The sequence below is a fragment of the Aristolochia californica genome, unplaced genomic scaffold (assembly GCF_029961685.1).
Source record: "Aristolochia californica isolate CCGP_79_NKW_82.1479 unplaced genomic scaffold, dmAriCali1.0.hap1 SCAF_12, whole genome shotgun sequence".
Classification (NCBI taxonomy): domain Eukaryota; kingdom Viridiplantae; phylum Streptophyta; class Magnoliopsida; order Piperales; family Aristolochiaceae; genus Aristolochia; species Aristolochia californica.
This window is the reverse complement of record NW_027181793.1, coordinates 30,021,322-30,090,839: the sequence shown is the minus strand read 5'-3', so window position 1 is coordinate 30,090,839 and position 69,518 is coordinate 30,021,322. Positions and strand designations below refer to the sequence as shown.

The following is a 69,518-nucleotide window of genomic DNA, read 5'->3' as shown; positions in this document are numbered from 1 at the left end:
TGAGGACATTGTAAAGAATGGGGCGGAAGCTGTGAAGGTGTATATGGCAAAGATATGGCTTAATATTTTGGTGGAGGAAGAGAGGAGGAGCATGCTTGAAGCAAACCAGGAATCCAGTGAGACAGGTTGGTTGACCCGGAGCACCTCGTGGCTCAATAGTTTTGTGACTGGAGTCTCTGGTACTGTCTCAGAGTATTTGGGTGCTGGCGGAAAATCATTCAAGGATCCTTATCTTGATCAGCAGTTGTGAGACCTTAATCTCTTCCTATGCAGGTATTTCCTCACGTCTTATTGACATGTACATTTGAATGCACTTCAGTGAAATGACTGCAAGATGATATATATGTAACTGAATCAACACAGGTGCTTTTAGTGTTTGTTTACTTGTTCATATTTTGTTGGGGAATGGCAGCAATAATGGATATTTTTCATCTTCTCCTTCATGAACATGTCGTTCTATGGAAGCTATGACCATGCTGTTTTGCGTGTATCTTCGGATGTCCTAAGTCCCTTCACGTATTTGCTTGTACTTGGTCTGTGGACTGCAAAACTGATGTAACGGCTGAGAGGTAAAATTGAACCTTTTATGTTTTGACTTGTCCTCCTACGAGAATTTACACTCATTTAGAGTTTGGATGTACTACTCCATGGAAGCATGGAAGGGTCCCTCCAATCTGCAGAGGTGAAAGAGGACTGATCTTTTTCAATCACATGGTATAACAATAAGACCTGTCACAGACTCATTCACTTTTTTATGTGATTGCAAGGAACCTGACTCAATGCTGTCCATGTCTAAGCAAATTAGAACCTATTAAACCAGACCAACTCATATAGGGGATTTACCTTCCGCAAGAACCACATGTAGAAGATTACTGGTAAGGTGCAGTAATCTCTTGGATGATGCGTTAATATTGTTAACGGTGACAATTTGACCCACTACCCGAATTTTAGTTATATTATTGTTTATAATTGGATATAGAATAATTAACCCTCACTCATTACAATTATTTGGGTAAATCCAGCTGTTTACCAATGTTTTGTGTAGTACATGGAGTAGATATGCTTGCCATGATAAAGAAATTGAGCCTCTCTTATTATTAATTTAATATGACAAAAATTATTATTGTTATTTTAATGTAAGGTATTAATAATTTGATTTGATAAACAGGCAATTTGATCATTTTACTTAACATACAAATAATTATTTTCTCACTAATTTAGGGTTGTCTACTAATTTCGATTATAAGGTCTCACTTGAAAATATAGATGATTTATTAGAAATACAGCTTCTTCTGTCACAGTTGAAAATACTTTTTAAAATTTAAATACTAATTATTAAAGTAATGAAATTATACATAATTATATTTTACATGCTACATGGTGTTTTATACTTTTATATTTTAAATAATTTTAAATCTTGATTTTCTAATTTATTTTAAGATCAAAAGGGAAACCAAAAAGAAAGCTCTACTATCCACTAGACCTTTTCCTTCACAAAGGGAAAAGGTAGAGAGAAACTTAAGCACTTCCCAGGTCGGTTCGGTGCTAAGTGTTAAGGAATAGTTTGATATGGATTAATGATAACAAAGATTTTGAGTTTATTAGTTGGAAAAGAGATTTGCATAATTATTTTGGGATGTGACTTTGACTAGAAAGAGTTGTGGATAAATGATAATCCAACTCAAATTTTGTGTGCTTCGTAAATCACAAGAGTTTTTATTCAAAAGCCAAAAATACTGGTCAACCTCCCCATTCCAAGAGCTTCAGTAAAAATAAAGCATGTAATCGAATTCCAAGCTTCTCGGCATGGAGTATCCCTATTCCTCACATCTTCTTCGTCGGATACGAAGCCATCTTGTTAATCCCACACAGCCCTTCAGGCTTTCCGGTGTTCCTCTTCATCCTTATGTATCCTTTCTCACCCCATTTGGGGCCCCAGGAATTCTTCACGATGATGTACTCCGCCCCCTTGGATGTCCCGTAGCCTACTGCTGCCACTCCGTGATCCAGTTCTGTTCCGCATCGTCCGTCAAATACTCCCTGCATATCAGCTTCTTGTGTTAAGAGAATCCATGGAAGAGTTCTGGAAGGACCCATGTCGAAGCGATGAATACGAGAAGAGAATAACGCATTGCGCAAATATACTTACCCCACTGTAGAACTGGAAGTCTCTCCCGGAAGCTTCAATGCCAACGCTCAGAGGCTGGTGGGCAAGTGCTTTCAAGAGGCTCGCTTCGTTGTTCTCTGGCACATCCTCGTACCCACTGATCGTCACAACTTCCAATTCCTGAAACGACAGTTGATTTCTTTTAGTGAAGGAGACTACTAAATCTTAGATTGTATTAGGTGTCTATGTGACACTGTTTGCTTAAAGAGAGAACAGCTACTACCTTCTTTTCCTCACAGAGGCCTTCCTCCATAAGGTAGGGATAGTCCTGCTCCGTGTGGAGGCCACCGTTGGAGACGATGAAGGAGAAGGCGTAGTCCATGAGTCCACCGTTGCATCCACTGTTGAAGGGTTTGTCACAGTCGATCAGCTCCTGCTCTGAGAGGGCCGTCAGATTACCGGACACGATCTGATTAATCCCTTCCACAGCGGCAACGGTCGAAAAGGCCCAACAGCTACCTGCATTGTTTTAGGAATAACAGCCAAGACTTCCATCAACCATAAAAAATGCCAGTATTAAGCTTTTTCTACTAGTAGCGTGAGTTTTAGTTGCAGAGATGGGTTTTGATCTTACCACACTGTCCCTGATTCTTAACTCGGGTAACGGCGCCCTTCTTCCTCCAATCCACAGACTTGGGCAAATCCACGGCATCTCTGTACCTGAAGTTTTCATGGCATTTGGAATCATCCTCGGAACACCTGCTCCTCGACAAGTCAGGTTTCAGGCCGAGATACTTGGCCTTGAACTCCTCATGGCTCAGGTCTGCAAACTTGTTCAACCCGAGCCAATAGCTGCTCACCTTCCTGTTCGTCTCGTCGATATGCTTCAAATTATCCTTGAACACTTGGAAACGATGCAACTTCTCTTCGATGCTTTCATAAGACCTTTTGTGTTTAGCCAACCACATCTCGAACAGATCGATGACTCTATCATCGGACTTGAGATCATCCGGAGAGTAGCCCACGATGGAGAAATCCCGAAGAAGAGCAGAACAGAAGATGGGGAACGAGAGGGAAAGAAGAGACAGGATGAGGAAAGTAGAGGAGGATGCCATCTCTGAAGAGAACGATGAGAAGATGCAATGAATACTGTCGGAAGAAGAGGCAAGTATATAAAGAGTATTTTGGTAGGTTACTTGGAGGGAAAGCATGTAAAAATTTATACCAGCCGAGGCATACTGAGGCTTTAAGGTTAGTCTTCTTGACAGACTTCCCTTTCTGTGGAAGCATGTTTAGACATTGTCAGTGGGGTGGGAGAAGAGTCGCATACGCTTCCCAGCAAGCTGGTTCAATTATCATTTGTCAGAGAAAATGATTCTGAGAGGCATTTAAGCCCTGATTTATTCGAGAGGATGTAAGAAACGAAAGAATAATGATCAGCGCCAAGCCTTATTTTCCATTAAACAATTTTTTTTGGAAATTTTAATTAAAAATCGCCTTTATCTAATTTTCTTGTGTTTATATTATTATAAAAATTAAATTTTATTATATTACCTAATTTTTTAAAAAATTATAACACAAAAAATTAGTGGTAACACGAAAACTTTAAACGTTTACATGGTAACACACTATCAGGTCACATCAACACCAGAATAACCTAACGACATGTCACTCGCTTCATCATCAAAATGTCATGTCATTACCCATATAAGATGCCTCATCGTCAGACAACTTTATCATTATCCATGTTGTATGCCACATCATCACATGCCATGTAAGTTTTTAAAAAAAAAAATTAAAACTAAAGGAAATGTATTAAATCGATAAAAAATGTGTTAAACATATTAGAAGAGGATTTTTAATTAATTAGTATACTTATTTTATATTTAATTATTTTAAATATAAGGTAATAAAACGTGTACCAATAAATTAGATTTTAAACACTAAAATCATTTTTTTAAATTAAAAATATTCGATAATGAAAGGTGTTAAATATGTAAAAATAATAATTAATTAATACACGAATTTTATTTTTTATTATAAAAAATAAAACAGTTAAATATGTACCAACAAATAAGAATTTTAAAAAATAAATTCTATTTTACAAAATATTTTATTAAATTAAATAATATCTTTATTGATAATGTAAGGTATTAATTACATTTAAAAAATATTTTTAAATAATTAATAATCAAATTTTAATTTTTTATTGTCTTAAAGTGAAGGTAACGAAATGAAACGTATAAGATTTTTTAAAACCAGAAATTAATGTTTTTAAAATATTTTTTATTTACACAAAAACTTAAATCAATCATGAAAAAATGGAAGAAAAAAGGTCAATTAACGTGGAGGGCTTACATGGCGTTTGATGATGTGGCATCTTACATGGATGATGGTGTGGCATTTCGATGACGTGGGAGGTGACATATCGTTAGGCTCTTTGGGTGTTGATGTGGCATGATGTCGTGTCACCATGTAAACGGTTAAAACTTATTTGTCACCTTTGACTATACACATGTGCAGTGATTGGTCAAAGTGGGTTATGTGGGATATTAAGTTGAAAAGTTGGTTATTTGTGTTATTATTTTAAAAAATTGGGTAATATAGTAAAATTCCCTAAAAAAATTATAAATAACAAAAGACTAGGTAGAGATGGATAAATGGTCAAAGACTAGTATAGTTATTTTTTGCTTATTTTGTTATTATTCTTAGAGAGATAGGAAACTTCTTTTTTTATATTTTAACTATTTTCTAAGAGAAGATGAATTGAAGAAATTGTTTTTCATTCCTCAAAAGAACTAGAGTGGACCGGCTGGTTTAACCCAATTGAACTGGAATTAGACCTTTTTCCGGTTCTCACATAAAGAAAACGTGTTTTTGGCTTAAAACATGAATGCTTGGTTGTTGATCTGATCTGAATTTCAACAATTGGTTGAACCGGGTCCAATGGGCCACCTTCTTATATTCGCCATTTATATTATTTTGTTGAAGTTGGATATGTATCGATTAGTTGATACTAACTCTCCTATGTAGGTAGTTGGTCATGGTTTTGAATCCTATCTTTAGTATAAAAAATTTCACCATCTTCATAAGAAAATGATTGAACCAGATCGAATTAACCGATTTGATTCAAATCCCATTTAACCCGATTGGACCAAAACAAATCATCCTACCAGTTTGCTTGCCTTTTCAGTTTTATCAACATTGCTCAAACCATCACAAACGCCAGATAGTTTTAGTCAAACATTTTGCTGTTATCGTATGATTAATTGTAGTTGAATAAGTAACTCACATGCCAATTCTAAATTTTACGAAAATATATTTTCCCTTAAATCCTCTGGACATGATGATGATAAGAGTTCAACCATGGATTTCAGATTCATTTAGGAGAGCAATAAAGACACAAAATATATAGCTTCACAGGTTCCAGCGTTTTGGAGGCCCTTCTTCTTCTTCTTCTTCTTCTTCTTCTTCTTCTTCTTCTTCCACTTTGGAAAAATATAACAAAGGAAAACAATTTGAAAATCAACCATGTGCTGGTGAGATGAGAGGTTTGTTTCATTTCTTTTTTACGGGATAAGAAGCCATCTTGTAAAGTCCACATTTGCCTTCAGGTTTCCCACTGTTCCTTTTCATTCTTATATATCCCTTCTCCCCCCATCTTGGACCCCATGAGTTCTTCACGATGATGTAGTCCAGAGCCTTGGAAGACCCATATCCAATGGCTGCCACTCCATGGTCCAGATTCGTTCCGCAATGACCATCAAAAACACCCTGCAAATATCAAAAAAGTATTCCACCATTAATCACACATCCTAGCTAATTAATGTCCGTTCTCATGCAGCTACTTTGAACACATACCCCACTGTAAAACTGGAAATCTCTGCCTGAAGCTTCTATGGCCACGCTCAGGGGTTGGTGAGCGAGAGCTTTCAACAGGCTTTCCTCGTGGTTCCGTGGCACGTCTTCGTACCCGGAGATGGTAACGACTTCCAAGTCCTGTCAAAGATCACAGTTGGTATATATTTGATCATCGATCACTAGATCCTATCGAGGAAGTTTGGTGGGATTCTCAGCTGTCAAGAGAAATTACGAGAGATTATTGAACGTTGAATACTGAAGAATCATCTTACCTTCTTATCCTCGCACAGTCCTTCCTCCATGATGTAGGGATAGTCTTTTTCTGCGTGGATGCCGCCATTGGAAACGATGAAGGAGAAGGCGTAGTCCATAAGTCCGCCATTGCAGCCGCTGTTGAAGGGTTTGTCGCAGTCGATCAGCTCTTGCTCTGAGAGAGCCGTCAGGTTACCCGTCACTATCTGATTAATCCCCTCCACTGCTGCCACAGTCGAAAATGCCCAACAGCTACCTGCGTATTGTATGAACAACGTTATTTTCTAGTATCAGAATAAATATTACCCTGCTATTGATTTATTTTTTACAATCCGTTTTGATCATACCGCATTGGCCTTGGTTCTTCACGCGAGTAACGGCTCCCTTCTTCCTCCAATCCACCGACTTGGGCAGATCAATAACATCCTTGTACCTGAAGTCTTCATGGCAGTTTAACTTTTCGCCCCTCTTCCACAAATCTGGTTTTAATCCAAGGAAAGTTACCTTGAACTCCTCATGGCTCATGTCTGCAAACTCATTCAACCCGAGCCAGTAATTGCTGATCTTCTTGTTCGTTTCGTCGATATGCTTCAAGTTATCCTTAAACAACTCAAAACGGTGCAGCTTCTCTTCGATGCTCTCGTAAGATTTTTTGTGTTTGGCAAACCAGGATTCGAACAGATCGATGAGGCGATCTTCCGAGTTGAGATCCTCCGGCGCGTACCCTACGATGGAAAAATCTCGAGGAAGTGCAGAGCAGAAGAGGAATAGAAGAGAGAGAAAAGAGAGGAGGGAGATTGTAGAAGTTGAAGAAGAGGCCATTTTGTTTCAAGATGGTAATCGTAATCTCAGACAGACAGAGGAAGGGAAGGATAGATGAAGTGTTTATATTGGTGATTCGTCTTATTTTTGTATCTCATCTCACTTTGAAGCCAAGTTCTTAAACTTACCCTCAAAACTAGGGGTGGCATCGAGCCGAGTCGAGCCCGAACCTGCCTATGTTCGAGCCGAGCTTGATTTAAATATTTCGAGCCGAGCTTCGAGCCGAGCCTCGTCTCGAGCTTAAAATTGTTATCGAGCTCGAGCCCAAAAATTTTAACCGAGCTCGAGCCGAGCTTCGAGCCGAACTCGAGCCTCAACATACATTTAAAAAATTTTAAAAAATATATATTAAATAAATTATATATAAAATTATACATATATTTTACATAAAATTGGACATAACCTCTACATAAAATTAAACATAACCTATATATATATAATACATATATAAGATTGGGCATAACTTTTTCTTAAAATTAAGCATAATCTATGTATATAATACCAATATAAAATTCGACATGACCTCTACTTAAAATTGGGCATAATCAATATACATACAACCTGCATAATACCTACATAAACACTCCATAAACACTTCATCAAATTATTTATACGTTCCATAAACACTCCATCAAATTATCTATACATTCCATAAACACTCCATGAAATTATTTATACACTCTATAAACTAGTTTAAACACTTCATACATTGCATAACATTAAAAATAAGCTCCATAAAATAATCAAACACAACAAAATTAAATGAAATATCACTATCAATTTACAATCACCTAAATAAAAACTATAAATCCATTATAAAATTACAAACTATAGTTGTTTCTCTTAATGCTAGAAAATAATATGCGTCCCTGCATGAGCAAAATCTCCACCTATGACAAAAAAAAAAAAATTAGTTATTGTCAGATAAAAAAAAATACTCTTCCACTACTAGTTACTTAATGTCGTTAAAAATATTAAAATTACCATGATGAAAAACTTAAATAGAACATTAAATAAAAATCTTACCTCCCGTCGCTTTCGTCTTGTCAGCGAGGAAGAACTTTGGATGAAGAAATTGAAGAGGAAGGATAAAAATCGATTGCAAAAAAGAGAGATAATTTACATCGGTCTGTATCTAACGTATCAATTCAACAAAATATTGGGTCTAAAAATAAAAATTATGTACTGTATTCTGAAATGTTTTGATCTAATATGTATGATGAATACATACTTACTAGACTTGTTACTAGTCTAACATAACATAATTGGGTTGAGTTCCATATGCATAAAAAAAAGTTTTGTTTTGGTGAACTACAATTTAATTATTATGGTTGTTTTATGGACCACAATATTATATTTAGGAAGAGGAAGAGTTCCATAGGAATAAGAAAAAGACACATGAAGACAGAACAAGCTCTGATCACACCAGATAGGGTTTTTTTTTTACAATTTTGCAGTTAGGACATGATTTTTGTCTACACAATTGATTCAAAGAGCATGTTATCGTAATTTTAATTCTCTCAAGTTATTGAAAAAAAAAAAAAAACAGAACCAAGTCACAATAGAAGCTGCAAAAAAAAGGTAAAGACTAATTATTGCATTTTGGATAAAAAAAGTCCACTACCAAATAAAATATAATTAATATGGACACAATCTATATGAACAGAGATCAATATAAGTAGTGAACTAGCAAAAGTAGATGTGCATTGTACATTGACAATGTTGATAATCCACATAATGTGACTAGAAGAAGGGTTTTGAGACTTTGTCCGCAGGAAAATCGTATAGGATACCAAATGTAGGACAACATATGAATGACGACTGTACAGAATGCAATGTCGAGCAAAGGATGAATGATCCTTTTCAGCTTAAATAGATTCTTAAGAGAGAACAGAAATTTTATGCATTTAAAACCAATACCGCTGATAGCAATATAGATGGAAATTGGAAGGTCAAAGTTTAAGCCTGTGAGTAATAAGATAATAATCAACTACATGGTCTGCTAAATTCTCTTCGTGCTTAAAAAAAACCACATGATAGAAAACGATACGAGATAAACTTATTGATTGAGGAAAAAAGGTAAAAAAATGATTAAAATGATGTATTTAACTTTATCTGGAACATATACAACGAACCCCAGAGTCCTGTCAACCAAAGGCTAACTAGACTTACAAAAGATAAAAATGAAAAAAAAATCAACACTGAAATCACAGAGGAAAAAAACGTACTGAAAAAAAAAGAGTTTTATCTAATGGTACTTCCTTTCCAAATGGATCTCCAGCAACCTATTTGTCGCACAGAGGTTAGGTCTTTCCTTTGGGAGGCTCCCTTTCAATTACTATCTGTCTTGTTTTTTCTTTTGAACGTTCAAAGATAGTGGTTATTAACATTGCTGAAACTTCAATGCTTACTCTGGAGCAAACTTCTGTTGGAACGGAGAAGGGTTGCTTGTTATACGGTCAATATTAAGAAAATATACTTTATTGATGGAAGAAATGTTGTGTTTAGCTTTATCATCTTCCTGTAATATTCTTAGTGTGCATGGATGTAAGCAGCCAAATGCAGTTTCTTTGTTCTTCATCAAAAACTGATGTGACTGTGAATTTGCTAATTAAGTATCAGTATCAAGTTTTGAGTGTAAGCAACTTTCATTTTTAGAGCTATTCATCTAACTTTCAGGTGGTTGAAGGCAGTGTAGTTATGATCTTTCATGAGGTTTCATTTGTGATCCCTTGCTTTACCATAACTATTTTCTACAAGAACATGATTACTCATTTGTTTTATGAATAGTGCACAAGTGAGTCTTGCTTGTTACCCTGCCAGAAGTGGACAGACTTAAGTATATTGTGATAGTTTTATGAGTTAACTGATTTTTGTTTTCATATTGAATTTTACTTTTATTTACTTGCTGCCACAGCTTTTAACCTGTCCAAAGTATTCAGTGTGAGTGATTTAGTGGTAATTCAAAGAATTATATACAACTGGTCAACTGGATTTCTGATGAGAAATTGTTTCCTAGACATAGTAAATGCAACTAGTTACACAAGAAGTGGATGGTAAACATATTAGTTCTGGCTTATAGGATAATTTTTTTTTGTGGTTGGCTCATATGATATTTCTTTTATCGGGGCTGGTATTTCATATGAAAACGTACAGAAGATAAAAATGAAAAACTAAAATCAACTCCGAAATTGCTGAGGAAGAAAACATACAGAAGATAAAAATGAAAAAAAAAAAAAATCAACACTTACAGACATAGAGAGTGTTCGCCGTTCGGGGATATCTCCAAAACCTTTCAAAGAATGAAGAATCACTGCTTAAACGAAACGAGATTTAGAGATTTTGTAGGGTTAGGTCGGCGACGCAAAAAAAAAAAAAAAATTAAATAAAAATCTTACCTCCCGTCGGACCGTGGCTTTCGTTCGTCGGCGAGGAAGAACTTCGGATGAATAAATCGAAGAGGAAGAAGATAGAACAGGAAGAAATCGCAGAGGAGACGAAAAAATCATAGTCTTTGACAGAGATTGAGGAATCGGAGAGGGAGAGGGAGAACGAGGGATTTGAAGACCAAAATCCCCCGTTTCCCATGAATACCCGCCGACGGACAGTGATTTTTGCGAGAAAATCATGCTGAAACGGTATGGAAATGGGAGGAAATGGCAGAGAAGTATGGTTCCAGACGGGTAGGACGGAAGGGAAGGGACTCTCTGTCCCGAAAAAATTTTTAGAACTCCCCCGATTCCCGAATCGCCGCTCGTTAAAACGAGCCGGTTCGCGAGCCGACGAGCCGAACCTGGCTCTGCTCGGGTTCGGCTCGTTAATATAAACGAACCTATTTCTGAGCTCGAGCTCGGCTCGAGCTCGATATAAAACTAATCGAACCGAGCCGGAACCGAGCCGAACTCGAGCGGCTCGGGAACCGGCTCGGTTCGAAGCCACCCCTACTCAAAACATACCGATACTTTAAGCTTGATCTTTCCATTTAAACTTTTGACTTGAAGACTGTTTTAATACTAATAAATCAAGTCTTCTACCCTAACTTAAGATTAGTTTCTTTTATTAACTATTTTTTTTTCTGTTTTTATATCAGACTTAAGTCTTAGTGTGGTGTCTGCCTCATATTCAAATTTTTTAAACTGGTTAATACAGCCTAAACTAGTCCTTTAAATACAAAAACCAACCAATAGAAATAGCACGACCTGGATCTAAAAGCTAACCAATACAACCTAAAAGAATAATTGTTCCTAACCAAGAAAGGTGAACTGAAACCACTTCTGACAATTCGGAACTGGCCCAATTTTTGTAAAAATAGAACAAATAGAGAGAATATCCTTACCCCCTTTTTTATCTTAACTCGGTAACTTGAGGAAAAGAATTTGCAGGTGCATGAGTGGCCTGGAATCAAAATTTTAGGAATGATATTTTCTTCATTTCCATGCAAAGTTTTAATCTAGAGTGGACAAGGACCACGACAAATTCTAAGAAGTGCGCAAGGAGCGGGGTTGTTAAGACAGATAAATCCTGTACAGATAAATTTAGTAAGATACAAGGGGATACAGTGTGCTCGTGACATGAAGACTCGATTCCATACTAGGATACTTGCAGGCTTCCACCTTAATAAAACACCAACATTACCCGAGGTACACCACCAATGCTCACTCAAAAGCTTGCAGGATGTAACACAATGAAACCCATCAAAATCGATGTGCCAACATGTAGACACCAGTGTTCATCACATCCACAAAACACTGGTGAATGATGTCATCAGAAGAACTCCATCCAATAACACCACGGTCACACCTCCTTAATGAGCTCGTACTTCTCACCCATCGCACCACCTTTTTGTTTTTGGAATTGGATGTATCGCAGCGTACTCGCAAAGAATGCACTAGCTGATGGATCTGATACGGTGTTATCACTTTGCATCTCAGTCGTGATCAGTTCTATCAAGCCCTGGATGACAGAACCCGTGATCTGAGGATTCCCCTTCTCAAAGAAGTACAAGTACCTGAAATCATTACAGGCAAATGTTTATAACTATTTACCAAAGCAAATACTAGAAATAGATTCCTTATATTAGTCTTGGATGTTTTTACTTGTTTAGAATTTCAACGAACAGTGTAACAGGCCCGCTGCTACCCCTGGTGACATTGGCCATTTGTTGAGCTGCATTTGCAATCCTCAAAGCACGCTTCAAGCAAAGCAATACCCTAAAAATGAAATATGGCTAACATAAGCAAGCAACTTCGTATGGAAAGAGAGACCGTGTAATTCAGATCAGCAGCTAAATGGTTAAACCCCGCAATTTACTTGTGGTATATCGCAGCTTGCCCTTGAGAACAATCCAATTACCACTGATAATCAATGTTTTCAGATAATTATGCTTGGGTCAAGTTCAACTTGTATTCTCAATCTGAGAGATGCTGGGACAGGTCATGGTATAAGTAGAGGTCAAAAGAGTGCACCTTTCTCCATCTTTGACACCATCCTGATCATCAACCCAAAAGAGATGTGCGCATACACACACTGCTTTGCACTGATCTGGCTTCTTTAAAAGCTTTGCAGAGTACTACATTTTTCAGAAAGAAAGGCCGTCAGAGTCCAGGATTGGGCAAGAATAAAATAGGATGGGTAAGATGTTAAAGGATTAATCATCTCATACCCCAGTCGCCTTGTGAGTAAGTGTATCCCTGTTCTCAACACCAAATATACTCATCCTCTGAAGAGTCCCTATTATTAAGTGTATTGCAGTCACTTGCGCCTTCGAGTCCTGACAACATCTCATATTGAGTATTCATTGACCAAGAGGCTTGAAATTTGATATTAAAAAAATGAACTGAATACTTCAGAAAACAAAAATTAAGGCCGAGTGAAAAAGGAGCATTTGGATGTCAACTACCGCAATTTCTTCCTCATACAGAATAAAGGCTTGAGTAAAAAATTCATATGCAACTGGCTCAAGATCACAGTCATTAGCAGCCTGAACACAAAATCCAGGGCTTCGATTAATTAATAAACATGTCAGACTTGAGGCATTGAAAGTTATTGGACATTAAGTTTACCTCCGCACATTGTAGGTACAGCCTCAATGCCAGCTCTGATGATGGGACAGCAGAGAGAACCTCAATTGTCTGAAATAACGAGTAAATGAAATCATCAAATAAAATGGAAACAGTAATGGATATCAAATAAGACAAAATTACACTGGAATTAGGACCAAGGGTATTAGAGAAAAAGAGCAGCAAGTAAAAAATGCTGACTACTAATTTAAGCATTTAAAAATTAATCCAAGAAAAAGTTACCTGATGCAAAAGCTGGAAAATTTTCTTCGGTGTAACAGGCATGTCTTCTCCAACCACATCTCCATCCTGTCCTTGCAATCGTCGAACCAACTGTGTTCAAGGAAAACAAGATCCAGTCTCCAATATATCCGATTATTCAGAAACCAGAGAGTTAAACAAAGTCCATATATAATTAAAAACTATGTCTATATCAACATTTCGTATAAAAAAACCCAACAACAACAACATCAGATACAGGAAAAGCTTCTGTTTCTCTCAATAAACAATTATCTTCTCTGTCATGCTTTCTTTTCTTGCAATCAATAATTAACTTTTCTTTCTTAGTGGAATGATTATTCTTGCAGTTCTCAGGAACAGGAAGAAAAAAAAAAAGAGTGCCAATATCTAAACACTCGTAATGTCAAAAATTATGATAGACATCAAATACTCTGCAAGGAATTGGTCAGTGTAGCATTATCATGGCAATGGCAAAGCATATTTGGCATGATAATGTATTTATATCCGGGCACGCCAAGCGTCCGTAGCACATAGTGCTCTCAAAGATCTTGGTAAGTTTGCTTTTCTGCTGCAGCAGAACGTTTGGCATTGCATTTAGGTCAATTCATCAAATTTAAAACTCCTAAAAGGAATACAACAAAAAAGGGTCATAATGCAATAATGCTTACCAGTAGAAACAGTAATACCAATGTGATCAGTGATTCAACAAAAAAAAAAAAAAAGGTGATCAAAGAGTATCACAGTAGATTTTCAGAGAGAGAGAGAGAGAGAGAGAGAGAGAGAGAAGCTGTGTCATTTGTATTTTTGAGAACATGAAGTGTGCCACAGAGGATTGGCTAAATATATAATTTTGGGGTAAAGAGAATGGTAATTAAAGAGAAAAAATTAATGTTTCAGTAGGTTTAAGTAAAAAGTTATGCTTAAGGAAACCCTTTAGATTCAATCCAAAATTCCATGCACGTGATATAGAAAAAGAAATGGCAAAACCATTCCAAAAAATTACAGCCAAACCAAAAAGGCAAAATTGAAATGTCTAAACAGAGCAGATAACCTTAAGAGCAGAAAATATCAGAGGAGGTACAGTGAATGGAAGACGCTGGGGACCCCCTTGTAGAATATGCTTTCTCACAGTACAAATAATCTGAAACAAAATTTCAAATATAAAAAAGATGGAAATGACACAATATATTGGTGTGACATTATTCACAAGAGCAAGCTCAACAAAAATGCAACTACTTCATGAACTGAAAATTCATACTGAAAGCCAATCTCATGAAATAAATCATAAACTCTTCCGCTTTATATGGTCTAAATAATGAAGATAATGCAGCAACCATGTCAAATCCACAATAAAATGGCATAAATTGCAGACTAGGATCATAGTAACTGTGATTCAGATGAACTACCATTTAGTACTACATATCCAAAAAGAAAAGAAATAAATAAAAGGCATCCTATATATGATTGTATAAGAAATGATGGACATTTTATATTTTGACCTATGTAAGGTGCTAGAATCAAAACCCTGCACTAAGCACCAAAATGACTCATTCCCTTCCTCACTAGCAAGAAATTGACAATCACTATTCCAGCCATCTTAGACCATTGTTTGAGGTCTGATTGGAAGAAAAAAACATAGAATCATGCCTATTTCTGACAGGATTTGGAGCAGTTTTAACTTTGACTGTCCAACCTATCTATTTTACCATTTCGTTATTTACTTCGACTTTTTGTTGGTGAGTTAGTGAGAATCTCTACCTGACTGTTTGAGAGGAGGCTTTTAAGAAGAGACAGCTACGTTTAATCTTTTTTAACTAAGATTTATGTTTATGTCCTTTTTTATATTAATCTGTTAGTTTAATATTTGAATAAATTTTATTCTAATTCTTTATATTTCGAAAGGCTTACAAAGTTTCTTTACATACTTTTACCAAAAAAGGGGCTTGGTCTTGCAACATCGCTCTGAACTTGAATTAAATTTTCTCCAGACAGCAAGACAAAAATTATAAATTTGAAGATCCATTTAATTATAGAGGGCAAGACCTCCAAATTAAAACCTAGAAAATGGCAGTCTTATAAATTTCAGGCCACCTTAAAGTAAAGGGTTTATTACCAACATACTCCAGGATTATTGCATAAGTATCTACATACCCTGAGTTTCTAATTACTACCCATATACCCCCATAATATGACAAAATACTAGTATACCCTAGCCATTAGATTCTTCCATTAGCTCGAAAATGCAAACCCACCTAAAATAAAGCAATCACAGCCTAAAAGTTTACCTCATTAAAAAGAAACAAGATGGAAAGAAGTGTAAATGGAAGCAGATATAGAATAACTCTTACTTATTCTGTTACATAACTGTTTACAGGCCATAGTTACCTATGAAGAGCAGGTATTTTCAGTTATTGTATAAAGCAAGTTTGACACTCAAGAAGTGCACTTTTTGTGCTTTGCTTCTGATTTACTAAAGATTTGATGTTGAGCATTTTCTGCCTTTCTTTTATGAAACAGCTCCAAAATGTTCATTTCCCTGCTATGTCTAACCTAATAATAGATGGACATATAAACAAAAGCACTATTTTGGATAAGCAGAGGGAAAAATTTTTAGGTTCATCTGCCCTTAGTGGTTATAGAGTAAAAAAGCCAAAAAGAAAAAACACCTATTCAGATACACCTCATAAACATAAAACTTTTATCAGCTACCTTAAGCATTTCCTCAGGATCTTCATTATACAACATATGAATAAGGCGAGCAACTGAGTTCTGCTCCTCTTTGAAGTCCTCCTCATCAAGCTAGCAAATAACGAACAAGAAATAAGTCCAGTGGTATCCTTAAAAAAATAACAAAACAAAATATAGTTCAGAAGCTTAAAAAAAAATCATACCTCATCAATGGGAGTCCCATCCAAGTCCCTTATAAGTCCCTTTATCAATTCAAATAATGCTTCAACCTTGAAAAGGCAATCAATTAGACGCTTTTGGAAGCAGATGAAAGGATAATAATCTCAATAGAAGTGAAAAGCATACTTTATCTGCTGTTGAAATGCATGTTGTGTTTTTCATAATACTTTGAATTATGACCACTGCCATGACTTTATTGGTTCCATCATCAAGATAGTCCATCACACTTGGGTAGTTTGAGAGGTTTAATGCAGTCACAATATCATTATATTTTTCCAGTGGAGCACTTAAAAGTGCCATTATTTGCTTGGTCGCTTTTTTATCTCCGAGCTTCGGTTTGCCAGTGAGTTTCTTAACACATGCTCCCTGTAGAAAATTAACAAGAGCTTAGCTGACTGGAACTCAAAAGGGAAGAACCAACACAGAGCGCAAAGAAATCAAAACCAAACACTTGAGCTGCAATAGTTAGGGCACTTGATATAAAGGATATATGCATACCAGCACTTGGTCCACATAATCAAGTCGGTCAGCGTGAACACGTAGAGTAAATGTGAGGAGAGATACATATAAAGTAATAGCTCCAACAACCGGCATATCAACCTGTGCTTCTATGACCTGGCAGATGAAACGAAAATGATCAGATGTCATTTGTAGTTTCATCTGAATCACCAATCATAATGACTATTCACTCCAATTTTGTATGAAATGCCTCCTGTGCCTTATTAAAGTCATGACAACTATTGACTGGGTATTATTCTGCTATATTAATGGTGCTGTAAGCTGAGGGGGTGACACTTCGCTATGAATCTTCATGTAGTACAAAAATGCAAATATCTCACCTAATATATAACAGCTCAATAGTTATTACAACTTTTTTCATCAAACTACATTCGCATCTCATGGGCTATATAGTAACTTCAAAAGAAAAGGATTATATAGTAACAGTAAAATAGCGTATTAGAGAGATCCATAGTTGGGTATATTTAGTAATTTCCGGTATACAATGGGCTCATATTTCGTTCTTACCATATCAATTCCAGCTCATGTCTCTAAAAAAGCACATATGTACACTTACATAAATTTAAATACTACTTCAGTATAGGCCTATCCAGTGGATCAGCTCTTTGTCAATGGCTGCATGAAACCGTTTCTAGTGTGAGGTCTTGACTTCAAATTTCACCAAAGGGAAGGGTGGTAGTGTGTAATAGTCATTGTTATATATTTATGACAGTTGACAGTTTTTAACTAATCAAGGTTTTCATCTCATTTAGTATATGTTTCCTTATGTAATACATTTTGCAATTGTCACAATTTCTATTATGAACTTCCGTAGCATCTAATAATTCAGTCTCTTTGTATTTCCATCGAACCAACCACTATTGAAAGGTTTCAGTGCCTTGTTTTTGTGGCTTTAGTTATGAGGCTGCAGTAGATAGTTTTTAGATCTTCACTGTAATACAACATGATAATAGACCACTACCAGAAAAAAAAACTCGAAAACAACAAAACAAGAAAAAGATATAAAATACCCATTCACAATCATTTTATTGCTTGCCAAAAAAGATATATTTCAAGAGCAACAGATTTAATTATCTATGCCAATACATTAAAGTTAACACCTTTATCAGAAATAAGAAATATACCTTGCCTATAGCATTGCTTAATTTGGAAAAAGCCTCTACTTGCAAGAATTCTGGCAAAACCTGCAGCAAAAACTATAAGAAGAAGAAGACCACAGCTTCAGGACAAGAACATGCAGAACAACAACTCACCTCAGCACTGGAAGCAGCGTAATTTGATAGTCTCTCCATTAGTTGAGATAAAACTGTTTTGACGTCAACAGTTGGCTGAGGAATGGATAGCCTTAGTTTATTCTCATATATTGCATTCCTTGTAGCAAAACCTCATAGAAACAAAACAATTAACTACCAAATAAAAAAAATTATATAATATAATAACTTCCACTGCCTGGAAGACACTACTAAAAGATAATGCAGTAAATCACAAGTAAGCCACATCTCTAACAGGCTATTCTCATCTCTTTTTAATCATCTGGTGGGTGATATCAGAAAATTTTGCTGCACAACTATTTTTCTCTTTCCTGGATAGTGGAGACATACACAAAAGATGCCCCACAGACCTCAAGGTTTTAATGCAAGCTCCTCACTTTAATAACCTGCCATTGAGGTCACTGTGCAAAAGGTTCAATTGACTTGCATATACTTTTTCCTGATAATGTCAGCTTTACTCTTTTTGGACACAAAACATAAACTCAGCTAAGGCCAATTGATGCAGGATGATGGTGCTGTTGCAATAATAGTGAAGGGATAAGAATGGAAAGAGAAGAAGACGAAAAAATCTGTTGCAGTAATGGTGAAGAGAGAAGAAGACGAAAAAGCTGTTGCAGTAATGGTGAAGAGAGAAGAAGAAGAAAGGAAGAAGAAGAGAGGGAGGAGGAGGAACCGCGAGCAATCGGGAGGGAAAATTTCTCAAAATTCACTGTATTCATTTCCAACATTACATGCTTAAATAGGAATCAAACCCTAATTCATAATTCAAAATGACAAAAATACCCCCAATGACAAAAATACCCCTGAACAATTAAAATAATTACTCCTAAGGACAATACAAAATATAAATAATAAAATAACATTTAATCAGTCCTAAATGACGCACTACCCAACCACAAGGTTTCACCCTGGACCGATGTCTCCTGGTGTAAACTCGTGTAATAGGCAGTACACGAGAGGTGTCCTCACCACAAAGTTTCCCACCAAAAATTTTGTGTGTTTAATATCTGATCCCAAGAATATACTTTATGAAAATTCAATGGGATGTGCCATAGTTTGAAAAAGAAAAGAAGAAAATGAGGTATCTAAGACAAAATCAATGTTTCAACCTCAGCTATGTCCCCTTGGCAACTTAGATTCTACTACTACAGAATTCTTTGGCCTTCTGCACGGGCTCAAGGTCTTTACTAGCCATCTCTTTGGCCCCCTTTTTATTGAAGGCGATTCAAAAGTAGTCATCAATTGGTGTGCTAACCATGGTCACCCCCCGTGGCATCATTGGGACATGTTCAATGAAATTTGTAATTTACTTTCTGGTTTAAATTGTATTTGGAACCGCATTCCACGCTCTGCTAATCACTTAGCAGACTCTCAGGCTAAGGTGGGTGTGTCTCTCCAACACTTTGTTGTGGAGTCAGGCCCCCAAAGCTAGGTTTGTATCCCCCCCTTTGTTTATCAATATACGCACTTTCATAAAATATAAAAAAATAAAAAAAAACTCAACTAGCCCAACAAACACCACAATTTTCACAAGGAAAAGAAAAATAGAAAAAAACAGTTTAAGGTTGAGAGATCTCAAGCAATTTCATGCTTTGGAGTGCAGGTTCAAGATCAAGGTTAACACTTTTTTTTTTTTTTCATTTCACTTTCATTGGATGGTCTAAGATTTTTCACTGCACTTGGTTGCAGGTGCTTTGGGAAGGTTGTGAAGGGTATTAGCACATAGCAAATTCCAAGGAATAGACGAGAGAAAAACACAACTAACAGATTGTGGATCACAGTAAATACTTGAGAGTCATCTCCATGCTGACTCAATCTCTAATGCTGCAGTTTCCAATAATTTTTTCTCTAGCACCTAAGATAAGGTCCCTCTTAAGTTGAAACTCAGCAATATGGTGTTGTCTGTTAAGTTAGATTTGCCATTTATTACATGCTAGGAAAAAGACCAAGTAACTCTATCCCTTCATCCAAGGGAAAAATGATCCTTCAGAGACCGGAGATTATGTCTTCTTAGTTTCTGATGACTACACATTGTCTAGGTCTTTGGCTACAAAGAAGTCAAAGCTACAATTGAAAACAATGACCATCAGTTCAGTGCCCATTGACCACGTTTTCAAAACACCATTCCTCACTAGAAACAATTTTGCATGCCTCTGGTGAATCCACAAAAACTGGAATATAATAGTTAACAGGAGTAAGGTTCCAGATCCAAGTAGCCCAAGACAGTCAGCTGTAAGGACTTGATATGGTCTCTCTAGAAAGCATGGTGAGTCTTGCAAGATGTATAATGTAACAATTGACACGTCTCAGAACTTTCAGGAGTTAGACATTCCACAACCTCCCCCCCCGCTATAATGCCTCTCTTCCCATAACATCCCTATAAATATGGGCAATGTCTAGTAGCAAAATCGTAGAGAACATTACAGGGGGTATCTTGGATGTTACGTATCAAGTAGTATCAGTGACATCAGATTTTGGGAAACCCTGATACCTTACAGATTTCCAAAACACCCACCCTTGGTAGAACGAACTAGAACAACATGTCTATAAATTCACAACCTCATCTAGGAGGCTTTTGCTGTGCGTTTTTTACAGAGATAACAATTCTCTTGGATATCATGCATTTAAAAAGCTCATTAAGTCTTGTGATCATACAAAATGATGCAGCAAATGTTAATGTATGAGCACCTGATTTGATTTATTGCCATAGAGCCTAGCAAAAATTTTCATCAAATAACTCTCATCAACTTTTAGGAATAGGTGAAGGCATGCCAATAATGAAGGTATTGTGATAGCCCAATCTCCAGCAAAAGAAGCTGAAAGATGTTTTAATCTTCATCCATTTGTTGTTATGTTTTTCTTCTCTCCCTTCCTTTTGAATATATTTATAATATAAATATCAAAGCTTACTCAATAACATAATTTATCATATAAGATAAAAGAGGAAAAAAATTAACAATATTACTTACCTGAAGCTGAGGGCAGGCACCCAATAATGTTTCTAGTGTTTGTAAGTGGTACTCATCTGGAAAAACTTGTATTATGCAGTCCATTAGGTAAAACTGAGCAAGCTCATCTTTACAGTTAACAACCTATAATAAACAGAATCAATGCCAATTCAGTGAGTAAATTTCTATCGATGTGTTTATTTTTCTAGGTCTAGAAAAGGGAGAGAAATTACTCCAACCTGCTCCAAGACTCGGGGAAGCACAGTTTCTTTGTACATCTCAAGGTCCACGCCCTCTATCTGACTGAGGACATGCAAATTTTTTCCAACCTACCATGTAAAGTTAGCCAAAGTAGAATAACTTCAATGTGTCAGTCATTCTTTTCTGTCATAGAACTTTATATGTATGAAATTTTTATTGACATTGATAAAAAAAACATCAATACTTAGCAGGCTAAAAGGAGCAATCACATTTACAAGGGATGCATCACACCAACTTGCAGACACTTACAAGATCACGAAGTTCATTCCTTTCCTTCTCCCGTTTCTCTTTTTCTCGAGCAGGCCCCTGCCAATGAGAGAACAAGAATTCAAAAAAAGATCATGATAACATTATTTTAAGTATCCAACAGTCGATCACCGTTGTAATTCTAGTGAGGAGATGTGTTGGTGGAGTGTTGGCGGCATCAAAATGTGAGGAACCATGGAGAGTCATATGAATGGAGAGAAAATGATTCTGTTAAGTGGACCTACCTGATGCTGCATTCGGACCCACAATTTGTTCATTTCAGTAAAATTTTGGAGCACAAACTCCACAGCATCCACAACAGTATCAGCATCACTGGAAAGAGTAGGAATTTCAACCAAGAAAATAATCATTAACAAAGTCAAATCCTTCAAAGTAAGACTAAATATGTTATCAGAAAAAAGAAAAGAAAAAAAGACAAAATATGTAAGTAAATGTTTGTGGATATGTGAGACAGAGAGAGATGGGATAATTTCTTGTCAGAAAAGGCACAACATAATCTCTAAACAAAAGGTTCCATGCTAAATAAGGAATGGACAATAGCATGACAAAGTAACCTCCTCACCCTTCATACTCAGAACCAATATCAGGTAACTTGTCCCGACTAATTTGAGAAAGGTAACTTCTTAGAAAGAGACCACGTACAGGATGTTGAATGCCACGGCACATTTCGACAAGATCTTTCAGAACATCCTTGGCAGGAGCCTCCTTTGATTTGATATAAACAGATCCTACAGTGCAGAGAAGATACCTGATAAACCAACAAAATTGTTTTCACGGACTAAGAACATGGAACTGCAATTAGAAGCAGAAATCATGATATAAGAAAATATAAAAAAAAATCATCACATAGACGATGCAATTGGAAATGAGTCTTTTAACTTACATATTTCAATGCTTTAATTGAAATTCAATGCAAATTAAAACAGACAAATAATGCTCACCAAACAAAGGAACAGCAGATAATTTTTTTATTAATTTAATAGTTGTCGATTGCCAAAACAAAGATCCAAGTTATTAGGGAGGTAAACACCTTATCTTTTAAAAATAAAAAATAAACCTGTGATTTAAAATAGGGAAAACGAACATGGACTAAAACCCATCTAAATTAGCGGAACCATCTTTCTAAAGTTTTGTGCTTCATGTCTTCATCTCTTTTTCTTTAATGTTTGGCCTCTACTTCAGCTGCATTTGTTAAGAAATATTGAACATATCATGGAGAAAACAGTATTTTAAAGACAATGGCTAAAAGGACTACTTTGTAACATGTTCAAATCTCCACAAGTAATGCAGCCACCCATTGTCTGTACTCTAGTCCATTCTCCATTGCCTCCTCAAAATACATGCCAAAGAAATAACAAGCACACACATGATGATATTCATAAATACTGAGGACAAATGATGAATGTCTATCACATATGTTAGCACCAAATAACAATTAAAGATCAGAGGTAGAAATAAAAAGTAGATAAGGCACGTCTTTTCTATTATCTTAGTAAATAAGGCATTCAGATTTATATTTAGAGATGGCTTCCTTGAGGGTATGGTGACTGCAGCTTGTAAATCAGTAAACAAATGTAATTTTTTGCCAGACCACCATTACTTTCCTTTTTATTGGAACATCAAAGAAGACCACTAGTAGCTCATATATCACATGACTATAGTAGGTAATGAAAACATTTGAATAAATTTACACTAGATGTGCAGCCAAAAACATAAAAATGCAAAATCTAGCAAGTTCTATAATAGTTAATCATTAACAAGCTTCAAATTTCATTGCCAGTTCAAATAGGCCAAGTGGAAGCTGGCATTCAAAGTTAAACAGGCCAAGTTGATCATTGGTTCTCTTACCCAAATAAAGCTTAGTTTTCAGCAATGGTCAGATGGCTCAATCTCACACTCTCCTAGTGCAAGGCAAGAGCAATGTTATAGATTGAAGAATTTTTCAAAGAGTGGAGAAGAGTATACCCTTTCATAGTTACTCTAAACATAATCCAGTTTGCCGTACCAAATTTGCAAACCAACTACCCAAGCATGAAGTCTCAGAGATTGCTTCTAGTTGACACTTGACAACCAATTCAAAGCTACATTAGTTTGTGACCTAGACTCTACAGGATCTAGTAGCAAGAAGAAACACGGTACCTATTATACAGAGATGAAATAACTCGGAGATGGCAATGTATAAGCAACTTGCAAACACAACTGCTTAGATTTAGCATCGTTTTAACCCCAATTGGCAAGTTGTCTTCTTCTTATTTTCCAATGCATTGTCTCAACTAGCTAGAAAAATCCATTTCATCCAGTTTTATCCATTATTTGTTAATTCCATTATTATGTTGGCCTTCTTAAAGTATGTCCTTCCCTGGTTTTGGTCGTGCCATTTTAAACCTTCCTCTCCATGTATTGTAAGTCCTTTTTCTTCGAAAAAAAAAAAAAGAGGCATAAATAGAACTGGAAAAAAACCCTTTCCTCTGGATTAGGTCCAAGTATCACATGTCAAACCCATCGCAGGAAGCTCTCTTACTTTCTCTTTAGTTGGTGCTACCCCTATATTTTTCTATATGCTTGTTTCTAACAGTACGTTCTATTGCACATCCATCTCAAAATTGGATGTTCTTCTCCATGCAACTTCCTCTCTATTGAGCACCATAGCAGTCTTACTTTCAGAAGATGAACCAGGATATCCAAAGAAATATGAATGCAGCCTTATAGTGCCTGAACTCGAGTCAAATTTGGAAGGCCCCTATTACACTGCTAGGATAAACGATGGTCAGCTCTTACTAAAGTCTATCATAAGCATGGGAAAAAAAAACAACATGATTTGGGAATCAAAATTTTCACTTCATTATCTACTCTATTAAGCGCTGGATGAGTGAGGAAACCTCAGCCCTTTATAGTGATTTCAAGAAAGTAGTAAATTCAACTGCTTTACGCTATTTAAGCATCAAGAAAATAATACGTAAGCTGATTCTATAAATGATTTAGCTATCAACGGGCATATTAATTCACCAATAAAATCATATGAGATCATCTGCACTGAGACTTACGATCTAGGCAAGATATTCCCAGCGTGCTGCACGAGCTCATAAAGATCAATAATAGAGCAGTTACGCTTGGTCTCCTCCTTGAAGAACATCTCCAGCTTCCTCAACTCATCAAACGCCCTCATGTCTTCGAAAAACAAAGACAACGAGATGGATATAAAATTATCAAAGTTAGAGAGATATTTGAATTTATGAGCCGATAATGAGTACAATTTAGAATGAATTTGAAGCAGCGTAAAAGTAAATTACAGAGCTCGTAGTATTTGTGCGGGGTGAGTCTTGAAGTCCGGAGCTCGGAAAGCATCTGGGCAGAATACTTGAGAGCGTCCCTGAGATTGTTCGAATCCTGGAAGAAAAGGCAAGAGGAGTCTCTGAATTAAAAGGGACGCAGGTAAGCTTAGGGTTTTGGGCAGGAGGAAGGGAGAGGCACCAACCAGAGCTCGATGCATATAGAAAGCATTGTGCTGAAGGCCTGCAATGCCCTCTGCGAGCCACTTGTCTTCATCCTCGATGCTCTCTGATATCATTGTCGTACCCCTCGACGTATTTCCAATCTCCTGTCCGCGACGCTTTCAGTTCTGCGATCTCCTCTTGTTCCACCAACGTCTCGGCGATCTTCTTCTTCAAGTATCTCCAATACGAACGCAACTCGTGGGCCGCACCTCCGTGGACTGGCGGGTGGAGAAATCGGTGTAAGCTCCCACGTTCACAGACGACGACGAAATTTCGATTTTCGACGGCTTTTGTTTCTTTTTTCAATAATGTTATGCAGATAAATGGATAGTTGGCATTTGGGCCTCTTGTATGCTTCTCTTTCTAATCAAAGAGAACAGTGGTTGCCCACGAAAGTGGAAGTTGGTGGCACGGGTAAGAGGCATGGATCATGGCGAATGGATCCATATGTCCCGGTTGACGGTATAGAAAGAAAAAGAGAAATATACAATTATATAATTATTTATCTTATGATATAAATTAATATGTTTATTTTTATATATTACAATATATTTGTCCCTTGGCATGTGGTTTCTTTTATAAGGTTCAGATTGATTAATGGCATTTTATACCAAAAGCATATAATTTATTAGGGGTTCACATATGCCAGTCCCCCACGAGTGAGGGGCAATTGGCTATGTCACATGCTTTCATGTGAGGAAAGACAAAGATGACTTCCATCTCCGTCCCATTCTTTAGGGGGGGAGGGCCCCTCTCTTGCATGGAGGGGCTCCCTTGGTGGCAGCCTCCTCTCCCAACCCCACCTTCCACCATCTTCTTTCTCTATTTCTCTTCTCTTTGTTTGAAACTAAGATAGGGTTGGGAGGTTGCCCCTCTCTTTGGTCTTTTCATGCACGAGGGTTTAACTAGGTCCCACCTTTATATATATTTAGGAGAAAAATCCAAAGGAACCCCTTTGCTCCTCTTCCTTTCTCCCTCCATCAGTCCAAGGGGCGGGACTGCACCCTCCTTCCTCATGTACAATGGGTGGTGGAGGGGCTTTAAGTAGTTTTGGAGGAGAAGGCCTTTGTTCTCTCTATAGTTTCTCCACAGCTAGAATTTTTTTTTTTTATGGTAACAGAGTGAATTTACTTACAGGTAGAATTTGTCTCTTTCATGGACCACCTAATATGCCTCATCTTAGAGGTACATGGATTTGCTGTTTCAACAAATTCTAACCCCAGAAGAATCTTAGACTTGATGACAATTCATGAAGGTTTTAAGGATGGCCCAGGACAGTTTTCTGATAGAAATAATCCATACTTCCTATTACACACCGGCCATAGCTGGTTCTTTCCCTGGATGAACTTGAGTTCAAAAATGGCTTAGCAGATGTTAGAAAGGAGGTCTACGGAGCTTCAGAGCTATTCATTTCTCACTCTAAAGCATATGGGTCCTCTGTCCCCTGTAAGTAGTTACTTGCCTCTTATCTCTTCCCTGGTTTATTCGTTCATTTATTTCCAGTTGTATTATATGTTCGATTTCCCAACATCACATGGCATGCTATTCAAATAATAAGAGCTCCAAACAACAGGCCATGTTCCCTTGTTCTTATCAAGAGAACAAGCACATAGGATTACGACTACCACCACTTAATCTTGGCATTTTTACACATTTTTGTACAGTCGATAAAATGTAGAAATCTGCCAGGGCATGGACTGGCATTTCAATACAAGCTGAAACTCTTTTTTTAACCAGTAGAGCAGAAAAGAAGAAGAAAAAAAAAAAAGACAGAAAAATATAGAGTTGACCCAGAAGTGGGAGGATTTAAATTTGAAGGTGAGGCGATGCTACAATTCCGAACCAACTAAGGCCAGTCCAGTGAGAAAGCTAGCTCGCACATGAAGAGAATGACAGATACCTAAACACCAACAGAAAAGAAAGCAAACTAGTCGCATTTATGAACAAATTACAGAAACCCAGTAAGAAACGGGACGGAACATTACTGCTATCCTGTTATCAAAGCGCCGCGTAGAGAAGGAATACGATGGAACCCGTGAAGTGCTTTTAATTAAGCTTTTCCCAATCCATCAGTCGAATGGGTATGTGAGAAAAGATTAGAAGGGGTTGAGTTTAAAATCTCCGTGAGTACTTTTTGATTTTTGAGAGATAAGGACGCCGTAGTTTTCATCTTTTCGAGCTGATCTTTCTTATCCAGCTTACTCGCGTTTCACAGGTTAAAAAAGAGTTATATCATATGGGTTTGTGCTTATAAAATTTCTGGTTTGCTTTCGGCAGGAAATGCCATTTTAAGAGCTCAAGTGTTTCTCAGAAAAGACCACCTCTTCTGATCTGGAAATGGTTTTCCACACAGTGGGTTCCACGCGTAGCTAATTAAAAAAGCTAATGCTTCATTTCAGAGAGAGTAACTGAGGGAGAGAGACTGAAAAGACTCTCGTGGCTGTCAAACTTCGAGTAGTGACAAGTCTATTCAAACGATTGCTTGGTGGCTTTTACAAATATATGGCCCATCCAAAATTTTAATTATGTCTAATCTTCCTTTATAAGCAGTATAACATATGACATATCAAATCTAATAATCATACTAATGGCTATTCTTTTGATCCTATGGAACCCAAGGTTTCAATACTTACGGACCCCACATACAAAGCATTTGGCCCACGTGTTGGGACTCTTTAGACCTTTTTTACCCTTTTAAAATGGGTTCAATAATGGAATTACTGTAATTTTTAAAACATTAATTGATGTCCCGGTTTATTTAAAAATAAATCTAATTTTTATTAAATTCAAATAAAATAGAAAAAAAAAAGTAATGATTTTACTAAAAGACAAGAAGGAAATAAAGCAAAAGACACGTGAGAAGCGGGTGGAGACGGTAAACCAACAGGCTTGTAAGCGTGAGGAAGAGTGCAGTGCCAGCTGGATGTGGCACAGCGTGTCCATGTCGAATACGCTGAAGAGTTACACCTGGAGGCCACGCTTCTGCATTTACTGTGGGGTTTTCCTGTGGATGAATAAAAAAGCCGACTAACGCGAGCAATTAGAGAATTGACGCTGCTCTCTCTTACTCTCTCCAATGTTTCCGGTTATCAGTTGAAATGACTCATAGACCCCTACCCTCATACCGTATTTAGCACCAATAGCCTCCGCTTCGAGTCACTAATTTTTTTAAGTTCTGTGTTCTTCCCGTCAGCGGCAAGTACTCACAAATTCAGAATTGACGTAAACCGAGTTTTAGTATTCTGTAATTTGATTTATGAATTTTACGTCTGTAATTTATTAATGAATAAAGAAACGTAGCCGCATACATGTTCAAGTTCATTGATGTTTGATGCCTTCGATTGCTTCTGGTTCCGGAAAAAAAATTACTTTTTGATTCTGTATTTCGATTGGGGATAGTTTGGTGAATTGTGGAAATGGGAGGGGCGTATGTGAATGGCAGAATCAGCGAGACAAAAGCGTGAACTCAACCATCCCAAGGCCGGTTGGTCTTAAACGCTTTCACGGTTTCAGGATCAAAATCGAAATTTTCAGATGGGGAAATGTACAAATAGGAGACAGAGGGAGGGCGAGAGGGACCGAATCCCAAATCCGCCCAAACTGAGTTCCAGATCATCGAAACAGCTGCAATTTTCATAGGGGGGAGAAATACCCTGAAAAAGATAAACCAGGATTTCCAGACAAAGCCCAGCAATCCAGCTGTTATATACACACTCAATTTGCTCTTCTACCGATTCTCATGGCTCAGTACTGCATACTCAATTTTCGCGAGAATTCGAGAGAGTCTGAGGAATCCATTGAAGGTGGATGAGGAAAGACGGGTTTTCCATGTTTTGAAGCGGTTATTGTCACCCTCAGAGACTCGAATCCGTTGTCTGCTGTTTTTAGCCGTTGCTCTCTGTGGTCCTCCCTTCGCTTCTGTTTCGTTTTGCTTCTCATTGTGCATACTTGGATGTGGGTGTTGCTCTTTTCTTTAAAAAATTACTCTCCTTTTTGCCTTTTTCTGATCTGGGTCCTTGGTTTTTCTGCACAAAAATGCCATCTTTTTAGACTTGTTGCTTTATTTTTTTTTAATTTTCTTATACTTTTGTGGACTGTTGATCAGCAGTGAAGCTTCTTAGACGCAGTCAATCGAACACATTTCATCCTTCATTTGGCCCTCTTGATTTGAGTCCAAAGTTTTGATTGTCCCGTGTAGGTTCCATCGGCAACTCCAGATTTATTTCATTCTTTTCTGGTTTTCTTGCTCATATTTTGTCGGGCTCGCCCTTTTAAATTAAAATGGGTACTTTTGCGCAATCTCTCGAAGGAGTTGTAGAAGAGATCATGAGAATTCACCGATGTCTTCCTCCCAGACCAAGCCTGGAAGAAGTTGAAGCAGCAAAAACCTTAGTTCGAAATGTTGACAAGGAAGAGCAAACAAGAATTGACTCAATATTGAGGCAACGAAAAGGTGTGGATGTCCCTGACGAACTTTTCTCCATATTGCAAGAGATGCAAAAGAATCTAGTACTTCTTCAGTGTAAAGATCAGAAGAGAGAGGCAGTCAAATTGCTTGATCTCGAAAATATTCATGCCCTGTTTGATGAGTTTGTCCAACGAGCGTCGCGCTGCCTTCCCGGTTCGGATGGCTCCAGCCACGCTAATCACTCCAATGGTTCTACTCCTACTGTTTCGACGAACCATATGGCTACTACAACTGTTAGTTCAAGTATCGGTGCTGGTGATGATTCTCTGTCGACAGTTTCGTCTGGATTTTACCCTCGGAAAGACGCAAGTAGAAGCTCCGAACTCTTCACCAAAGATGACAGTTATGTGAAAAAAGGAAAGACATCTTCATTTTTTGATGGGATTGGTAACGGGTCCGATGCGCTGATTCGAGGACAGTTTCTGAATCCTTCAATCACATCTACAACTAATTCTGGTCAGTTGTTCGTCTTTTTTTTGTGTGTAGTAATTTGTTGGTACTCCTCAACTACGAGTGCGTCTTTGGGCTATTTCTCTTTTTTCAGTCATGAAAATTTGAAGAAATTGCAAGATTTACTGTTAACCAATGGTTGAATCAATTTGGTTTCTTTCCTGTCTTTTAAGATTGTGATTTAGATATATTGTCAATTTACTTTCTTTCCTATAAGAAGTAATGTAGATTTATTTCATTTACTAAATTTTATTCTCATACCTTCCCACGCTTCCTCTGAATTTGGATCTGATCAAAGTTTAAAGTTAAAGTCTCAACTTTCCAGTTCTTTCATTCTGTTGAGCCTTGGGATCTGTTTATGCTCAATGTTGGTCTTCAACGGGTTATGTAGGTGAAGATGGTGAAAAGCTAAGTCTAATCAGACTAGCTAGCTTGATTGAAGTCTCTGCCAAGAAAGGAGCCCGGGATCTCAATCTTCAGAACAAGTTGATGGATCAAATTGAGTGGCTACCTGATTCCATCGGAAAGCTTTCTAAATTAGTCACTCTTGATCTGTCCGAGAACCGAATCCTTGCTCTTCCTAAGACAATTGGGGGCCTATCTTCCTTAACTAAACTAGACCTACACTCAAACCGAATAGCAGAGCTCCCTGACTCCATCGGTGATCTTTTCAGCTTGGTTTATCTAGACCTCAGGAGCAATCAACTAGCATCTTTACCACCCACTTTGAGCAAGTTATCTCGCCTTGAAGAGCTTGATCTCAGTTCTAACCATCTGTCAACCCTCTCCGAAGCCATTGGAAATCTTGGCAAGTTGAAGAAGTTGAATATTGAAACAAATGATATTGAGGAGCTCCCCCACACTATTGGCAACTGTTCTGCTCTGACTCAACTCCATGCAGATTATAATCGGCTTAAAGCCCTGCCAGAAGCTGTGGGGAGACTTGAAAAACTGGAGATCCTGAGTGTTCGATACAACAATATTAAATCACTTCCCACTACTATGGCATCCATGTCTAGTTTGAAGGAGCTTAATGTGAGTTTTAATGAGCTTGAATCGGTTCCTGAGGGCTTATGTCTAGCCACAACTCTTGTTAAGATGAACTTGGGAAATAACTTTGCTGATTTACAATCATTGCCGCGGTCTATAGGGAACCTTGAGATGCTAGAAGAGTTGGATATAAGCAATAATCAGATCAGGGTCCTACCTGATTCTTTTGGAATGTTGTCCAAGCTTCGAGTGCTTCGTATAGAAGAAAATCCATTGGAGGTCCCACCTAGACATATAGCGGAGTTGGGTGCACAGGTATTACTGTCCCATATGCATTTGAAGGGTGTTTTACAAAATTTCTCTCTCTTTGATGCTGATAGATTTCCTGTTTTTCAGGCAGTTGTTCAGTACATGGCAGAATTGGTTGCAAAGAGGGATGTTAAGGCTCAACCAGCTAAATCCAAGTGGACTTGGGGCCAAATATGCTTCTTCTCAAGGCCTAATAAAAGGAAGCTTGATGGTTTGGATTATGTGAAAGCCTGAGTTTGGAGCTCGTTTGAGTAACTAAAGGGTTAACCTTGGTAAGTTATCCTGATTTCACTTGGTCGTTTATCTTATGCAAAGTTTATTTAGCCTTTTTCCTTATTATTTCCAGGAGAACTAAATGTCGGGAATCCAACAGATAGTACTCAAAGCCTGAGGATAGAAGAATGTGAGCCTGATCTCTCTCTCCAAATCTGTGTCCTTGAAAATCCTCTTCTCATGCTGTCTGAATCTGTTGTCATATCTTGTACTCCTGATGTTGCAATTGGGTCAGATGTACCATTAATTTAGAGCGACCCAAAAATGTTGTACTCTAATCAGCCTTGTTAAATGACATAAAGTTTAGCTTTTCTTAAACACAAAACAGAGATGTAATTTTTTTCAGAAGAGCCATTTTCCGCTGTCTTGCTGCAGGTTTTTGCTTCTTGTTTCTTTACGTATAGGATTCAAATCACCAATATTGGTATATGCTTGGGCAGTGCTAACAAGATAGTTTAGACTTTGTTTTGGATCTTTCCTATTTGGCAGCAGTGATTTCGTCCAACAAATGAGATGAGCTTCTTTAAATTATTGCCTCTGGTATGGGTGAGCAGGAATGAACAGGACATTATAGACCTGTTTTTAGATCTTTCATGTTTGATTGCAACGTTCTTAGCTACGGAGGTGCATTTACCAGCTGTGTACAGATATTTCTGCTTCTTGTTAATAAAATAGGCTACTTCACAATGTTCCTCCAAATAGCTTTAAGCCATAGAAAACATAATCCCATTTGGTCAATCTTATCAAGTATCCGTTGTTACTGTTTCAAATTCGTTCTGATCTGTCTCTGTATTTTTGTGTAAACATTCTCCGTATGTCATTGTATTTACAGGATGAAGTTTGAACACCTACGGATGAACTTCTTGTTCCTGGGAATGGTTTGTTGTCGTCTCAAGAGGGTAGTGTTACGGTAGTTTCGTGCTAAAACAGTCAAAGAGTTCAAATTTCTGTTTTTGTTTGGTCAATGTTTTGTTAACTCTGCCTAGTTTAGAACAGAACGAATCTTTTTGCCATGAATGTCAGATGCTGCTTCCAAATCGTTGAGATAACAACGTCAGCCCAAACTCTTTTCTTCCTGCTGACAGTTATCCTCCGGAAGTAGTAATGGTGGCTGACTAGTCTTTTCTGCTATTCCTTGTCTCCATCCCTTTTTCTATTCTCTTCGTATCCTCCACCTTGCTCCCCTCACTTTCTCCCCTATTCTCCAGCCTTAGTATTTTTCTTTTCTATTCCTCTTATGGTCCTTCTTACTTTGGCGGCATTGGCAGGATGGGTGCCCATTATCGGGGACAAGAAGAGCAGAGAGAGAGAGAGAGAGAGAGAGGAGTTGAGTCATGTTGAGAGGGATGCAGTATGCGAGGGAGACCATCCTGTCATGTGCTTGATGATGCTTCGTTTTTCTGAGACTGAAGCAGTCGACCACGTTAACCGAAGAAAAGCAGAATAGAAGAGTGGATGGAAAAGCCAAAGAATAAGAAGAGCTTGACAGGAAAAACCAAACGAAGAATGGCTAAAGATCCGACAAGGGCGTGGGTGATGGTTACCAACCGTCTTTTGCCAGAGTATCCGTAAACAAGCTCCTCATACTGGGTCGATCCATGTCTACCAATAATTCTATAGAACATTGATGAACTCGTCAGAAATTTGAAATTATATACTTTCAGACCATAAGAAACAAAAAAATGCAGCTAATATGGTGCCTAAAATAGTATTTCCCACATATCAGTATTACTGAAAAAGAAAAAAAAATTAAGTCTACAATCTGAAGAACTTAGGAGTGGCGTGTTTTTATTTTTTATTTATTTTTAATTCTTCTGAAGAAGCCAAGTCGTCCGTGACCAGGATTTGGTTATCTGAGCCGCAACTGATTCTTTCAATCTGGCCTTCCCCATTTCCCATTACCCTTTTCCCAATTTTCATTTCCCATAGTTGCGGAAGTGCAAGTTTGGTGTCTTCATTTATTGCAAAATACAGGAACTTGAGCAAGTCCAGTTATATCCTGATCTCATCGATGAAACTTCACTGAATCCTCCTATGGTGGTTGTCTAAAAGGCACAAATAATGACTAAAAAACTGGTTTTATGAGGAAGTCAATTAAAGTCAGATTTAAAAACGAAATACTTTGCTCTATAGAGAAACCTAGTAGATTTGACTTCATTTTGAGCTTTGGAAGATGTAAAAACTAGTAAAATCGTATGAGAACACTTGGGAGCTTTGAAATTCACACAAGGAGATTTTTTCAATTGGGACGAGTTCAAGTTAAATAAATAACTCCATAATATTTAAAAATTAGTTGTTATGGCTAGATAATGACACGCTTAGAAAAAATAAGAAAAATTTAAGTAAAAAAATTATGTATGAAATCCTATTTTTGCTAATTGTCATCCTCTCTGATCGTAGGTTTTCAGGCGAGATATATTCCTGCAATAATAGTTATAATCTATAGAACATACAGCTCAGACTGATTCTCTGATTCTCATCATGCCCATCATCCACTGCACAGGCATCGCCTCACCAAATTCATATACCCAATCCTCATCTTTATAAGCGTCTGCCAGTTTTCCCTCAACAGCTACCCAGACAGAAGCTGGAGTATAGCGAACAAGCGCATTAAGAGATCTGCAGCACTAATCGAATAGATTTATACATAAAAGATTGCAAAACCCAGTTTCTTTATCCAAGGAGAAGGCACCTCCGCGCCTCCGCCATTATAATATCCCGTGGAGATTAAATATTGGGTTCAGAGTTTAATCAAAATCCAATATAATTCCTTTGATGCACAGAGCTGGTGAGGAAATGATTGAAAGCTACCTGCTGCTTTGCTTGAAACGTTAAGTAATGCGACTTTAAATTACTCTCGAAGAACTCAACGATCCGTTTGAAGTTTCTGCAGCGACGACACCCTGTAATTGATCTTGATAACCCAAAATGCCCATGAAATTTTGACAGTTCTGGGTGTGATCATGTCATTAAAGTGGCCACTCAACGACTGGTTTGATCCAGCCTCGGATTCTTTTTCAAAGCATAAAGGGCTGGAAAGATATTCGCTGCTCGTTGAAAAACCAAAAAAGGTTAGTAGTAAAGAAATAAATGAAAAGAGATTTCTTAATTGAAGAATCAAAAACCTTCGCTGGGCAATTAAATTACGTTGGACTGGTGAGATTCTTCTCTTGTTTCTTTCTCCTTCATTTGCGACTCTTCTCTCACACCAAACGTCGAATGTATAAAGAGAGAAAACGAGCCGTTAAAAGGGGGCGACGTTCCAAAAAGCAGAGAAGCATAGAGGAAAAGAAAGATGGGCACGAGAAGCAGCAGCTTCGGCCGGAAATTCTATCAGCAGATGCCAGAGAGTCGCCGGAACGTCGACCTGCCGACGAGAATGTGGAGTGCTCTAAAGAGGGTGGCAGCGAAATCCATCGGTTTTTACGTGGGGAAGAGAAGGACTTTGGTGGGGCTAGTCAGAAGGGTGGTTTGGGCATCGGTGTACTTGAAGAGAAGGGTGGTGAGAGCTGCAAAGACGAGGAGGGAACGGCAGGTGATGACGAGCTACGATCCGTCCAGTTACTCGCAGAATTTCGACGACGGGAGGTGGAGAGAAGAGGAAGAAGAGTTCTACAGAAGCCGGTCATTCGCTCAGAGGTTCGGCCACTCGACGAGATTAGCACTTTAAGTACCCAAACGAATCCAACCTTCTTCTCCTTTTTTTTTTTTCCCTCAATTTTCCTTCTGAACATTTACTTCTCCGGTACACATTTGCTTAAGAATCAAAATGTAAATTTCGTTCTGGTTCATCTGTCTCCTTGTTTATTCATTTCGGATTTGTTTGTACCCATCGTATTTTTAGTTTCTGCTTCTTCTGTAGACCATTATGTAAACTAGGAACTACTCTCAATTATTCAACAATCGCCATCCGTGTAGTTTTTGCTAATGGGTTGTTATTAACAAGAAGCGCTGTGTCTAATCAAGAACATTTTTTGTTTACTTTTAAACGGCTGGGTTCATCAAGATAGTTCTATGGAGATAGAAGAACTCGAATATCCCTCTCCATTTCATTTGAATGTGTAAAACTTAATCTGATTTGACTGATCGGTAATAGACCTTCATGATCAGCAGAAAGAGAGGGGTCGACGGAAATTCTAGTTAATGATGGATGGTACGTCGGCTTCTTCTTACAGAAAACCACTTTGACCCAATTGAAAGCGGAACCTCTCTCTCTCTCTCTCTCGTCAAACGGAAAAGAGAGTGATAGTAGTGTTAATGGCAGGCAGCACGGTCCGATACTAGATTGAACGTCGCCCTTGTCTTTATCTTTATTCTTTTTACTCTTTATTTCTACTGTTCAGTATCGTACTTCCTCATTTTCTTTCTTTTTCTCCGGCTTCATTTCACCTTGGGACGATGAAGACAACCGTAATCGATTGCTATCCAGGTTATGATTAAGTTTTATGATTATCGCTCTTTCACAGCTGTTACTTTCTTCATCCATTTTACACTAAACCCACTTATGTGACTGAGCCCATTTATAGGTTACATCTGATTAACCCAGACCCATTCTTGGTGGGCTTAACAGTCAGAAAGGGTCCAAATCTGAATTCCATTTATTAGAAATTTATTTATATGGGAACTTAGCTATACGAAGAGCCCATGAAACTTATTATAACTCTCATAAATGACGTGTACACGGATGCACATGCTGTGGAGGGCCGTCAATCGTCATATCCTTCTCACGTTTTTATGCTTGCTGTTAATTTCAGCGTGTCGGCAGGCAGAAGCAAAGCCTCTGGAAGCTGGAATCTGGAATCTGGATCCAGACCTGGCAACCGACATCACAGCTAGACCCCACCTTCTCCTCGATAGATTCACACTTGTAACGTAACGCATCTCATTATTATTAAAAAGATTGGTGAAGTTTTAGATGTTAAACTACCGTGTCGGAGCAGTCGATTCGGCCGGTACAGAACGTGTCGAGAAGAGGGATGAGGTCCGTGGTCATTGTAGAGTGACTCAAACAGTGCAACTGCCGCTACAATCTTTTCAACCAAGTCTATTTATTTGGAAATATAATAGATCGACAAGGACGAGAACAGATGGCTCAAATTGGTCCGGCGATGGTCCCCACCATCTCTCGAAACGATTAAACCAGCCTGTTGAGGAGCTGTGACACCATAACGTCTATATTCGTCTTCTTGTTCTTCCGCCATTCCTCTCCGTCCCATGGCTTCCCAGGCGGCCAAGGCCTCCCTTTTCGAAGCGGTGAACAGAAAGAATCTCTTTCCTACCTCCGAATCTCTTCCCATCTCTCAGTCTGGATCGGCCGACGAGCCAGTTAAAGTAGGAGGTGGGCTGAGGAGAAGACTCTCCTCCATCTCCCTCAGGATCCAACCCCTCTCGTACTCTTCTTCCGCGTCTTCGTGGGCGTTCAGAAGATCCAAGTCCATGTCCGCGATCGGGGACTTGGCGGGGAGTTCTGTGAGGAAATGGTGGGACTGGGGGTGGTCCTGGGTCCTCTCGAGAAAGCCCACTTTCGCCAGTGATCTGGAGATGAACGAGGAGGAGACAGCAATGATAGGATGCCATAGCAGAGGAAGCTGGAAGCACATCTTCTACAAGGTCAGGTCCGAGTTCAGGAAGCTGGTCGGTCCCGGCCATCTCCCCACCACCAACAAATTCAGGTACGACTCCTTCAGCTACGCACAGAATTTCGACGATGGGAAGAGGTGCGAAAGTAGTTAAAGCAGGTGTCTCCTCTCGAAGATGGGTTACTATTTCTATTTTGTTATCATCAAATCTTTGGATCGTTTGTAATTAGAATTTCATGAAAAAAAAAAAAAACTAGTAGTTTTGAAGACGGTTATAACCCACCGAGGATGGAGAAAAATCAACGGTGAAGATTAGATTGTCTGTCGACTCTGTTCTTGGAATCTTGTTGGCAAACTCATGTAGGAAGGGAAGGGACGATGTCTGTCTTTTATTGTATTTATTGTATTTATTTCTTTTCGTTTTCAACTTGTATGTGGAAATAATGTTTCAAGTCTATGAAAGTTCAACGTTATTTTTAATTTTTTTTTTTTTTTACATGAATCTAAGACAAAATTAGGATATATAGATGAAATCAAAGGAATTTTTTAATGTTAATAGAGGTGAAATGTGATGGAGACGGCTCACGAGAGGTTGGTAAGGATGCGGGCGGTGCACATGGGGACCATGTGGGCTGCCTTGCTTTTTTCACGGATCTTCCGCGTGGAACCGACGAGGAAGGACAAAGAAAAGCGCGTCGATTCTCATCATTTGCTTTCCACGTCAAACAAAAGGTTACATGAGAAACGAATTCTTTGACCTATTAGCGATCCTGGAAAGTTGGAGTAGAATTCGAATTCCCTTGTAAGTAACCAAAAACATTAAATTTTGATTCCTAAATTGTATTAAAAATCATATGCTTTTTACTTGGAACTAAAAAGGCTAGGAGTCACGGGGCAGAGTACGGGTTATTACTGGCTTTAATAATTCTCATTCCCATTCATGTTTTCACTACTAAGGGTCTCCGGGTCTTTGTACAATAATAAAAACCTATTAAATAATGTTGTAAATTATATAAAATATAAATATAAAAAAACTAGGGGGCAAAGTAGGGGTGGCTTCAAACCAAGCAGGCTCTCAAGCGGCACGAGCTATATCCGAATCTTGACTCGTTTAAATTAACGAGCCGAGCTAGATCGAATTGAGGTTCTGTACTCGCGAGCCGGTTCGTTAATTTAACGAGTTGGCACAGGATTCGGGGGAAAAAATTCTTCCTCCCCTTGTCACCGCCGAGCCCCTCCGACCGCTTCTATCGCCATCGATAGCTGCCTCGCCAGCTACCTTCTACCTATCCATCTTCGCCGCTCGATTTCAATGCGTGTAGACTTTCGTACGTGAGAGATCATAAAGTGAAAAAAATTGAAATTAAAAATATATTTTAGTAGAAATAAGTTTCTAGGAACTGTATCATGTTTTTGTAAATATTTTTCTAATTAAAAATTCTTATTAAAAAATTATATAATTTTCTAAGTAAGATTTTCCTGCCAATATGGGCTAGAAAACCATATAGAAAATTTTTGAATAAGTATTTGACAGTTGATGATGTAATACTTTTAGCATGAGTCAATTTTCATAACAATTTTGTGTTTGATATTTTATTTGATTAAAGATTATCGATAAATATAGTAATATATTAGATTGATTATTAATTTTTATTTATTTCCCTAAAAGAGGTAATAAAAGGTCCATTTAACTTTCCTAAGAAAATTTTAAAATATTTCTTGTAATTTTCTAATAAGTCACTAATAGTAATAGGATTTTATTTAAATGTTTTTTTGAAAATATGTATCATTGGAAAAACATTTCTAGTTTTTTCTATAATATAAATTTTCAACTAGGAGCACTAAGGAGGCCATAGTAAATTTATAGCCAAATTCAAAAATTCAAAACTAAGCTAGACAACATTTGGAGTAAAAAAAATTAATATTGGTGCGTTCTAAATTATTATTGAAATTCAATCCTGAACCTCCTCTATCATTCTTTTTATTTTATTTTATATATAATTTATTTGACATATATTTTATATAGAGTATTAAATATAGGTTAAGTTCAAACTCAACTGGAGCTCGAGCTCAGTTAAAATTATTAGGCTCGAGTTCGATTACAATTTTAAGGTCAGTCGAGCTCAAATTCAAAATATTTAAATCAAGCTCGGCTTGAACAAGGTTCAAATGTAGTTGGATTCGATGCCACCCTTATGCCAAATTTTAAGTAGAGGATATTTCCAATTTTAACTTATTAAATAATGTTAAAAATTATATAAAATACAATAATTGTGCGTTACATTTTATATGTATATTGTTAAACAAAATTTTAATAAAATTTCATGTACTAAACGTAGTCAGATTAAGACCGTCTCATCTAATTTAGTTTAAAGACTCACCAAAAATTTCTAAACCGGATTCAAGAAAAGACTCAGATACATGAAAAGCCGGACTTGATCAGGACATGGACCAAATCCCTCTTGAATCCGAAACGAACTGACCAAATTACTAGTCTATGACACGACTATGGATCCCGACTATTGTATTTCCGTTGATTGGTTGCATTTCCTGTCTTGTCTTGTTAATCGATATTGATCTGCATCCTGCGCAGATATGCGAAATCCATTCCCTGCTTCGTTTCAGTCTCGCAGATTCTCGAGCCCACTTCATTGACTGCTTCTTCTAGACTCAGGGTCAGAGTCTCAGAGGTAACGCTCTCTTCTGTCCGCAGCCAACAACGTTAATCTCAATTCTTCGTCTGGAATCTGTAATACAAAGCGAGACGCTGCAAAACCCAAGGCAAAGTACACCCAGTAACAAGGCACCGGTCCCTCGTTACCATCAAACTCTAACGTAAAATGCAATATCTCTAGCCTTCCATTTTCAGTTGCGTTACTATAATTCCACTCTTCCTTCTTCACCCTCCTCTTTTTCCCTCTCAGAAACTGACGAAACAAACAACTTCCTCCAGGGCTTCTTCCCCCGAGTAAAATCAGACGTAGATCCCATCAACCCTGATTCTTCCATGCTCGGAGATCCTCTAATCTTCAACATCCAGTAAAAACGCTCGGATGGGACAGCTCCATCCTGTAAAATCACTTTGAACGTAAACAGAGGCTAGGAATTCTACGTCGGGGCCGGGAATGCGGTTCTTTTCCACTATCAGCGATTCGACGAACACAGAGAAAGAAAAAAGCTATGGAGCAGGGACAACCAACTAGATTGTGGGCCCACAGTGGCACGTCCAAGGATCAATCTCAATCCATTGAAGTGAGCCCACTTTGACGGCTGGTAGGATTTTTTATTTTTTATGGCTACTTTGTAATTCTTCTATATTTGATTGGGGTAGAATGGGAAATATGAAAATTAGAGGATGGGGACAAAACAGGAGATGAATGTAGAGCGCAGTTAACCTAAGTTTAGGACCACGTCAGAAGCTAGTCTGGCTGTAGCGGGTGCACGACTCCCTTCGAGCTGTCGCGTCACCTCGAGCCTCGCTCCTTGCACGTGCGATCCTCTATTCTTCCCGACTTCTACAGCTCTCCCGTCATTTTCTGTAGCACGTCCTTTCTCTCATGCTGATGCTGCTCACTGCCCTTCTCATCGTGGCCGTCAAAAGCCTTTTCGGCAGTTCCTCGCCTCCTCGTACGCTCCGGCAGGCGGCTGCATTTGCTCTTGACCCGCGCCTCCCCGCCCTTGCTACCTCCGACGATTTTATTCTAGTGGACTAAATCAAAATAAAATTTAATTAGTCGACGAATTTTTTAGTTTTCGTCTCTTCGTGTTCACTGGACTGGTTCTTGTTGAAGATCTCTTTTTAATTCACTGGTTGTTGTTGAGTATCTCTTTTTAAATTTCATTCCAATTTATCAGATATTCGGGTTCGTATAATGTCCACGATTGAAACGTCACTCATCGGCGACATAGAGAGCGGCGAATTGGATGAACTATTCCACCGACTTATTTTCTCCCTCTGCAGCACCCCGAACCTTGCTCACTGCAGCGAGAGGGGAAGATCTCTGTAGTCTCCACTAAGCACTGGGGTGGTCTGAATTGGTAAGCGACATGTTCTTCTCCATTGTTATGCAAAATGTTGTTACCCTCTTCCGCGACGATCGTCAAACTTCACCCTTTTCAGGTGGGACATTTTATCAAATATCATATCGACAACATCACGACAAGAGGTAACAGACTCGATATTAAATGGGTCTTCAGAAGAAAACCAGCGGCAGCAACCTATATACTAGTGATTCTTTATCCCTCCCCAGTCCTCCCTAGAGTTAATTCAGATGGAGTCGGTGCAAGTTAGCGACCGCAAGAAAGGATGAGTTTGCGTTATTGCAAAAGGAGGCACTGCAGCAGCAACAGCAGCAGAGTGCGCTGTAAAAGCAGCGGTGCCTCTTCAGAGGATGAATCCATTTGAAGGCCGGAAATAGTGAAAGAAAAAGACGTTTTGAGAAGGAAATGATAGATTTTGGGGGGTCTGCGGCCTGGAATTTTCCGTACGGATCCACCGACCCTTCATTTAATTGTAAAGCTCTGATTTTACCCCTCTAGCATCAGGGAAGGAAAAATTAAAAACCAACTTCCTCCTCGCCGATCCTAATCTTAGTCTTCTGCCTCAGGCGCGCGGTTATTTAACCTTAAGATGCTCAAGTATATATCCCTGCGAGTTTCAGTTGTTGCTCAACACGGGCGACGTAGTTGAGGTCAAAAGAAGGATGACTCGAGATAGAAAGATGAAAAACAGTTGAATTGGAGCTAGGTTTACAAAAAGCCAAGTCCGGGTCGGAGAGATTTACTACCTACATTGGTGATTCAGAATTTCAGATCCCTGATTCCCATTTTTAAAAGCAGAAGCATCCGATCCCCTGGATCAAGATTGAAGAACCCGCCGATTCACGGCAACTATTTTTCACTTCTCGTAGAACAGTGTGTAGACAGACTACAGGGTGACCATGGAGACAAATGACCTTTCTCACGTGAGCTTCACATGCCACCTGATCTACAATAATCTACCCACTGATCGAGGAAGTGATCTCACCTCTTTGCCCTCGTGTTTTCCTCTCTGAAAATCTGACGCTTCTCAACATGCTAACACACGCACGCATAAATCCCTGCATAGCCTACCTCGCATTTACTCCATTATTTTTCGGTTCATGCCCCTTTTTTCTTCTCTGCTTTCTTGCCATCAATGCAACCCCCAATTGCTATAGCTGCTTCGGTTTCAGTGCTCTTCTCTCCCTCATACTACTGTTTATAACCAAGCCCATCATCCATGTACTCGTGTTACTCCCGTTCATTCTCCTCTTTGCGTCGAAACCTTGTTCTACAGGTCTCCTCTTCTGATTTTGAAACCTCTGCCATGGCAGAGATTATGTGGGAGGATGCAAATGAGCACGGTTTGCCCCCGGGCTTTCGATTTCATCCAACCGATGAAGAGCTCATTACGTTTTATCTTGCTTCCAAGGTCTTTAATGGCGCCTTTTGTGGGGTTGACATTGCAGAGGTTGATCTTAATAGATGTGAACCCTGGGAGCTTCCAGGTATGATACAGTAGAAAAGAAAAGACTCGCGCAGCATTAAGAGTGCGTAATAGTTCTGTTGTCGTGATTATCGAAGATTTTCATCATCTTCTTCTCTTTTTAGTTTTCCCGGAAGGTTCTGCTTAAATATCCACACAGATATGAAGAAGCAAATTAAGGGTTGTTTTGCTATTCTTTTTGCACAAAAATATATAATAGGTTAAAAAATAAAAATCCTCTTTTATTGTGAGTTTTCTCTTCTCTAACGTGCTTACACTTGAAACTAAAACCTAATGGTTCTTCATTCTTGTCATCAAAGGTTTCGTGACTATAATTAGACTCTTATCTTGCCCGTTCTCTTCTTATCTAGATCTCTTTCACTGTTTCAGTAGTCACTTTTGTCTACGCTATAAGTTGTATTTCAATTTGTTTGAGAGGAAGACTAGCAAACAGACTCCAGGGTTCAAGTGCACAGCCGAAATCAGTACTGTATTGGATTTTATTTAAAAAAATTCGTAAAAATAGCGTCTGCTCCTCATTATTATCATTTTTTCCTTTTCATTGCTGTATATTTTCATACCCAGTTGATTCTTATAAAGAAGGGGAAAGATCAGATAAAAACCAGTTGATGAACTTTCAGTTTTCAACATTGTGAGCATTTAGATATAGCGAAGATGGGGGAGAGGGAATGGTACTTCTTCAGCCTCAGAGACCGAAAGTACCCGACCGGGCTAAGGACTAATCGAGCCACCGTCGCCGGATACTGGAAAGCCACAGGCAAAGATCGAGAAGTTTACAGCGCGTCTAATGGAGCTCTTCTGGGCATGAAGAAAACGCTAGTATTCTACAAGGGAAGGGCTCCTAGAGGTGAGAAGACCAAATGGGTCATGCACGAGTATCGCCTCGATGGAGATTTTGCTTATCGCCAGTCTTTTAAGGTACAGACATGAATCACCTCTAATTGAATTCCCTTTGCACATCGTAAATTTGTATCGTCTGGCATGGACATGGAGGGACGTGATTGACAACCCTTTTCTGATGCGACTTTCTCCTCTCTTTCTTTACCATAATGTATCATCTTCCTTTCACAACAAGAAAAAGAAAATAAAAGTTCTCGACTTCATGGATCTATCCTTCTAAAGTAAGCAAAAACAAATTTATTGACTAGTTGGATGGATGTACTGCTGATCAGATATGTCCATTCAATCGGTCACTTTGAAAGTCGCATCAATCAGATTTTTTTTTCTTTTGTAAGAAACCGATTGATCAACACTGTCCGTAAAGGCAGAAACTGCCACTGTCGACAATCCCCATTCCCAGATTAGCACCATGGTAGATCCATCCATCAGTTACGTGAATGGTTCTACTAAATTGTAGATATTTATTGCCAATAAGATTGAAAGTTGCTCAGCGAAGGTAATTTGCTTTCTTGTAAGCCAGATCCTCTATTTTCTTCTATAGTTGAAACAAGAATATCGGTCTTGATCCTGCGTTTAAGGGTTTTAAACAATATCTGACGTACTATTGGTGACTTTGCAGGAGGAATGGGTGATCTGCAGAATACTAAACAAAACAGGAGAGAAGAAAAGCTCGTTTGTCTATGGCCACGGTTTATTCATGGAGTCAGCTTCTTCCTCCCTCGTCAAAAACTTGCCTCCGCTCTTAGATTCATCAACCCTAGAGTCTCCACTAAGAAGCTTCTATAAACCCTACCCTCTCCAACCAGGGAGAGACTTCAAATCCTCACATCCCATACCGGCCACACCTCTTTTACCCACGAACTATCAGTCATCATCATCCTCAAACCAGCTACTGGTTGACTGCCTCCCTCATCAATGCCTATCAAAAGAACCCTTTATTCTGAAACAGTGTAAGATGGAGTGCAGCACTATGGCTACTAATTTTCTACCACAAGAAGGCATTCAAAGCTTTAGTTGGCAGCATAGAAACGATCATCAATCAGTGGAGAATCCCTTAAATTTTGAAGTGGGTAGTGAAGTTTTAGGGCACTCTGCTGCTGCCGTAGCCGCCCATGACCTCTCTGCTTCAGCTGTTTTCAGCACGGCCGGCTTTGAGATGCTAGATCATCGTTCAATCAGCGCGTTTGCAGGTTCAGGACCTATAGATTTATGAGGCGGCTCTTCGATCTCTCGTGTTTACATATGATAACAGGAACAGAAATATGTAAAACTGGAAAGTTCATCTCTTGTTTCATGTTTCCTCGGATATATATATGTACTGACTAAATCGTGTCCATTGCGGTGTTTTACTTGGCTCGCGAAAATTTACTGTTTTTTAAGCTTGTCTGGGTTGGATGCTACGGAAGACATGATCGAGATGGTGTCAGTTAGAGTCAACAGTTTAAAGTAATTGATGTTAGGATTCTGCATGTTTGGATCCGACGCTATCAATTAACATCCCTGACGTGGGTGGCACTGAGGTGACTACATGCAGAAATGTGAAATGTGCACCGGCTTTTGTGCTTGGGCGTGCCACCTTTCCAGTCACGTCATCCTCCATTGAGTTGATAGCTTTCAAGAACGTGTCTCCAATTCGGCTCTCCTCCCTCTCTCTCTCTAGCCACCACTGTTCTTTGGATAAAGAAAAAAATAAAAAATTAGAAGCAGGATAAATAAAAAGAAAAATAAATTGATAAATGAAAAGCTTGAAGAAAAGAAAATGGCGGGAGGGGATCGTGCTCAACCAACGAGAACAAAGTCCCTCGAATCGGCAATGGCCGTCTTCGGTGCTTTAGCTATTGGTTGGCTTACAATTGAGTTTGCTGTCAAGACCTTCCTAGACCGAGTGAGAGAGAAGATGGATGAGGTGGACCCCTTTTGAATTTTGATTTTTATCAGCTAGAGTCTATAATTTCATAATTACTTGGATTAGAAACACTTAAAATCTTCTTGCTTGTCCATTTGTTTGAGGCTATGACATTATTATTTGGAGAGGTAAGATGCTGCTAATTCGTATGTGAAGGATATTGTTGGTGTGAAAGTTTGTGAAATGTCTCTCTGGTGAAAGAAACTGTTAAATCAGTGAATGGTTCTATGCTATTTGGGTTTGCAAGTGTGAGCAATAATGGTTGAATGAATGAAAAGTTGCCTCTCTGTTATCTCTCCTTCTCCTTTTCTGTTCATCTTCTTCTCCTTCTCAGCTCTTCTCAATTTTTCTTCTCCTTCTCAACTCTTTTCTCCTTATATATTATCTCTTCCTTTCTCTTTCTAATCGCAGCAACGGAACCAGCTAATCTGCAATCCGACACGTTAATTAAAATCACGTAGTCGTCCCGCATTCACCCTGCATTAGAGCGGGCGAAGATCGTGCAGGCAAATAACTTTTTCTGCTGCATCAGCGAATCCCCTCCCCTCTTTATCACGTACGGTAAATCACGCCCTCGCTCTTCCCCTTCTCGGTTTCCCCATATTGGTTGAGTTCTTCTTTTCGCTTCTCTTTGATCCGGAAGACAAGACCAGGGAAGGAAGAAAAAGAGAGAAGAAAGAAGGGACAGAGTCGAGTGTTTTCGCTTTCTCCAAACAGCCACAGTCGCCAACAGAGAAGCCGGCAGTTTCTCCTCCGTTGTCCAACCCTTCCATTGCAGACCTTGCGTCGAGCTGCCGACTGAGCCGTCACCACGACTTCTCCTTCTTCCCCTAGTCTTCTAGCGCTGTTAGCTGTTCGCCCGACATTTCTGAACCTCCCAGAGTTATCTCCGAGTTCCAGTTGCCGTCACCGTCACCTCTTGCTAGAGCTGGGCCAGAAATCCCAGAGAGAGCGTCGTCCCTGCAATCTCGTGAAGAATTCCCTTAGTCCGGAAATAAATAAGGAATTTTACTAAATTACTCATTTTTTAAAAATTATTAGAAAAAACAACGGACTTTCAAACGATATGAAAATATTTAACTTTGACCAGAGCTGAAGATGACATAGTGGCATTGACCGTTTATGAGGTGCGACCTAAAGGAATTAACAATATGTTACTTTACACGTCACTACATCGCCACATCATCGAACAATGTACAAAATCTCATTGGACAATGTACGATATGTCATCATGACACGTCATAAATGCACCATGTTAGCATATATTTATCTCCCATTTTTTCTTTTATTATTTATTTAAGTTCTTTTGAAATTTAAAAAGATTAATTTCTGATTTTAAAATTTTGACACATGTCATTATCATCTATTTAACATAATAAAAATAAAAAATAATTTATTAAAAAAATCTTTTTTATTGTAATTAACACCTTTCATGATCTATTTAAAATTTTTAATATTAAAAAATATAAAAATTTTAATAGTTTTTTAAAATCTTATTTGTTGGTACATGTTTTATTACCTTCTATTTATAATAATAAAAATAAAAATGATAATATTAATTAACTTAAAATCTTTTTTTATATTTTATTATTGTAAATAAAATATAATAAACATGTATCAGCAAAAAACTATTTTAGAAAAATATTTTTTAAAAATTCTTAAATCAATAATCTGTAATAGATTAGAATATAATTTTTTAATTCATTACTATTCAAATTTTATATTTTATTAAAATAAATAGAAGGTAATAAAACATGAGCCATCAAATAAGATTTCTAAAAATAATTTTTTTCAAACATTTTTAAAATTTAAAAATATAATAATGAAATGTGTTAAAAATATTAGAATATAATTTTTGAATCAATTCATATAAAATTTTATAGTTTATTTTAAGAAATAGAAGGTAATAAATAAAAATTTTGAAAACTAAAATTATTTTATATATTTTTAAAATTTTAAATATCTTAAATAGATTAGAATGTAATTTGTATTAATTAATATTTTTATTATAAACAAGATGGTAATAAAAATTTTACCAATAAATTATTATTTTTTGAAAAATATTATTTTAACTTATATATTATCTTAAATCGATAATGTAAGGTATTAATTATATTAAAAATTATTTTGAAAATAAATATTATATAAATTTATTTATTAGATTAAATTGAAGGTATTGTAGTGTGTAAGATCTTTAAAACCAGAAATTAATTTTTGAAAATATTTTTTTAAGACGGAAATAAAACACTTCACCTCCTCTCCCTCTCTTCTTGTGCACTCAAACTCTCCTTTGGGCTCCTCCCTGCTCTTCTCCTAAACCTAAACTGTCCCCTTATCTCTTCTCCCTCAAAAGCCTAATCTCTGACCTTCTCAACTCTTTTCTAATCTAATCTTCTCTGTTGAAACTTACTTCCTTCCCAACCTTCTCAATTTCCCTCCAATCTCTACCCTTTTCTATTCTTCTCTCCTTGTCTATTTTGGTTCAAGATGATGAAGGGATGGGCGATCTGATCTCTGACTCGTAACATTCTTATATGCCTCTTGACAAAGCTAAAGCTCTAATAATTAATTCTTGTAACAAATATAGGTATGATGATAATGATGATGAGTTTAAGAAATAGATCACGGATGGTCATCTATGGGTTGTGTTTCAGCTATTGTTTCACAGATTTAAACCAATCTACTTCGGACATGCTTGATGAATTTGGTGGTTTTACAGCCATTAGTGTATAAAGTAATTTATGGGTTCAGTAACTTGGTTTGAAGAGAACTATATCCGCCGGTTTTACAAACACCTCTACATTTCATCAGTTGCCTAACCCTCTCAACCATCCGCCATATTCCCCCTTGGGCGAATATGTGTGAGAGAAGTAGATAGATGCCGCTTCCGTGGGGATTCAATTGAGTAATTTGGTCTCCAATTCGCTCAGCAATGTCAGCATTCCCATAGGTCTTACAGCCACTTAAAAGAGCTCCCCAGATTGCTGTATTCGGTTGAACTGGCATAGATGCTATTATCCTCTCAGCCTCAGCCAAATATCCACTTCGACTTAGGAGATCAACCATGCATCCATAGTGTTCTATCAAAGGGGTAATCCCGTACTCATTTTTCATGGAATTGAACTGTTCTCGTCCTTCTTCAACCAAACCTGCACGACTGCATGAACACAGAACTCCGATGTACGTTATATGGTCTGGAACGATTCCAACACCTTGCATTTCTCTGAAGAGCTGGAGGGCTTCCTTCCCATGCCCATGCACGCCTAATCCCGTTATCATGCTAGTCCAGGCCTTCACATCTTTTCTTTCTAAACCACCAAATACTTGGAGGGCACTGTTTGTATCGCCTGCCTTAACATACATATCTAGGAGAGATGTGCTAATCGCCAAGTCTTTATGATTCCCATTTTTTTGAATGTAAGCGTGGATCAATTGACCGGCTAGCAAGTACCCCAGTTGGGAGCAAGCGCCCATTAAGCTCAACAAAGTCACTTTATCTGGCTTTAAGCCTTCAGCAGACATGCGTGAGAAGAGTCTCAGAGCTTCACTGGCACGGCCATACTGATTGTACCCACTAATCATGCTATTCCAGGATACCACATTTCTCCTAGGCAAATTATCAAACAGATTCCGTGCGAGGATCAAACTGCCGCACTTCGCATACATGTCTTGAAGGGCAGTGGCTAGGACTATGTTGGAGCTCCAATTTGATTTTGGGTTGCCGGGATCAGCCACCCGCTGGCAAATAAGGCTATGCACTCGCTTTCCAGTCTCTACGTCCCTACTTCGCCCACAGGCGACTAACACATTCACCATGGTCATTGCATTAGGCTCGACACCTGCAAGTTCCATTTCGTCGAACACTTTTACTGCTTCACTAGCTTGGGCATTATTAACATAACCGGCAATCAATGTCGACCAAGCCACCACGTTCTTAATAGGAATTTCAGCAAATACTTTCCTCCCCCTCTCTATATCAGCGCAAGAGACATACATATGGATCAAACTCCCCGAAACGTACGAATCTGATGAGAATCCAGTTTTCACGATTCGATCATGGACGCATTCTCCGTTCCTGTGATCAGGAATCTTTGCGCACGCCCCAAGCACAAAAGGGAAAGTGAAATGGTCTGGCAAGTAAGCGAGTCGCTGCATTTCCTCGTACAGTTGTAGAACCTTACGTTGCTGATCCGCATTTGAGAATCCTCTTATCAAGGAATTCCACATGTAGACGCTGGGATGATCAACGCGGAGAAAAATTGTTTGAGCGTAAAGGAGGTCCCCTGTTGCAGGATTTACACAGAAGTCTATAAGCCTGCTTAGGGGAATTACGTTTCTTACTTGGGACGTGGTGATCATCAAACCCTGAATTATTTTGAGTTCTTTCATGGTCTTGCACTTTTCCAATTGAGAGAGGATAGCGTGGTGGCTTCTCATGGTCTGATTTCTGCAATGGAGCAGATAGCGCGCCTGAAGGTACTTTGAACATGGCATACAAAATGACGGGATGGGGTGTTTTGGACGTTTATTCTGGGCGATCAAATTCATTTTTAGGCCTTCTGGTGCATTTTCTCAGTAGGCCCAAAAACGTTACTCCAATGTGTACGTGGAACGACAAAAACGTTACTTCAATGTGTACGTGGAATGAAAGTGAATTCACTCTATGAGACCACTGAAATCATTTTCACTTGATTGTTTCACTCTTTTGGCTTTTGCTCTCCGCTCTCTTTTGCCTGCGCTTGTCATTCATCAATCTACTTGTTGTCCATCTCAGTCGTCGATCACCTCTTATCTTCCTGCTAACCCTCTCTTTGGTTCTCCATTGCATCCTCATCCCTCTTCGACCTCTCTTCCTCTCTGCAAACATCTTCCTCTTTGCTTCAACCGGTTTCTTTTCCCACCATCTCTCTTTTCTATGTTTTCCCCAGCCGTCGTCTCTCTTGGTTTCTCTCGCCGTCCCTCTCTTAGAACCTAACTCTAAATTTCTATCATCTCAACCTCACTGCCCCTCTCTAACCCTAATTTCTCTCAATTTATGTAACCCGAAATTCAAAAACTTCTCACATCTCACCAAAGGTATTGTACTCTAGCTAGAGAGGACATTCAGAGGCTCAAGTAGCATTTCTCCTTTCTGCTTGTTGAGTCTTTAAATTTGTTTCCAGAATGTGTTCTTTTGGAATTGTTCGATTTGTTGCATGCTCTAGTTTCATCCCTTAAACTCTGGTTTTCATTTAATTTCTTATGGGCTTGAGCCCATCTTCTAACACGCTTGGACGTGTGGGCATTCATTGGTTTTGTGGGTTTGAGCCCCCATCTTCCAACACTCCCCCTCAAGTTTTGGGTGAAAGAACATCATAAACGCCTAACTTGCTATAAATGGTGTATAAGATCTTCTCGTATAAAATGACACTTATACCATATCTTCCAACACTCCCTCTCAAGCTGGTGGTCTTTTTATTCTTGTCCAAGAGACCTAGTTGACATAATAAAGATGAGAGAAAATCCACTCCTAACTACAAGACAAAGCTCCATACTCTAGTCAAATGGTCATAGTAAAAAATACTCTCTGCTCAATTTCAAAAGCGGAAAAGTAGCCCTACTATGGGGTACAGAGTTTACCCACTTTCTCAGGGTAGCTAAAAAAACACCACTTCAGTGAATAATAAACTTGACTCACGTTGGATGTTGGGCACACTCCTATCCTCTACAGATAGTGGGACCTATAGGCATTGCTCATAAGTATAGTAATAAACTCCTCCATCATGGTGTCCCAACACATGGCACAATCTCTGAAATGGTACGAGTAAAATTGCCAAATAAGGGGGTAAAAGGTAATCACCAGAAGATAATATTTTGGGGCTACTATGTGCACCTCTTCTTCATCAGATTAACTAATGCTAACAACAATCAACAACTGAGAAGTCCTTATTCAATAATAATGTTTCAATAAAAGCGACACAATATCAATAGCAGAAATCGACCGAGGCCTAAATAATACTACCAAATAATAAGAATCCTTAAAAAAAGTCCCATAAAATAATTCGCAAATAATCCATCATTAAATAAGTAAGTTGCACCAAATAATATGTTGGAAACAAGTAATAAGTTGTAAATACTTCAAAATAATAATCCAGCCGGAGATAAGGATAGAGTTGAGTTGAGTCAGGTATCAAACCAATATAGCCAAGTCACGAAAGGAATTGGTCCAGAACTCAGGACTCAAACTTGTATAACAGAGGTAATAAGCAAGTGGGCCGAGTCAGATTGACCAGGCTGAGTTGACCTAGACCGAGTTGACTCGACAAAGTTTGGTGCAGCTTAACCGCAACGAGATGTGTAGCTTGGTTCGCTGGGTTGACTCGGATGAAAATCAACAACCCAAGCGTTGCTTGACTCTATTGGTTTAAATGAAGCGGAAACATTGAGAAACACTGTCGTCTTCGTCTCCTGTAATGCTTGCTTTTGAACATGGAGGGACAACAAAAAATGAGAGAGCGTAGCCGGTAATGAACTAGCGAGAACCAGAAATAGCTGGTGAAGGAATTTCCAAAATTAGTAGAGTTGTTGTCCTCTCGAAGCGGCAACCAAGCTGGCAATGAAGATGAGAAATCAACAGTTTTAGATTAATTAGTGTTGGAAGATTGGCCCAAACCCACACAACCAAGGAAGACAAACAAATCTAAGTGTGATAGAAGATGGGCTCAAGCCCATAAGACCAATGAAGGCCCACACATCCAAGAGATGTGGAAGATGGGTTCAAGGCCCACATATCAAGAGAATGCCCATAGGCCCATAGTGATGACAGGATGGTAAATAAAGAATCATCTTAGCGATGACATTGATGTAATTAGTTTAAATTCTAGGGGTCTAATTATGATATTTTACTTTTATCAATCTATAAATTTAGCTCTTTGGGAAAAGGAGATACGATATGTTGGCAAGAAAATAGAAGGAAAAAAGAGGTTATGGACTTGTGTTCCAACCCTCCCCTGAAGCTCTATTTATAGATTAATAAAACTATAATATTATAATTATGCCCCTAGAGCTTAAACTAATTATATCATTGTCATCTTTATGAAATGACTCTTTTATTAAACATTATGCCACCATGTGTGGGCCTTCTCCTTGGTCTGTGGGCTTGTGCCCATCTTCTAGCACAATTGGACATTGGGCCTTCATTGGTTGTGTGGGCTTAGGCCCATCTTCCATTAGGAGAGGGGGGGTTGTGATGGGATTTAGTAAGGTCTAGGGTCGTGGATTTGGTGGAAAATAACTTGGTAGAGAAGTTAGAAAGGTTGAGAGAGAAAATAGGAGAAAAAAGTTTGGTGCTACAAATAAGAAGGGATATCAATTTTTTTTTTTTGTCGATGGGTGTAGACCTAATGGGAATCTTGAATGAGGTGAAACATGTGAAGATTAGTGAATAAATAATTTTTAGGGTTTTTAGGGAATGTTGATTAGTGATTTTGAGATCATATTTGATTCATAAATTGTATTTTAAGTGTTTGTGTGATTGACTTCCATTTGAAATGAAATTTGTTTGATCTTTTAATTTCAAGTCATTTCATATATGCAAGTAATTTTTATTTGGTGGATCATTTGAACAGGGTTTGTCAAATATTAAAATTTAGAGATAATTTTTTTAATTTAAGTATATACATACATGTACTTTGAGTCATATTAATGATACTTGGTAGAGTACACTGAACTAGTGATATTACTCACTAAAATTATTCATTAGAGTTCAAATTACTGCACTTGGATTATATTTTAAAACCAACCATTACATTGAGTTGCTTTATATGTTTTCCCCAATTTGAAAAATCAATTTCATTTTAAAATTATGCATATATTTTAAAGCTACTCATGGAGGACTTTCTTGAGTAGATACTTAGAAACTAGAGTACTTACTTTCTTAAATATAGATTATTAAATTTACCTATTGTGAGGTAATTTACATATAGTTATATTGTAAACAAGTAAACCTTACACATTGGATCGAGCCTTGGGTAGGCAAGACCACCCTTAACATTAAATTAATTGAGAGAAGCTATTGAGGCTGAGTTATACAAGTAACAAAGTTGTTATAGTTGGAGTACTATAGAAGTTGAGATGTTCAAATTGAGAAAGTGCATTAGTTGCTAAAAATTGTGCAAGAGAAGATGTTTGAGCTGAGGTGTAAATGCTGAGAAATTATTGCGGCTGAGTTGTAGAAGTGGGAAAGTTGACATGACTAAAGAGTAGAAGTTGACAAGTGACATTAACTATTGTAAATCACAAGACATTACGTAGACAGGCGGTGCTGAAATTCCTTTTGTGAGTCTAGGCTAGTGTGCCTAATGAGCTGCTGAAAATCCCTACGTGGGTCTAGGCTATTGTGCCTAGTGAGCTATTGAGAATCCCTATGAGGGTCTAGGTTTGTGTAGCCTAGTGAGCTGTTGGAAAATCCCTTTTTAGGTCTAGGATAGTATGCGTAGTTGGCTAATGTAATGTAAGTGAGGGTATGATATTGTAAATTGATTGTTATGATTAACTAAGTGAAGTAAGCACCTATGTGGGCAACATTGTAGCTGGCCATAGTGGAAGTTTGTTGTAGATGTCTTAGTATAACCCAAACTTAGTGAAACCTCAAGGAGGTAAAACATCTTGGGGGTCAACTAGAAATTTTTAAAAGGAATGCAAATTATCTGAAAATCTTATGTGTACTCGGTACATGATTGCTTCTATTTATACTTTGATCATTGTGCATAAACATAAATTGTAAGATTGAGTTGCACTGATATTATTTAAAAATTAAACACAAGCACACAAATTAACCTAAAGAAGTTGAAATTAGCAACAAAAGTTAACAAATCTATTCACCCCCTCTAGATTTATTCCTCATCGGACCTAACAACACGATTTTTCTACTCAATGTTGTTGTACTTATTGTGGGGTATTCAATCATTAAGTGGACAAATGTTGGAAACTTCATGGAAGATCTGCACTGTAAATTCTATATATAGCTACTACTCGTTAGATTCTAGGGTAATCCATATGTAACTTAGTTTGAGGAGGAGAAGAAGAAGGTAGGAGACGAGGGAAGAATGAAGAGAAGGAGAGGAGAAGAGATGGTAGCAAGAGCATGAGTTGGAGAATGAGAGGTTTAGGATTTAGGGCACTTGCGGTGAGCAAATTATTATGGCTAAGATCCTTCATGATTGAACTCAGTTTCAGAAGAAATGCCCATGCAACTTTAGTGTGATAATTAGGCAGGTATACACATTGCAACCAATCCAATATTTCATGAAAGGACCAAACATATCAACATAGACTGCCATTTCATTCGAGAAAAAATTGAAGTCGGGATTATCTCCATGCAATATGTACCTTCCAAGAGTCAATTAGTTGATATCTTCATGAAGGTCATTGCTTTAGGAACACTCATAAATACACGCTTAAAACTGATAATATTTGATGTTTTCTCACCAGCTTGATGGGGAATGTTGAAGAATAATAAAGGTATTTTATGTAATTATGAGAGTGAGTGGCATAAGATATAATTAAGTTAGAGATTACGTGTTTTTTCTCTTTCATATTTATTAGGGCATCCTTGCCCCACTTATATAAATAAAAAAGGGATGGGGAGGAGTCTCCTTCACGAGCTCACTCCAAACCCTAACCGTCTTCCCTCTCAACTCATCCCCTAGTCTCTTTTAACCTCTTCTTTCCTTCTCCATTTCTTCCTTCCTTCTTCTCTACTCTTCTTCTTCCTTAACCTAAAGATTCCTATGGATTAAACCCTTGAATCTAACATATGATGTTTGCTTAGTTGACAAGATTCACATGACATATATTTAATAGAATGTAGAGAGGGAACAAGAGTTTTTAACATGGAAAAGGATGGATGATCTAGAGGATGGATGATCTAGATAATAGAGCCCTCCTTTCTCATCGCCACCGCCAATCACCCATTTGGTCTGGCTATCCTAATAGACACAATGAGTAGAGAAAAATTAACAAAACAACCAAGTTTCATAGTAATTTGACTAACAGACAAAGGGCTTAAAGAAAATTGAGGAGAAAACAAAATATTAGAAAGAGGGAATAGAGGTGCCAATGCCTTGTAATGGTGTTTAAGAGTCACCAACTACAAAGATAAACATTTTGATGGGACAAGGAGATAATGTGGAAAGATTATCAATCTTCTAAGTAAGATGTTCAAAAGCCTCAAAGTCAATAATCCAAGGAGAAGAGTTAGCATAGGAAAAAGTAGAATGAATACCTGTAGTAGCAACTTTGGTAGTAGAGGTGCTAGGAGATGTAAGGAACATACTCTTGTGCTTTTGAAATACCTTATAATCTTCCTCAGTGAATGTTTTGGTTGTCTTAGAAGATGTTGATCCAACTTCTTTTGTCTCAGGAGTGTTAGAGAAGCTCAAGTGGTATTTCATGTAATTAAGAGAGTGAGTGACATAAACTGTAATTAGTTGTATTGAATTTCTAGAAAAGAGAAAACTTCACTGACTTCTTGTAATTTGAGTACATGAGCTTATATTTATATTAGAGGAAACAAGTAGAATCCAATTACAATTAAACTACCCTTGTCCTAGTTATACCCAAAGTTAAATACTAAAAGATGAGTCCTAGAAAAATTAAACAACTGAACATAAATAGAGGACTAACATAACTAAAACACCTTTAACTGAAACTCTTCTATGAGACCTCCTCTTGTGAGACTCCACCATAATAATTTTGGTTATGTAAGACTTCTTGTTGTAAGAGTCATGTGAGACTCTTCTATACCTGCTATTCAACACCCCCCCTCAAGTTGGAGTTTATAACTTCAGCTTGTAATAAAAAGATTCTTGGTCTTCAATTTTCTTTTATTGAAAAAATTCTTTATAGATGCAAAATTCTTCATTTTTTGTTCTGCCCTTTCTTGAATATATTGGAGACCAAAATATCTCTTCTTGTACTTCTTCATCTACTTCTCCCCTCCAAGCTGGGGGATAAAAAAAGGACATATAGACCCGTCTTGAAAAAAACACAATGTGGGAGAAGAAAATAACTTCTAGCCGTACGACAAAGCCCCATACACCAATCAAAATGGTCATATTCTTAAACACTCTCCACTCAATTTTAAAGGCGAAAAGAATCCCAACTTTAGGGCTTAACTAAGAGACTACTTACTTTTATGAGTAGCTCAAACATAAATCACCTCTTGGGTGAAGAATAAAAGACTTGACTCAAGTTGGATGTTGGGCACACTCGTATATTTTTTAGGTAGTGGGTCTAGGTATTACTTTAAAGTAATAAAAACATAAGATGATAAATTGAAGAAATATTAGAGGAAAATAACTTTAACCTGAATGAGGCAACTATGCAACACTCATACTTCCAAAGTAGCCTTTTTTTTAAAACTAGGGGAGACTATAAGGGTAGAACATGATAAACTTGACCTAGTATACCTTTTTTGGGGGTGACCACAATTTTCGGAGTTAACTATGCGGAAGATACACAACCACATAGCAAAAAGACAAGACTTGAAAGCAACATTGAAGTAAAATATTGCATACCTTGTATAAGCACAACATGGAGTGATTAAGTCTGATCAAAACTCTCTGATTAGAATAGAAATTTGGCTAAAAAACTTGGATTTTAGGAGAAAAAAACTCAATTCACGTCAATGCATGGAGAGATAAAATGAGAGAAAATAGGAAAAAGAGAGATGGTAGAATTGATCTTTAGTACTTATTGATATCTCAAAAAATATAGCTTATAATTACAAATGGTTTATTTAATAAAAAAATTAGACTCAAAGATCTTTAAATTGACATATAATTTGACATAAAAATATTTGTTCTTGAGTTTTTTATGACCTCTTGATTTTCTTTATTTTGTAGCTTGACCCTTATCGACTCCAATGCAAATATCTTCTTCAATATAAATCAGATTGGCATGAAGTTTTCTCCTTCTGAAATTAGACTTATATAGATTTCTTTAAAGTATAATTTACCTTCATAAAATATACTTCTTTTGAGAAAAGAATTTGATATATTTTGGACTCTGTAATCTGGCCGACCTGAATACTCTTTCTTCTTTGGCTAACATGACCATTGACCCTTGCAAATTTGATATCTCCCTCTAAAAAACTCAAATTAAGAATTGGTTAGATAAGTTTTAAAATAGACTTACATTTACTTCTTTTGACATATAATTCTCCATATAAATTCTTCTTCTTGATGGCTTAAACGACTACAAAAGTGAAACGTTCTACTACTATTCAAACCTCTCTTGTAGTATGAGGTTTACTGCTTCAAATATTGATATCTCTTTATAAAAAAATCCGATTGCCAAAATTATTTTTGAGTTGGAAAGTATACTCAAAGATATTTCCTTTAATATATAATTTTAATATGAAAAATTTAGTATAAAGGTGCGAACGGCAAGAAAACAACGGGTATTGGAACGTGACAAAAAGAAAAAAGATTGAATACGAACCTAAACTACTTGAGAAGATATATCAGAAAAGGATCACATAATCTCTATGGGTTGACCAATTCAACACAAAGAACCCGCTCTGATACCTTATTGAATTTCTAAAAAAGAGAAAACTTCACTGACTTATTGTAATTTGAGTACATGGCCCTCTATTTATAATAAAAGAAATAAGTAGAATCCAATTACAATTAAACTACCTTTGTTCTACTTACACCCAAAGTTAAATACTAAAAGATGAGTCCTAGAACAATTATACAATATGACATAAATGAAAGACTAATATAACTAAAACACCTTTAACTGAGATTATTTTGTGAGACCTCCTATTGTGAGACTCTTGTAAGACTCCACCTTAATAATTTTGGCTTTGTAAGACTTCTTGTTGTGAGAGTCATGTGAGACTCTTCCATACCTTGAGAGTTTTTTTGTTTTCTTATGTAATAGGCCATTCAAGCCCAACGTATATAAATAAGATAGATAAGGGAAGGAGGCTCATTAAGAAGCTCTCTCCAAAAACCTAAACCTCTAATTCTTCAACTTGTGCTGTTGCTACACATCTCTTCTCCTTAGACTAAGTTACCTATGAATTAAACCCTAAAATCTAATATGGTATCAGAACAGGGATTCTAGGGTTTAAATTAAAGTCGTTCAAGTTATGTGAGTGTAGAGATAAGATGTCTCAAATCAGCCTTCAAGCATGACAAAGTCGGACGACTCTTGAGGAAATGCAAAGTCTAATGTCAATTCAACATGATCTCTCTTTAATAGCTAAGTTTCACCTTATGTTTTATATTATGATGGATCCAATTCATATTTTTGAAAGTTAAAAAAAAATCATCCATGATCAAGTCTAGTTACTCTTCACAAAAGCGTTTTTCCAAGTTTTCAATGGCTGAAATAGCATGCGCATGTGTTGTATTTGTTGCTCATGTTTTTGAATTCTATGCCATAAATTCTTCCTTAGAAATTAAAAAAACTCCTCTTAAAGGTCTCCTCTAGTTATGTTTTATTGAAGGAGTGGTTGCTCAATTAATTCATTGAACCGTAAGTTAGGGTTTGAAGACTTGTTTGGAAAGTAATCTATAGTTCAATTGTGTTTAGGATTACTTTCACACCTGAGATTGTTTCATTTTTTCCTTAGATAACTAACATTGGTTATTGGCTGATTAGAGTTCTGTCTTAGACTCTAAAAGGAGAATAAAAAAATCATAAATAAAACCATGTATGTATGCTCCATATATTGGTTTCTCTACTTGCTTGATTGCTGAATTCGATCCCTTGTTAGTGCTTAGTTTTGCATCCCATAACATCAAATATTTTTTATTTTGTTAAAGTCTTGTCCCCTTCCTTCAAAAGTTCATTCAAGGGTGCTGGTTTCTAAATTTTTTTTTGTTAAGTCATCATGTCTAAATTCTCAATCACATCATCTTGCTCTACATATGCTGATTTTAGTAAAGGTGAACCTTTGAGGATTCCCATAATTCCGTTAAAAGACTTGAGTAATTATTTATCTTGGTCCTAATGTGTGAAATGGTTCCTGATAACTAGAGATCTTGTTTGGCACATAACTCAATCCCCTTTGCTTATGGATGAACCTTCTTACCACAAATGGTTGAGGGAAGCTACACTAGTTATCAACTGGTTGATAAATATGGAAAAACATGTGGCAAACAACGTGGTGCACTTAGAGACAGCCAAAGCAATTTGGGATACGTGCTTTAAATTATAATCTACTTCTCATAATCTTCAAAAGATTTATGACTTTTTTAAGGAGATGTGCAGTACAAAGTTTATAGATAATATTCATGAGTACTTTGCCAGATTCAAAGGTTTTGCTACAAGAATGGAAAGTTACACAACCATACACACTTGGTATTGCCACATAGGAAAAACAGATGGAAGACCTTGTTTCGGCTATATGTCTTGCAATTATACCATCCTACTTAGATGTTGCCAAGTCACAAGTATTCAGCTCTGTCACACGTAATAGTCAGCCAAAACAAGGGAAAAGTTCAACTATGTTCTCCCAAGAGGGGAAATAATGGTTATGGTAGAGGGAAAAGAAGAGGTGGAAAGTCATATGGTAGAGGAAGAGGTAGAGGTAGGAATGTCCTACCTCCAATTCTAACACTAGTCATTAGTTAAGGAAGTGTACCTTTTGTGAGCTCAACAATCATCTAGTTGAGAATTGTTGGAACCTACATGAGAAACCACCATACTTCAAAGCTAATTAAGCATAAACTTCTACCACATCCACGACTAGTGAAGTATCCTCAGTTTCCTCCAAAGGAAGATGGAAACACTACAACCACGGTTATTACTATTGGTACGTACTCTTTTCTTTCACGTTCCAATAATTCACCTTGGATCATTGATTTCAAAGCCTTTGAGCACCTCACGGGTAAAATTGAAAATTTGTCTTCTGTGACACCATGCACTTTAAACGGAGTTGTATTTATTAAAAATGGATCCCAAACAAGGATTCAAGGTACCGGTTCATCCACCATTTCACCCTCTTTTTTACTTTGTAATGTTTTGTTATCCCTCAATTTCCATCGAGTCTTATGGTAGTGAGTCAATTAACCAAGAAACTCAATTGTTCCTTTACTTATTTCTCTTCTTACTGTGTGTTTTAGGACATCAAGATGAAATAGGTGATTAGTGGCGGCCATGAGAGAGGGTGCTTTTACTATATGGATCCTTCAGCTTTGATAGCAATAGCAACCACCACAATAGAAGAAGCTTCACAATGACATAAAAGGCTTGGACACCCCTCCTTAGAAAAATCAAAGAGTTTAGTTCCTTCCCTTTATTTTGTTTTACAGTAATCATGTGAATTTGAGCTTAGGAAACACAACACCATAGATCTATTTTTCAATCCAGGCAAAACAATATTGCTTATAGTCCTTTTGAGTGTGTGTGTGTGTGCATGCGCATGCGCTGATGCAAACAACAAAACTCTAATCTACCATTCACGCTAAACTCTCTAGTAACCAAACCAATGTATGCGCTTTAGTGTACATATTCTCTACTAAGTTTTGGATTAGACTATCATTGTGAATAAGGTAAAAGGCATAAGAGAGGAGTGAGTGTTGGAGTTCCAGGTGGCCATATCAACTTGCTGGAATGAGAGAGCATTTGGTCGAGAAGTTTAGATGTTGAAAGAGAATATTGAAAAAAATTCTCCCTGAATTTTCTCCATAGGCTCTAGTACCATGTGACAAGATTATGAATGATTTGATTATGTTACGAATGATGATTGACTTACAAGATTAGCTGGTGCAAATACACAAACGATGTTTTACTTTCAATTTTTATAATGCTGATTGGCATCATTTGATAGTTTTTTGTATAATTATGTATTTCCTATTTAGTCTTTTTTTTTACTTGCTATTTAATGATCTTCTCTTTCATGACTAGAAACTGTCTTGTAAGGAAATACTACTCTTTCTTTGAATAAAAGAGAATTCTTTGTATATCTTGAGTGATGTGATAGGTGAATGTCTTAAACTATTGCTGGGTTTAGGTGAAATGATCAATGATGAGAGATTTGTTTAAGAAGAGTTTTATCATGTGGAACTTGTTATGTATGTGAACATGACATGGTTGACAAGGCATATACACTTCTCCTTTCAATCACGAGGTATAAAGTCTCCTTTGACATAGTTGCATACAGCCAAATAAATAGAAGTTGGTCTCTTTGTTCCTTGTATTAATCTAAATTGATGTGTTGTCCTTGATCAACTTCTCATGTTAGCAAGAATTTTGATGGAGGATTTTTACTTACCCCTTTATGTTACATCAACCACTTAACCAAATGCCATATAAGGGAGGACATTCACTTGCATTTGTTAAGTTGTGGAGTCTAATTAACGCCTTACGCAGAGTCGCACACGAATCGACCTTAAGGTCATCGTGGGGGTTGGAAGGGGAGGGGGGGGGGGGGGGGGGGGGGGGGGGAGTCCCTGAAAGGTCCATGATATATTGATTGCTATTTTATTAAGGGTACTTTGGGGATTTCACACTTGTATTTTTGTTGCCCTAGTTTTTTCTTTATATTTGGAGGCGCCACTATTAGGGTTATCATTGAGGATCCTGTGTTGCGGGAGAGAAATGTTATTTCTCTTGTAAACTATTTCATCATTATAGTGGGTTATTGCAGTGGCTGAAGATAAGACATAGTCTCACATTGAGACGAACCTGCATAAATCTTGTGTTTTTGTGTTTGATTATTTCTTCTTCTGCGATTATTATTGTTGTCGTTAGTATTGAATTAGGGCATCTAATTCCTAATAGTATGAATCAAAGGCAAACTATGCATGGGAGGAAGTTCTCATGCACGAATCGAAGCCAGCCAACTCAAGAAAAAATTAGAAGATCTCCTCCTATAATCACTCACTCCAGGGACCCACAACAAAGATCTTTGGTTACTCAAGATCCTCCTACTAGATCTACTCCTCAATCCTCTCAATCAAAGGAAATTAATCAAGTAATATTATATTCTCAAGTTACTCGATCAAAGAAAGAGAATCAAGCTCAATTCTCTCATTAAAAAAAAGTCAAGATCCTATAGTCAAGAGTGTTATTAGGACTTATAAAAGGTAGCGAAGTTATTAGGACTAAGATAGAGGTTGAGGTCACTGTAGAGTGAGAGAGTGTGGTAATTGGTACAAAAGAAAACTATAGCTTTGTCAAGATTTTGTCGAAAGACAAGAAGAATAGAGAAACTTGAGAGAAGTGATTTTCTTCCCTAGATAATATTGAAAAAAGGAAAATTGAAAAAATGAAAATTGAAATTTAAGGAAAATAATTCAAATGTTGAATTTTCAAATCTCATTGATTGATCAATTTCTCTTTATTTACAGCAACAGTTTTCTATGTTTGATAGAGATATAACAATTTTCTTTTGAATGTTATTAGGACTTATAAAAGGTAGCGAAGTTGCAATTTGATTTCCTTCTTGACATTCCTACAGTAAGCTTCTTAATAAAGCTAACTTCTTCCTCAAAAACAAAAATTTATCGTGTAGAGTTTTATGAATGCTGATTTGGATCCAAATTCTTTGGGGTTGAGCATCATTGTGTATGACTTGACCTGTGCGTGGGCTCTTCTAAACAAAACACAAGCACTAAACTACATATTACTGTTGAGTAATTAGCCATAAGAGGCAAAATATCTCTATTTGGTGCCAAACACTGATTTTAAGCACTTTCTGGATTGTTTTGAAAAAACCCTGGTAGACGGGTTTATGTTTTGCAAGACTAGATGAGTTCATTTGCTATAAGCTAATGAATAGTAACGTTTATTTAGTTGGCATTTGAAAGATAGATCCTATGAATTAGAAGGAACTGACCATTGATACATCCTTCCTAACCCAAATTTATCTACATAACTACCAATCGATAAGTAAATAAAACTAATTAAGAAGACATAATTGTAATCAAAACAAGACGCACACATTGTAATCCATCATGATCATTTTCTTCATTTTTCTCTTCTTTCTTGTTTCTTGAATTTCCCATCTTACTCTTTATCCCTTCATGGAGTATGCTATCTATTGACCAAATTGTCATGGAGGTTCATTCTATTTGAGAAGAATAAACATCCTTTTACTTACAAAAGGCAACGGATTGGGTAGTAACTACAGCCTCTTAAGATCATCCATATCTCACATAAGAGTAACCTCGGGATAAAGTTACAACATGAAATCCTAACCCCAAGGCATGTTAATGGACAGTTGATTGACTACACCTGCTACCTACTATTGGAGACCAGAGCTACATTATCTCAAATTATTTTCTTTTCTATCAGAAACCACAGCTGAAGGATTGGACAACCATATCTCAATCATGTAGCTAGAAAAAAGCTTTAGGAATCGGCCCATAGAGAATGGTATTCGATAGGTGAAATTTCTTATGTGATTTACAACTTTGGTTAATCAAACTGGAAATATATATTTTATATTGCCTTAACCTTCAAGGTCTTTCAAGTATTTGCATACATTTATCCTTCAAAAACTTTTACTCTTGCTTCAAAACTCTCTCTCATTTAGCAATTAACCTTGATAACCAACGCCCACACTAGTAACCTTGATAACCAAGGGCCATCACTATTAACCTTGCTAGCCGATGGCCACCCAATTAGCCATGTTAACCAATGGAGTCATCTCTTGAAGAAAATATGGATGTCAAGGAATTAAAAGTAAACAGGACTATTGTGAGAACCAACCGATCAAGGCACAATTTCCTGGTAAGCTAAAACTAGGACTGAAATTCTGCAGTTGTGGTGATCGTTATATCAGTCAAGCATTCTTTAAACATACAATATAGTGCCAAGTAAGTCAGACATTGTCAGGGTGCTATCGTAAGTTAATGAGTAATTACCGATAAGAGATGAGATATGTCTCTCTGGTGAAGCTGCTAGCAGATTGTATTATCACTACCGATCTGTGAGTTTGTGCTAAAATGCAAAACCAAAATGACTAAATCCATAAGAAAGATTATTTTGTATTGCAATTGAAAAAATTCCCTGTGCCAACTACATACTCATATGGTGCATTGTGTGTCGAAGAGCATAGAAAGGCCAACAGAAAGCTATATTACATCTGGAAAAGCTTCTACATGGAATTGATGCCATCTGGCCATAGAAGAAAAAATGAAAAAAAAAAAAAAAAGACTAACAAATAAACAATGATCCTGCGAGAAAATAACTACCAAATAGTCTCAGCTTGTAAATTTCTCGAGCAGTACTGAATCTATTTTTTCAATAAGAATTCCCGTTCAGAAACATTCACAAAGTTTAACAGTGAATAATATAGAAAAATGATAATCAGAAAATACCTTGGTAGTAGGTTTTGCCCTAAATACAGATTTTAAGGCAAGTAAGGGAGAGAAAATCTCACTGCTTTCAAGAAAATCCTATTGAGTTGGGAAAGAAAGATCTCTAGGTATAGATCAATTCTGTTGATTGTTGGCAATATTTTCAGAACGCCTGGTTCTGAATATCTCGAGAGTTAGGAAAGAAATCAGAAAATAGATGTAATTCAGAAATCAAATGGGTATATATTAGCCCTCAATTGTTATAAACTAATACATCAAACATAAAAGATATGCAGTCCATTCAAGCAACAACAAAGGAAATTAGCAATCAGGCGTCTAAATTGTAAAAGTAACCGACCAGGTATCCTGCACAAACACTATAATACTTATTAACCATAAAACCCTAGAGGACCGAAGCAGCATGAGCCATGATCAGTCGGTGCTGCTCCATTGAGGACTCTCTGGGGGTGGAAGGTTCAGATCGAACCTCGGCCTCTTTAGCACCACTTCGTTCGAGTCATCCACTTCAGATCCTCCTGAACTCGAGCTCTCGTAGTTTATGGTTTGTCTGATTTGAGGGATTTGCTCTGCATCCTGTGCCTGCTGGATGACAGGACGAGGTGGTGATCGCCGATGATAAATCACCGGGACGACTTGTTTATCGGCCTTGTCCTTGGCATCGCTGCAACCGTCACATTTCTTTTCAAAGGACACCAATGAAGTGGAAGGCTTTAAACTTGCGCCTTCCCTTCCATGCAAGTCCTTTGCTTCCTCCTCCTTTGACTCGACGGGCAGTTCTTTGCGTTTTCTGTCTTTGCGATCAGTGGAACGGGAGTATACCTTCTCGGGCTTGTCTGCCATGGAGGCAACAAAATCGAGTCTGTAAGAAAAGAATGAAGAAAAGGCACTTGAGTCAACAATAAAAAAGCATAAGAGACACTGGGTAGTTTTGAGTCTTAGCTCTACTGGGTTTTATAGCGTTTCGTAGAGAATTATACGATCTATACGCATACAGTGTAGGTAGTAGAAGGACAGTAGTTGGAATTGATATCTACAGAAAAAATTAAAAAATTCGAGTGGTATAAGAGGGCTAGAGGCCAAGAAAACATCCGGCTCATCGAATTAGGCAAAAAGAGAAGAAAACACAAAAACTAGAGGCTTATTTCAGAAAATTCGGATAACAAGTTATGTTTGATTTTCTTTTTTCATTAAGAAATACCGAAAACAAATTTAAATTTGTAACAGTATTTGTTTCTTTTATTTTTAACAGCTCTCGAATCCAATGGGCAGGGGGAATCTGGAATTAAGAAACCACCAAAAGCCATTTAAGTTGGTGGTACTCGTGGCCGAATTATACGACGCTAATTTAATAACGTTCACAAGTGATGACGATAATCTTCTCAATGAGCTGTTCTTGAATCTCACTGTAAACCCACTTGAATAAGTCGTTTTTTTTTTTTCAGGTGTTTATCAGTTTATGTATTTATCAGTGGGGGAAAATCTCCTGTAGAACATTTTCCATTTTTACTCTTATCACGAGGGAAGCTAAAAGAAGAAGCAAGATATACAGTGCTTTGTGATTCATGATTATCTTCTTATCAGCTGTACTGTAGTAATTAGAGTTACTTGAGAGCCCTTTAAAGTTTTGCTGGACAACGCACACATGATGCAGTCGTCTTTAATGGTCCCCAACGAAGAGAAACTTTTTTCCGTTCGAAGCAAGAAAATCTTCGCTAAAATTAGAAAGTTGGCGGGAGTTGAAGCAGGAGAATGGGCACGAGTCATTCAAGGCCTGGGAGCCTCAGACTCAGACGCGCGGAGAACCATGGGTTACTCCCTTATAGCCATTTGTCTATTGCCGCTCGAAGGAAGGATATCTTCTCCGGCATGGAGCGTCCTACAGGGAGATCCAAAGTTTTTTCGAATGGAGCCTGAAAAAACCCACAGATTCATGCCCCCAGCAAACGACTGCTGGAATTAACTGGAATCAAATTGGTTTCTGTAAGAAAACTAAGGTGTTTCTTGATTTTTCCCCTTTCACCTCGTAATTTCCGCTGCGAAATGTAATACTGGCAGCAAATGGATTAATAAACACTGTAACGTTAGGTAAAGATATGGAAAAAAAAAGCTGAAGAAGAGAAAAGGATGAGTCTACCAGCTAATTTTTCCTCATTAGCCTTCAACACGTTGCAGTGAATTCCTGAGCGTGAAGAATCAAGTTTAAGGCACTCTGGCAGTCCAGCCTCGTTATAAAACCCTCCCCACCCCCAAGACTTGAAACGCGTCTCTCCTTCTTATACATTTAGGGCTTAAACTTTCTGTGCCGTTTCTCTTTTTCATCCTCTTTCCTCACTGCTCTTGTGGAAGAAGCCTTTCCGAGTAAGAAGGGGAGACATGCAGGCGCCGAGTCAACTTCTCCTCGCGTGCCCTTTCTGTCCCGTCTATGTGCATCACTACCACACCTGTGGCGGGCTGACCAAGGACAAGGAAGTGACTATTGCTGAATGCGGCATCTGCTCCGGCAACGAAATCTCCTTCAGCCGCTCCGCCTATGGCTCCATCAATCAATCACTGCTTGGCAACTTGATGTCCTTGCCCAATGGTGCATGCAGAGTCTGCGGCAAGGAAATGGAGGCAGGAAACGAAAAGACCCTGCAATCCATCCCGGAGGACAAGCCTGTGTTCATTTTCACTACTGTCTGTCCTCCACTTGCCCCAGCCGGAGTTGGACCCAGCTCCGGAACCGCTCCCCCTTTTGATCCACCGGCGGTCAACAGAGATCCCCCTAAGAGAGATATGGTGATGCAGGTAAAACGAGGTCGAAAGCCGTCGGCTGCTAGAAAAGCCGCTAAAAGATCTCGAACTGTTAAGAAGGACAAGAAGGAGCACTACACTGCCTGTAAGGCGAGGGCCCGCCAGGATGGCTACTCCAGCGACGAAAGTGTCAACAGCATTGCCTAGTCTATCAAGCGGTTTCGTGGTTCTCGTGAGCCATTAGAATAATTCCTTCCCTTTACTTTCGATTTTATGATACTATGCTGCTTTCTTGACTGTGCATTGTGTATCTTCTTGCAGATGAAGAGGAATGGTCCGGCGCCGGCAGTCATGGTTTGACCTGTCATTGATCTGCTATTGTGGAAGTAATAATAAGTAGTCTAATTTAGGAAGTCGTGAGGGGGTTCGTATCCTGTCGTCAGTGTAGTTTCCGAATAAATTTGGTTGAATACTGGAGGATTTGAGACATGAGAAATGAAACGAAAATCTTCCTTCTGTATTGATCATTGTTGCTTTTAAGTGCTTTTCTTTGTTTCTCGGTAGATACCATCTTGAACATTTAGCAGTGTTTCTTTGGGAGGGTAGCAATCTGTATTTCGATCTTTGTATTTGGTTGTTTCCTTCTTTGTTGAATGAGATTTGGTTGTTTCATGTGAGACTGGGCTGTGTTCCTCTTGTTAAGAGAAAGCTTTCTCATAGAAAATCATGAACGATTTGAGCATTCTTCTGCAACAAGAAGTTACGAGTGCAAATGATAAAGATCAAGAAAAAAATAATGATATTATTATTATTTTTGCTGTTATTGTTGCACACAAAAATAATAATAATAAAGTAAATTATTACTGTTACTATTTAATAAGAAAGAATAAATCAGCAACCTCAATTTATCAACGGAAAGAGGGAAGAACAAACGATCAGAAAAGCCTAGAAAGTAAGAATTAGACTCGAACAGAAGATGTGGAGCAGCTCCTGATTTTAGTAGCCATTAAGCAAGAAGAAAACCAAAAAGACAACGGAATGCAGATTCTTGTGAATGAGGTATTAGGTTTATTATGATTTTAATTGATAATAGCAAGTGATAGATCAGAATCGATTCATATAGCTACCCGGTTCTAACATAAGCAGGTCTTCTACTACAGTAAAAAACATTGCAGGAGAAGGCATCAATTCTATTGTATAATCTTAGTTGAGAAAATCGGCTTTAAGAGAGGTTCGGCAGCGAAATTGCTCACATAACTATCTTCAGAGGAAATAGTAGCCATCTCTGTGATAGAGGAAATGAATGACTCTTCCTTGTTTGCACTTATTCATGCAAGAATAGATTGTAAAACAAATTATGTAATAGGACTTTAACGTTTCAGGACTTCATGATTTGAAACAGATGTTTGAATTGATTCTAATGGCTTCTCTGAAAGTGCCCTAAGAACTTCTTTGATGTCCAAAGGGTTCAACCTAAATTCTGAAGACTACATGTTAAGTACCAAAGTTCTCTTTTTTGGATGCTTATTTTGATTCTTAAACTACAGTAAACCAGAAACTTGACATAAAGAACTCTAAATTGTCATATTTTTAGAAGCTTTTTCTCTTAGTATTTAATTTTTTTTTGACTTGCTTCTTTAGTTCTTCAATAATCCAAATGGTTTGGGTCGGTAGAATTTATGCATCATTATCAAGTAGATAGCTTCTCACAATCAAAATACAAGACTCGTTATCTGGAAACAAATATAGATAGAAGACTACAAAAGATAACAATTTGTTGCTCGAGTCTGTGCAATGAACTAGTGAAGGTTTGTTCTTGCTTGGGAGATATACTATATATCCTCTTAAGGCTGCAAAATATATCCAATTCAACATATAAAGGCATCCTATTAAACCCTTGAGTACTTTCGAGTATTTAATTTTTTTTTCTTTTCTCTTAACACGTAAAATCTAAACTACTGATAGAATCATAATAGGGGAAGAAGAAATTGCATAACCTAACTCAACATATTGGAGACAAAGATATGATAATGAAGATGATGACAACGACAAT

At 37.7% G+C, this 69,518-nt stretch overlaps 8 protein-coding genes across 11 annotated transcripts in view; 4 read left to right on the top strand and 4 right to left on the bottom strand.

Moving 5' to 3' along the window:
- Positions 1 to 595, top strand: part of LOC137945608 (plant intracellular Ras-group-related LRR protein 1-like) — a 2,757-nt gene extending 2,162 nt beyond the window's left edge. The window contains exon 3 of the mRNA XM_068791553.1: positions 1 to 595. This exon is cut by the window's left edge and continues 402 nt beyond it. Within this exon, the coding sequence (XP_068647654.1) occupies positions 1 to 250 (250 nt within the window). The 3' untranslated portion in view covers positions 251 to 595.
- A 1,077-nt stretch (positions 596 to 1,672) lies between these two features.
- On the bottom strand, positions 1,673 to 3,249 carry LOC137945315 (cysteine protease XCP1-like). Its single transcript, XM_068791153.1, has 4 exons — positions 2,742 to 3,249; positions 2,391 to 2,626; positions 2,150 to 2,287; positions 1,673 to 2,040 (listed from the first exon to the last, which is right to left on the bottom strand). The coding sequence occupies exons 1-4, from the start codon at positions 3,220 to 3,222 to the stop codon at positions 1,825 to 1,827; spliced, it is 1,071 nt and encodes a 356-aa protein (XP_068647254.1). The 5' UTR covers positions 3,223 to 3,249; the 3' UTR covers positions 1,673 to 1,824.
- A 2,334-nt stretch (positions 3,250 to 5,583) lies between these two features.
- On the bottom strand, positions 5,584 to 7,042 carry LOC137945885 (cysteine protease XCP1-like). The gene is made up of 4 exons (XM_068791959.1): positions 6,568 to 7,042; positions 6,241 to 6,476; positions 5,969 to 6,106; positions 5,584 to 5,881 (listed from the first exon to the last, which is right to left on the bottom strand). Exons 1-4 carry the CDS (start codon positions 7,040 to 7,042, stop codon positions 5,666 to 5,668), a joined length of 1,065 nt encoding a protein of 354 aa, XP_068648060.1. The 3' UTR covers positions 5,584 to 5,665.
- Positions 7,043 to 11,544: 4,502 nt separating this feature from the next.
- Positions 11,545 to 25,247, bottom strand: LOC137945365 (vacuolar protein sorting-associated protein 35B-like). Of its 3 annotated transcripts, XM_068791229.1 has the most exons (22): positions 24,990 to 25,247; positions 24,805 to 24,901; positions 24,559 to 24,682; positions 22,077 to 22,262; positions 21,739 to 21,826; positions 21,497 to 21,553; positions 21,226 to 21,315; positions 21,008 to 21,130; positions 18,021 to 18,095; positions 17,892 to 17,951; positions 16,747 to 16,863; positions 16,375 to 16,614; positions 16,233 to 16,298; positions 16,051 to 16,140; positions 14,393 to 14,482; positions 13,345 to 13,434; positions 13,105 to 13,173; positions 12,942 to 13,022; positions 12,705 to 12,812; positions 12,508 to 12,611; positions 12,139 to 12,252; positions 11,545 to 12,050 (listed from the first exon to the last, which is right to left on the bottom strand). In XM_068791229.1, exons 1-22 carry the CDS (start codon positions 25,080 to 25,082, stop codon positions 11,837 to 11,839), a joined length of 2,376 nt encoding a protein of 791 aa, XP_068647330.1. In that variant the 5' UTR covers positions 25,083 to 25,247; the 3' UTR covers positions 11,545 to 11,836. The 3 variants fall into 3 exon arrangements, with proteins under 3 accessions (XP_068647330.1, XP_068647332.1, XP_068647331.1); XM_068791231.1 differs by lacking the exons at positions 24,805 to 24,901; positions 24,990 to 25,247 and having other exon boundaries at positions 22,077 to 22,242; positions 24,559 to 24,676; XM_068791230.1 differs by lacking the exons at positions 24,559 to 24,682; positions 24,805 to 24,901; positions 24,990 to 25,247 and adding an exon at positions 22,770 to 22,787 and having other exon boundaries at positions 22,077 to 22,242.
- Positions 25,248 to 28,534: 3,287 nt separating this feature from the next.
- Positions 28,535 to 31,951, top strand: LOC137946414 (plant intracellular Ras-group-related LRR protein 4-like). Of its 2 annotated transcripts, none has more exons than XM_068792694.1 (4): positions 28,535 to 29,932; positions 30,318 to 31,231; positions 31,313 to 31,497; positions 31,599 to 31,951. In XM_068792694.1, exons 1-3 carry the CDS (start codon positions 29,290 to 29,292, stop codon positions 31,457 to 31,459), a joined length of 1,704 nt encoding a protein of 567 aa, XP_068648795.1. In that variant the 5' UTR covers positions 28,535 to 29,289; the 3' UTR covers positions 31,460 to 31,497; positions 31,599 to 31,951. The 2 variants fall into 2 exon arrangements, with proteins under 2 accessions (XP_068648795.1, XP_068648794.1); XM_068792693.1 differs by having other exon boundaries at positions 31,572 to 31,950.
- Positions 31,952 to 36,599: 4,648 nt separating this feature from the next.
- Positions 36,600 to 37,566, top strand: LOC137946091 (uncharacterized). The gene has a single exon (XM_068792273.1). The coding sequence runs from the start codon at positions 36,713 to 36,715 to the stop codon at positions 37,229 to 37,231; it is 519 nt and encodes a 172-aa protein (XP_068648374.1). The 5' UTR covers positions 36,600 to 36,712; the 3' UTR covers positions 37,232 to 37,566.
- A 4,858-nt stretch (positions 37,567 to 42,424) lies between these two features.
- LOC137946861 (protein CUP-SHAPED COTYLEDON 3-like) lies at positions 42,425 to 44,717 on the top strand. The gene is made up of 3 exons (XM_068793148.1): positions 42,425 to 42,605; positions 43,248 to 43,522; positions 44,124 to 44,717. The coding sequence occupies exons 1-3, from the start codon at positions 42,425 to 42,427 to the stop codon at positions 44,715 to 44,717; spliced, it is 1,050 nt and encodes a 349-aa protein (XP_068649249.1).
- Positions 44,718 to 48,058: 3,341 nt separating this feature from the next.
- LOC137946921 (putative pentatricopeptide repeat-containing protein At3g05240) lies at positions 48,059 to 49,850 on the bottom strand. The gene has a single exon (XM_068793202.1). It carries the CDS (start codon positions 49,845 to 49,847, stop codon positions 48,150 to 48,152), a length of 1,698 nt encoding a protein of 565 aa, XP_068649303.1. The 5' UTR covers positions 49,848 to 49,850; the 3' UTR covers positions 48,059 to 48,149.
- Between the last annotated feature and the right edge of the window lie 19,668 nt (positions 49,851 to 69,518).

Excerpts from the sequence above, each read along its gene's own strand:
- LOC137945315 (XM_068791153.1), bottom strand. The coding sequence starts at position 3,222 with ATGGCATCCTCCTCTACTTTCCTCATCCTGTCTCTTCTTTCCCTCTCG. Across the intron at positions 2,627-2,741 it reads TAAGAATCAGGGACAGTGTG|GTAGCTGTTGGGCCTTTTCG; the intron begins GTAAGATCAAAA and ends AAAACAATGCAG. Across the intron at positions 2,288-2,390 it reads GCCTCTGTGAGGAAAAGAAG|GAATTGGAAGTTGTGACGAT; the intron begins GTAGTAGCTGTT and ends CTGTCGTTTCAG.
- LOC137945365 (XM_068791229.1), bottom strand. The coding sequence starts at position 25,082 with ATGATATCAGAGAGCATCGAGGATGAAGACAAGTGGCTCGCAGAGGGC. Across the intron at positions 21,131-21,225 it reads TTCCCCGAGTCTTGGAGCAG|GTTGTTAACTGTAAAGATGA; the intron begins GTTGGAGTAATT and ends TGTTTATTATAG. Across the intron at positions 12,813-12,941 it reads TGTATGAGGAAGAAATTGCG|GACTCGAAGGCGCAAGTGAC; the intron begins GTAGTTGACATC and ends AGATGTTGTCAG.
- LOC137946861 (XM_068793148.1), top strand. The coding sequence starts at position 42,425 with ATGGCAGAGATTATGTGGGAGGATGCAAATGAGCACGGTTTGCCCCCG. Across the intron at positions 42,606-43,247 it reads TGAACCCTGGGAGCTTCCAG|ATATAGCGAAGATGGGGGAG; the intron begins GTATGATACAGT and ends GTGAGCATTTAG. Across the intron at positions 43,523-44,123 it reads CTTATCGCCAGTCTTTTAAG|GAGGAATGGGTGATCTGCAG; the intron begins GTACAGACATGA and ends GTGACTTTGCAG.
- LOC137945885 (XM_068791959.1), bottom strand. The coding sequence starts at position 7,042 with ATGGCCTCTTCTTCAACTTCTACAATCTCCCTCCTCTCTTTTCTCTCT. Across the intron at positions 6,107-6,240 it reads GACTGTGCGAGGATAAGAAG|GACTTGGAAGTCGTTACCAT; the intron begins GTAAGATGATTC and ends GATCTTTGACAG. Across the intron at positions 5,882-5,968 it reads ATTTCCAGTTTTACAGTGGG|GGTGTTTTTGATGGTCATTG; the intron begins GTATGTGTTCAA and ends TGATATTTGCAG.
- LOC137946921 (XM_068793202.1), bottom strand. The coding sequence starts at position 49,847 with ATGAGAAGCCACCACGCTATCCTCTCTCAATTGGAAAAGTGCAAGACC.
- LOC137946414 (XM_068792694.1), top strand. The coding sequence starts at position 29,290 with ATGGGTACTTTTGCGCAATCTCTCGAAGGAGTTGTAGAAGAGATCATG. Across the intron at positions 29,933-30,317 it reads CACATCTACAACTAATTCTG|GTGAAGATGGTGAAAAGCTA; the intron begins GTCAGTTGTTCG and ends CGGGTTATGTAG. Across the intron at positions 31,232-31,312 it reads TAGCGGAGTTGGGTGCACAG|GCAGTTGTTCAGTACATGGC; the intron begins GTATTACTGTCC and ends CCTGTTTTTCAG.
- LOC137946091 (XM_068792273.1), top strand. The coding sequence starts at position 36,713 with ATGGCTTCCCAGGCGGCCAAGGCCTCCCTTTTCGAAGCGGTGAACAGA.